The sequence below is a fragment of the Cricetulus griseus genome, chromosome 9 (assembly GCF_003668045.3).
Source record: "Cricetulus griseus strain 17A/GY chromosome 9, alternate assembly CriGri-PICRH-1.0, whole genome shotgun sequence".
In the NCBI taxonomy this organism is placed as follows: domain Eukaryota; kingdom Metazoa; phylum Chordata; class Mammalia; order Rodentia; family Cricetidae; genus Cricetulus; species Cricetulus griseus.
The window spans coordinates 101,763-172,812 of record NC_048602.1 but is presented as its reverse complement, the minus strand read 5'-3'; the positions used below and the strand labels follow the sequence as shown (position 1 = coordinate 172,812).

The window sequence follows — 71,050 nt, the reverse complement described above, 5'->3', positions numbered from 1 at the left end:
AAGGGCATGCACGACTTGCTTGGCTAAAGGAAACCTTTGTTCCCACTGCCTCATGCATGTAGAACGGAAGGCGTCATGAAGCCGTAGTGAGTACCAATAGAGGATAGCCGTCTTACTGATCCTGGCTATGGGTAACGGGAGCTCAGCGAGACTGTGGAACTGAAATGCAGGCTGGACCATCTAGCACAGTTTAGTTGGAGGCTCAGCGTGAGGCACGGAGTCTGGCTTCCCCAAGAGACTTGCTATTTATTTATTTGCATTCTGGGGACTGACTCACAGCCGTGTAAGTGATAGCTGAGTGTCTGTCACTGAGGTCTATCCTCAGTGGGACCACATGACTTTTAATGACAAAATCTTGGGGCTGAAGGGGGCTCAGCGATTAAGAGCACTTGCTGCTCTTGGAGATGACCAGGTTGGGTACCCAGTACCCACATCAGGTGACTCGCTACCACTTGTCACTCCAGTTCCAGGGACTTCAGCGCCCTCTTGTGGCCTCTAAGGGTAGCAGGCCGGCATGCACATGGTGTGTGTAAACTCACTCTCACACACACATATGCACTGAACAAATAGATACCTTAAAACAAACAAACAAACAAACAAAAAACAAAAAACCAAACGGTTACTGCAGGTAAAAGCGTGTAGAAGGTCTGTTGCAGCAAGCATTTTTATAAGCAATCCCTTGAGGACCTACCCCAGCAAGATCCTGATCCTTCAAGCCGGACACTGAGCAGAGAGGGCACCAGAGCTGAGGAGGGAGAAGGGCTAACAGAGCAGGAAGAGCCAGGCTGCTCTGATTTGGGCAAGCGTAAGTGTCCCGAGGGCTGAATCTCTTTTAAGACCGCAATCTCCTGGTGTTTTGAATGCTGCCAGACCTTCTGGGAGTTAGGGCGTTTTCCTAGGAAAACGTGACCTTTTAAGAAACAACAGAAATCCTTTCTAACAGTTGTTTTGCAAATATAACTTCAAGAGAGGCCCCTTCCGGGCTGCTTTCCGGTTCCACTCGCCACCCCCCACCCGGCCCCTTCCCGACCCTTTAATTACTTTGCTGCCTCTCTGTCACCGCTGCAAAGAAATTCTGCGGCTCTAAGAAAGTTCAACGCAGGTGGGGAATGGACTCTCCACCCGAGCCCAGCAGAAAGGAAGCTGGTGTCTGGCTCGCCTGTGCATCCTGGCGGGGTGATTATCTCAATAATAAAGGACAGGGAAAAAAATTATTTCGTGTAAACAAAACAAAAACCCGGCCGTGATTCATTAATGTTATTGAAACAGCATGCAAATGACAGGATGAAACTTAGCAGAAAGCAGCTTGGTGCAAACAACAGGCATTGTTTGGGAGCGCGGTCCTCATTCGTTTCAAATCCACAGACACGATTTCCTGGGTGTATAATTGTCCCCCCCCACCCCGCCCCCGACAGCGAGGCTGGGCCCTTTGTTTCCCTGGCTCGCTGCGTGGAGCGGGTGCCGCGCGGGTAGCCCCCGCCACACAGATGCCGCCCGGCTTTTGTTTTAGAGGCCGAGACACAGAGAGCGGGGCGCACGTGTGTCCCTGGGCACAGTCCCCCTCCTTCCCGCCCGCCCCATTGTCTATCGCCTGGCTGCAAGTCGCTTTGCTACCATTGTGCAAATGGTGAGTTTCTGCAGAACTGCAAGGAGCTGCTTAACACACATCGCTTGGCTTGCTGAGGCCGGTCTCCTTGGAGCTCCCGGTTCAGCAGCCTCCAAAGGTGTATGCCTCTGGTCCCTGGAGCATTGTCAACCTGCAGAGGAAATTTAGGCCTCAGAGAAATCAGTCAGTGGGGTTAGGCCTGGCACACAGCAAGGAGGTAGCCCCTCAAAGGAATCTCAGGGTGTTCCTGCAAACAGACCCAAGGATGCTTTGCCACCCTAAAGGTGCCCTATTCCAGACCTGAACACAGCAAGAGGGGTGGCAACATGGGAGGTGGCTCCCGGGCTTTGATGTAAGTGAGGGTTTCCAGTACAGGACTGGGTAAGGTGGCTGATGTGTTTCAGTCATGAAGCCGGAGGCTGTGGAGGGATGATGCAGAGTCGGGGGAAGGTGCCCCTGCCAGTCACATCAGGATGACCTTAACAGCTGTTGGTTCACTTATGCAAATTCCAAAAGGCCAAAGGACTTCAATGCTGGAGTGTGGTCTGCTGTTTTTCTACACCGTGTGTGTGTGTGTGTGTGTGTGTGTGTGTGTGTGTGTGTGTGTGTGTGTGTGTGCGCGCGCGCGCACGCGTGCGCGCGCGCGTGTGTACATGTCCTCAGCCTTTCTGTACCCAGGGCACCCTGTTTGCCCTCCGCTTGAGCTGGTGTGATGGGCAGAGCAGAGGCCCAGCTCTGCTTTGATTTTGTTCCTAGCAGTGTGACAATGGGTACCCATTTCTATTCTGAGCAGTCTAAAAAGTCACCTGCATGGACTGGAGAGATGGCTGAGCCGTTAAGAACACAGAAATCCAGGTGACCTGAGCCTCGCACCCACATAGGGTGGTTCATAATCACCATGACTTCAGTTCCCAGGGGTTTGGAGGCTTCTGCATTTGTCTGCACACACCTCCATGACATCCCACTAATGTTATTTGCAACTGGGGGGAGAAGAGGGTCCTGTGCTTCCCAGGACCTAGAGTCTGGCCCTCGGTCAGCATCTCTTGACTTAGCCTGCTGTGGGTTCCACCAGGGACAGTGTGTGAATGGCATCAGGTAAGCAACAGCTTCTCAGAGTTTAGTACTGATGGGGACAGATGATACCTGGGGACTTTTCATAGTCCTTCTTCTCTTGCGGGAAGGATGGACGACCTGAAAGTTGGGTGTGCACTCCGGGATTTGAGGGTCTTCCTTCCCAGGGATGATCTGAAGCCACTGCCATTTGGTGGTTGATTTGACCTGCCAGCTTGACTGGAGTAAGAAACACCTAGTGAGATGGGCACGGTGTGCTGGCCTGTGCACAGGATAAGTTAAGCCTCTACTTTCTCCATCACTAATGACAGAAGAGGCTCACATGTGGCAGCAAACAGCCCCTCAATGTTAACCCAATCCAACATTTTCCCCCTAGTTTTTAGACCAGGCTGGCCTTGAACTCACAGAGATCCACCTGCCTTCGCTTCCCGAGTGCTGGGATTAAAGGCGTGCACAGCCATCGCCCAACTAGACATTTATTTTTTTATTTAAACTATACTACAAAATGGAGCCTGGTGGCTTGCACTGATACTCTTAACCATGGGTTGACTGAGGCAGGAGGATCAGGAGCTCAAAGACAGTTTAGTCTATGTAGCCAGATGGTCTCACAAGACCAGGGATGGGGAGAGAGCAAGTGGTGGCCCACACCTTTAATGCCAGTATGATATGGGCAGAGGCAGGAGAATCTCTGTGAGTTTGAAGAAAGCCTGGTCTACATAGTGAGTTTCAGACCAGGATTTCACAGTGAGACTCTAGAGAAAGGGGGAGGGGAGAAGAAGGAGGAGGGGAGAAGAGAGAAGGAGGGACAGGCAGGAAAACCTGCTGATGAGGGGAGGGGTGGGTATTAGTAGGCAGACTCCCAGGAGATTCTGTGATATTTGTATTCTGAGACTCACCTAGTCACTGGACCAGTCCTGAGTGGCACTGGTGAAAGGCAAAGGCAAAGTGTTCCTGAGGGTGGGTTATCTTGCCCTGGCCCTCCACCTCGTCCTCTGCCCCGATTCAGCCTTGACCACGTGCTCTCCCACCACGATTGCTCAAGGGGCAAGTGACACAGTCTGAAACCATGATCCCAAGCAAACCCTCTTTTCCGCTGTTATCTCACACACTCTTATCACAGTGACGAGAAAGCACGCTGCCACATTCATCCAGGCAGGGAGACCTGCACCAAATCCCAGTTTGAATCACCAGCCCCAACTCTTCTCCAAACTGGGCCACCACCTGAAAAGGACATTGCCAAGCCAGAGAGGGAGACAGAGAGAGAGAGAGAGAGAGAGAGAGAGAGAGAGAGAGAGAGAGAGAGAGGGAGAGACAGAGACAGAGACAGAGACAGACAGAGACAGAGAGAGACAGAGACAGAGAGAGCGAGAGAAAGAGAGGAAAGAGAGAGGAGATATACCTAATTGATCTAGATGAACCAGAAATGTTATATTTTATAGTTCACCTGCATCGCCTTCATGCCTGGTACCTGAGTTGGTCAGAAAAGGGCATCAGATCCCTGGGAACAGGGTTACAGGTAATTGCAAGTTGCCGTGTGGGTGCAGGGCATTGGGTCCAGGTACTCTAGGAGAGCAATAAATGTTCTTGATTGTTAAGCCATCTCTCCAGCATCGACTAGATGAAAAGGATTTTTAAATTTTTTTCCTTTTTTTATTTGAAATAGAAACAAGATTGTTTTACATGTCAATCCCAGTTCCCACTCCCTCCCCTCGTCCCCTACCAACCCCCCAGCTAACACCCTACCTATCACATATCCTTTCTGCTCACCAGGGAGGGTGAGGCCTTCCATAGGGTGTCATCAGAGTCTATCATATCCTTTGGGATAGGGCCTAGGCCCACCCCTGTGTGTCTTGGCTCAGGGAGTATCCCTCTATGTGGAATGGGCTCCCAAAGTCCACACCTATGCTAGGGATAAGTACTGAACAACTACAGCAGGTCCCGTAGATTTCTGAGGTTTCCTCACTGAAACCCATGTTCCTGGGGTCCTGGATCAGTCCTATGCTGGTTTCCCAGCTATCAGTCTGGGTACCAAGAGCTCCCTGATGTTCAGGTCAGCTGTTTCTGTGGGTTTCACCAGCCTAGTCTGGACCCCTTTGCTCATCACTCGTCCTTCTCTGCAACTGGATTCCAGTTCAGCTCAGTGATTAGTTGTGGGTGTCGGCTTCTGCTTCCACCAGCTGCTGGATGAGGGCTAACGGGTGGCATATAAGTCAGTCATCAATCTCATTATCAGGGGAGGTCATTTAAGGTAGCCTCTCCTCTGTTGCTTAGATTGTTAGCTGGTGTCATCTTTGTAGATCTCCAGACATTTCCCTAGTGCCTGATTTCTCTGTAAACCTAAAATGTCTCCCTCTATTATGGTATCTCCATTCTTGTTATCTTCTATTCTTCCCCTGACTCAATCTTTCTGCTCCCTCATGTCCTCCTCACCCCTCCTCTTCTTCCCTTCTTGTTCTCCTCGTTTCCTCCCCCCATGAAAAGGATTTTAAAAGCGTACTGGCCAGGATGGCTAGCCAGTACCTCACAGTATGTATCTGAAGCAAAAGAAAATATTCTGCTACTGAAGGACCTCTCAAGCCAACGAGGGTTAAAAAATATGCACCCATTGCAGCATTAAAGTAAAGGGAAAAAATTTCTATCCTATGAGCAATTTGAAATGAAAACTCCAGAATTGTAAGACTGACTCTACCATAATTTTTCTGTAATAAAACATCTATTACAACAGATATAGCAATACAATAAAAGTCCTATTGTTCCAGAGACTGTATCATAACTGAAACAGGATAATTATAGAAATACTTGTGTGAGAATTGCATGTTCAACAGAACCATTGAAACGCATTGTTCTCAGACTGAAAATAAGTCTTCCAAGTGGGAAACTCTCCTGCACCCTTTGAGAGGAAGGCAAGGTAGTTCCCTGCAACCTTTTATAGCATTGTAATCTTCCAAAGTCCCCTCAGAACCATCTGTGACACATTCCCTGGGCCTCGTCCAGGTGTCAGCTCTGCCATATTTGGAAAGCTAAAATTTATTAGTGGGGTTTGAAGTAGGGTCTAATTCTTTTTCCATTCTAAAAAAAAAAAAAAAGATATTAGCTGGGTGTGATGTTTCGGGATTTTAATCCCAGCACTTGGGAGGAAGAAACAGAAGGATAAACACAAATTCAAGCCACCCCTGGTCTATGTAGTGAGTTCTAGGCCAGCAAAGGCTACTCAGTGAGACTCTGTCTCAACTCTCACTACATGAAACAAATTTATTAGCGTATATTTATTGTATGAAGGGCTAGGCTTCATTACATTTTTGTTCAAGTTTATCATATTCTTGAACCGTATTCACCGCATTATCCTCTCTGGTGCCCATGCTCTTCTGGTTCCTTGCCCCAAATAGTGTCCTTTCTGCTTTCATAAAGTATGGTTCTTATTTTAAGTTCAATTTCATTTTATGTGAATGGGTATTTTGCCTGAATGTATGTCTGTGAATCTGCCACCCACCAAGGCCAGAAGAGCGGTGTCAGATCCCCTGTACCTAGAGTTACAGTGAGCTGCCATGTGGGTGCTGGGAATCTAACCGAGGTCCTCTGGAAGAGCAGTTAGTGCTCTTAACTGCGGAGCCAGCTCCTCACGCCTGCATGTTCCATTTTTTGTCTGTTTGTTTGTTTTTCAAGACAGGATCTTTCTGTGTAGCTCAGGCTGGCTTCAAAGCTTTCTTTAAATAATTTATTTTTATTTGCATTGGTGCTTTGCATGCATGTGTGTCTGGATGAGGGTGTCAGATCTTGGAGTTACAGACAGTTGTGAGCTGCCATGTGGGTGCTGGGAACTGAACCCCGGTCCTCACGAGGAGCAGTCCATGTGCTCTTAACTGCAGAACCATCTCTCCAGCTTCCCTGTCCTCAAAGTCGTAAAAATCCTCTTGCCTCAGCCTCTCAAATGCCGAGACAATAGTGCATGCCACCACTGCCTGGCACTGTGTATTTCTTCACCAGGCAGACTTGGGGTGCAACAGAGCTCTGTCGAATTCATTTGTAAGACTCCTTTATAAGAATTTATAAGAATTCTAATCTCCCTTAGAATCCTCAGGGTGCCTTGTAGACCCCGGTCATTGCCAGCAGGCTGGTACAGCTGGTCTCCTGTTCTCAGCGGACACGGCATTTTTTGTCTACTTTTTCATTTATTTGTCACAATAAGCCCAGGTTGTTGAAAGCCCGGGTTCTTGTCTTCATTCCGTACCTGAGGACAGTAAAGGTGAGTCGGGAGCCAGCCTAGGGCTTTGTCTGGAAGCTGTGTCTGCACTTGTGTTTTCACTGAGCTTTGCTGTTCCTTTTTAAATGTGACTTTGGGGAAAGCAATAGCGATTAGAGAGGAATAAGGGGTGATAGAGCCTGCCAGCCATCTCCTGACTCTACTAAAGATCTTTAGCATCCCACCTTGGGTAAGTTGGCACTTGAAAGCCTGGGGACCTGGAGGAGATCCAGGTGGTGATGATGGCTTAGGGAGTCATGGCTGTGCTGGGGGCGCGGGGATAACAATAATCTTGGCAGTGATGACAATGCACAGAATGTCACAGACCTATGCTAAGCAGTGACAAAAGGGATGTGATGGGAAAGGGATGTCTATGGGAAAAAAGACAGAAGGGGTGTCTATGGAAATCTGAAGGATGAAGGATGAATTAACCTTTAGAAGAAGTGATGGAGCCCAAGGCGAGACTGCCATCAGTCTCTGGACCATCTTCCCTCCTGACAGTACTTTCAGAGTCAAGATCTCCCAAGACCAGAGTGTCAGTGGTCCTCATGCACACGTCAAGCTTGACTTGGCCTTGGCCTGAGGACTCTGTGTCCTGCCATGGAGTGGGCATGTGTCTGTCACGCATGGGCTCAGAAGTGACACAGCTGGCATCTGGTGAGTTCCTGCTGTTACGGGCTAGTCTTAGTTACTTTTCTGTCATGACCAAGGCAACTTATAAAAGAAAGGGTGTCGTTGGGCTTACAGCTCCAGGGAGTCAGCGTTTATGATTGCAGAGTGAAGGCTTGATGGCAGATGACTGGAGGAGCAGCTGAGAGTTCACATCTGATGGGGGAAGTGCTTCTGTGTATGTGTTTGTCTTATTGGATGATAAATAAAGTACCGTTTGGCCAATGAGGCAGCAAGTTAGGTGGGACTAGGAGTCAAGGAGGATTCTGGGAAATGTAGTAAAGAAGTGATCCAGGCAGGAAGTGACATAGCAAGGAGGCTCATATATAAGCAAGGGCAAGAAGGAAGTCATCCCTTCTCTCTTCCTCCTGGTCTCTGCTCCAGAGTCACCATGTGAGCCCAGGAAGACAGGACACTTCCACTGGTGACTGATAAGTCTTATAAAATATATAGATTTATGATAATTAAGACTGAGCTAGCAGATGAGAAATCCTAGTCATTGGCCAAGCAGCATTTGTACCTAATATAAGTCTCTCTGTGTTACTTGGGACCTTAATGTGGCGGCAGGTGAAACTTGGGCTGCGTGGTGGAAAGTGCCCACATGGCAGCCGGGCTGGGGAGGAGGGGCGTCGGCAGAAAGACTTATTCTTACACACATCTTTTTTTATTTTTATTAATTTATTTGTTTTGTGTATATGTATCTGAATACAGTTGCCAGTGGAGGCCAGAGACATCAGACTCTCTTGGAGCTGGAGTTACAGGAGCCACCAACATGGTTACTGGGAACTGAGCACAGGTCCGCTGGAAAAGAAGGAAGTTAAGCACGGAGCCATCCCTTCAGCTGCAGGGAGCTCCCATCTTGATCCACAAACAGGAAGCAGATGGCACACTGAGTATATTTTGAAGCCTCAAAGCCTGGCCCCTGGGACACACCTCCATCAACAAGTCACATCTCAAAACAGTTCCGCCGATGGGAACCAAGCTCTTAAACCTATGAGCCTATGGGGGTCATTCGCATTCAGTTACCTGAATGAACAACAGTTCCTGCAAAGATATGAAGTCCCAACTCTGTCACTGCATGTGGAACCTTATTTGAAAGTAGGGTCTTTATGGATGCCATCGTGTAAAAATGAGGTCAGGAAGGTGGGCTCTTAGCCACCATAATTTGTGTCCTTATAAGCACAAGGGAATGGGGGACTGAGGCAATGGCCCAGTGGCTAAGTGCTCTCTGTGCAAGCATGGGGGCCTGAGTGTGAGTTCCTAGTACCCATGTAAAGAGCCAGGTGTGGCTACCTATGACTGGGGCTCCAGCATTGGAGGTGTGGGTAGCGACTGGCAGATCCCAGGAACCGCCTAGTTGAAACCTCAAGACAATGACTGATTCAGTAAGAAACCTCAGCTCAAGGTTATAAGGGAGAATGTCTTGGATAGGGTTTCTGTCACCGTGAAGAGACATCGTGACCAGGGCAACTCTTGTAAAGGAAAACATTTAATTGGGTGACTTACATTTCAGAGGTTCAGTCCGTTATCATCTTGGTGGGACATGGCAGTATGCAGAGTTCTACATCTTGCCCAGGCAACCAGAAGTGGACTGTCTCACTGGGCGTGGCTTGAGCATACGTGAGGCCTCAAAGCCCGCCTCCACAGTGACGCACCTCTCCCAACAAGACCATACTACCTAATAGTGCCACTCCCTTTGGAGGCCATCTTCTTTCAATTACCCAAAAAGAGCAATAGAGGAAGAACGCCCCCCCCCATGTCTTGTTCTGGCATCTTCATGTACACACATAGGTGTACCAACCTACAGACTCACATGCATGCACCAGACACACATATTACAAACACACACACACACACACACACACACACACACACACACACACACACACGAGAATGCCATGCAGCAACAGAGAAGACTGGCACTGCAAGCCAATGGTTTTCGAAGACTGGTGACTTCACCAGAAGCTAAGAGACAGGGCTCTTTCCCCCAGGCTCAGGGGAAGTGTCTTAGTCCCTTCAAGCTTCTGTAACAAAATAGCAAGGATGAGGGGTTTATGAGCAAATGAACTGATTTCTTAGTTTGGAGACCAGGAAGTGCAAGATTGCAGAGGAAGGGGCAACAACTCCCTCCTGCTCTTATTTGAGGTCACTAATCGCCTCTCAAGACCCATTCTTAGAACCACTACCCTGCCAATAGCTCTCCATGTGTGAATTTGGGGTTGGGAGGGGAGATGGTTGAGACAGGGTCTCCATATTCAGCCTAGGCTGGTCTCAAACTGTTGTGGGTTCTGATTTTTGTTTGTTTTAGGTTGTTTGAGACAGGGTCTTGATATGTAGCCCTGGCCCATCTGAAACTTTCTGTGTAATTCATGCCGACCCCAAACTAAGAGACCTGCCTGTCTCTGCCTTTTGAGTGGTAGGATTAAAGGTGGGTCCCAAATGATGGGACCACGGATGTATGCCGCTTAGCCCTACTGTGGTGCCTCCTTCACGGACAGCCTCATCCGCTAGTGAGCTGTGTGTGACATTTCTAGTCTTCGGCGTTGATCATTTGGTGAATTCATCCATCATTTGTGTGAATGTCTTATACCCCGTCCACTCTTCTCCATTGAGCTTTTTTTTTTTTCTTGCTCCCAGCCTCTCTACTTGTTTCCTGGGCTTTCTAGTCTTAGGCAAAGGAGACAACGGTCCAGTTCTCTAACATGCCACCAGAGGGTGCTGGGGGGAAGGGGGGGCGGAGGGACGACGATACTGAAGCACCTCACTCAGTGTAAGCAGAGAAGCAGCAGCAAGCTGACCTAACGAGCTTGGCCTCAGTTAACTCTGGCTCTTGAAAGTAACCCAAACTCAGGCAATTCGAAGACGGTCAGAATTTTCCACGCCAGCCAGGAGAATCTTGGTATTCAAAGGCCTTCGAAGGTTTCTCACAAGAAGACACAAAAGGACACCATGTGACATTCCATGGGAGACAGTCTGCTATCTGAAGGCTTGCTGCATCCCCCAGCCCCCCATTCCCCAGACAGAGCTTTTGCCCGAAGCCACCTGGACCCAGACTGGAGTCCACATTTCCTAATGTTGCGGCATTAGCCAGCCCAGCCCCTCTCAATCTAGCTTGGCAAGGACAGCCGTGCCTGCTCAGCGAGACTTCGCTCAGGGTCACAGTTCACAGCATTTACTGGGAGAGCTTCCAGAAGTCTCTTTCGGATTTGGGATGGTTCAAGGCTGGCCCTGCGGTCCCTGGAGTCAGGAACAGGGGACTGCTCTACCTACGGGCCTCTCTTGTCTTGCTTTTGCTGCTCTTGGCTCTGGTCCCGAGCGGGGTCCTTTCTAGCTTTAGGAGGTCTGAGAGCTGGGCGAGCCCCTGCGCGTCCAGCGCAGGCCCCGGCGTTCATCCGTTGCAGCTCCTGACAGCTCAGCCCCCTGCAGCATCTTCCACGCCCAAGATCAGGGGTGGGGTGGAGTGGGAGCTGCGGGCCGAAGACCCAGCGCTAAGGGTGCCCGGAGAGGACCTTCCAGGAGCCACCCGGGGTCCTGGACGCGGGGTTGGGCATAGGGCTGGGTAGCCGGCCTGGAGGTGGCGCGCGGCGGGCGTGCTGGACACAGAATCCTCTCCCGACGCCCCCCCCCCCGCAGGTTCCAGGCCGCGGCCTCGGTGTCAGCCAACCAGATGCTGGGGCGGGGCGGGGCGGCGGGCGATCGGCTGAGCGCTCAGGCTCCTTTTCCCGGACCCGCGGGGACCCAGGACACTGCGACCCGGAAAAGGCCCGAAGAGCCGGAAGGAGGGAGGGCGGAGCCGGGGTGGCCGTGGCCCGGAGCCGGCAGAGCGCAGAGCGCAGAGCGCAGCGGGCGTCGGTGTCTCCGAGGTGCCAGACACCGGCGCGGTAAAGGTGCGCGCGGGGAAGCCGGCTGGGGACCCCACGGTGTGCGGCACACTGCTGGACCCGGTCATCTCCGTGGGAAGGGGCTGAGGCACCGACAGGCCAAAGCTGCCGCGCGGAGGTTGGAGTCCCGCCGGCTGCGCTCGCAGCCCGCATGGGCCCGGGTGTGCGGGAGTGCGCGTGCGCGGTGCGGTGGCTCGCACAGCCTACTGGCAGCGGACTGCAGGACCTGGGTACTAGCTTAGAGATAGATAGATGGATGGTCAGGAAGGGATGCCAGGGGCGCAGAAGGACAGATGAGATGGAGCTGTGATTGAGAAGAGTTCTGCTGTGATTAAGTAAATAAGGCGCCTTTAGGCAGGGGTGAGGCCCGGACAGAGAGGGCACAGGTTCACCAGTGCCGGGTGTCCGCACCTGGCCAGCCCAGTCTGCCCTCTATGTAGCGAACCTACCACTGACGCCTTCTGATCTTTCAAGAGAAATCAAGAAAATCTAAGGTTTAAGATTTTGGCTTTGCTGGTCTTGAACTGTCAGTCAGTCCTCCTACCGTAGCCTCCCCAGTGCTGGAGTTGCAGGGGTGTAGGACATACCTGTAGCCAGCCCCGAGCAGGTGTGGTTACGGTGTCCCCTACACAGGGGTGTGCTTGCGTGCTCTCGATATCTTATTTTTAAATACCAACAGTCAAGTAATTAAAAAAAAACAAACCAACTTTGTGTGGTGGAAGAATGGGATGATGAAGTTTATGAGACCAGATTGCAGCCTGGAGTATGTGAATTCCGGAAAGGGGAACAAGATAGTGACCTCTGGGCTAGGGTCTGTTCTCTACTCTCTTTCTGTTTCGTTTCTCCCCTAACACAAACTTTCTCCTTCCACACTGGACACTGGAATCCCAGCTTTGTCTAATATTGCTGTAACGACCATGGAGGCTCCTGTTAGCTCTGAAGCCCCCCTCCCTTGTCCCTGACAACTTGGTTGAACTCATGCAGACTGCTGTCCAAAGGCTTGACTTTTACCCCCTCTGTGTATGTCCCAAAGCCCTGCTGTCATCTTCCCACTAGCCCGAGTGACTAAAACATCAGAGCTCTCAGTTAACGTCTGCCTTCCCTGTGGCTGGCAGGTGGACTTCCAGTGGTCAGGACCTGTTTTGAAGACAGCATTATTGAAATAGTTGTTCTACCGTGGGAAGGCCCTGTCCCCTGTGTCCTCATCTCTCTTCCTGTCACTTACAGACACAGGTGGCCCTGGGCTGGGAGAAAAGGACTTGTTTCTTTCAGTCTCTTGGGCATGAAGAATGCAGGAAACGAAACTCATGGACTCAAGAGCTGGGCTGCAAACCTTTCTTTCTCAACAAAAGCCTGTTGTTGCTGTAACTTCTGAAATTACTCAAGAGATTGAAATCACCCTTGCCTTGCAGCCTCAGACTGCAGATGCCCAGCTGGGGCCTTTCTTGCCCAGTTCCCTGCTCCCTGGCGCCTGCCGAAGAGCCCAGCTTGTCCTCTTGCACTGACTTAGCTGGGCTAGGTGGAGACTGGGAATGACTTGTACATGTTGGTACCTTATCTGCTCCGTGGGTTTTCACTTAAAGGTCTTCGGAGCAGGTTTGGAGATAATCGAGGGTGAAATGGGTTGGGTCCGTTAGCCTGCTCCCCTTATCCACGGTTTTGTCTTCTGTAGTTTCCGCTAACCGCAGCCAAATATTAAGTGCAACTTTTCAGAAATAAACAGTCCATGGGTTTTAAATACGTAGTAAGTTTTAAATCACAGGTTTTCTAAGTGGTTAGAAATCTTCTTTTGTCTGAGCAGTGTGAGAACTCTCAGGCCACCCTGCTGCATTCTGCCTAGGATGTGAGTCTTCCCTTTGTCCGGTGTGTCCAGAGTATACCCTACCCACACTCGTCTCTCAGTAGCCCTCAGCTGTCATGTTGTGGGTGCCCGGTGCATGTGCTCAGGTAACCTCGTTGTACTTAATCAAGGCTCCAAGCTGGAGAGTTACAATGCAAAGGAACCAGGGCTTATAAGTTGGAAGGACAGAATGATCTAGCTTTCAGGCATCTGCTGGAGTCTCAGGATGTGTTCCTTACTCATGAGGGGGAAGTCATGGTTTGCATCTCTGTTCTACTTTTTTCACCTGCATGGTCTTGTTATACAAAAACCGTTTTGGGAGTGCAGATCGGTTATCCTGCAGAGACTTGATACGTGGAGTGGTGTCTGTGTGCTGGTGCTTCAGGACAGGAATGTCACAAGCCTTGCACTTCTGAGCATGGGTGCTGTCCTGGCGTCTCCTGAGACCTGGGCTGCACCTGACCTTTTCCAGTGTAACTGACAGATTAAAGAAAAAGCTGGATCTGCTCCAGATCTGAACTGGGAAGTAACTGGTTCCCTTACGGGATGGGAGTGGGGTGTTAGTCTTTTGAAAGGAAGACGTTTATCAAAAGTTTATCAGAATGGATAAGGAGGCCAGAGATGACGGTGCAAACCTTAGGAGGCCAAAAAGTCTCAAAGGTGGGGTGGGGGTGAGGAAAAGGAACATTTCAAGGGGCTGGAACCCAAAGTACTTCTTCCTCCTGTGAGTGTCCAGAAGTTCTGAAAAATAGCTTTTGTGACAATGTGGTGGCTCCATGGGTTCCTTAAAGGGCTCAGAACTCCCAGAGCCAGAGGACAATTTTTGTTTGTGTTTTTTCGAGACGGGTTTCTCTGTGTAGCTTTGTAGACCAGGCTGGCTTTGAACTCACAGAGATCCACCTGCTTCTGCCTCCTGAGTGCTGGGACTAAAGGTGAGTGCGACCACTGCCAGGCTTGCCAGAGGACAATTTTACATGGAAGATTCTGCATAATTCTTGGGCAGGCAGAAAAGTAACCAACTGACCAAAGCCCGGTATAACCCAAGGCTGTTGACAGCAGCCTAGGACTCCCTCAGCAGACAGGTACCCCAGCCTCACGGGAGCAGAACCTGTGGGAGTCTTCTAGAAGCATTAGCTCTGCAGCCTTTTCCCCCATCCTTATGAAGTGGCCTGTCCGTCCCTCTGTGGGGCACAATGCTCCTTACCTATGGCTATGCCCTGCCTATTACTTCCCAGCCAGCATGGCAATGTGTCCTGATCCTAGCAAGTTGCTTACGATCCTCCTCCTCCTCCTCCTCCTCCACCTCTTCCTCCTCCTTCTTCTTTGGTTTCTTTTAAGACAGGGTTTCCCTCCCTGTCCTAGAACTTGCTCTGTAGACCAGGCTGGACTCAAACTCACAAAGATCCTCCTGCCTCTGCCTCCTGAGTGCTGGGATTAAAGGTGTGTGCCACCACTGCCCAGTGACATGATCATTGCTCTTAAGGGCCCTCTGTCTATCGTTTCATGTATCTTGTAAAGCCCTGGAAGTCTCTTGTTTGGAGACAGGGTCTTGTTCTGTAATGTAGGCCGGTCTGGATCTCACTGCGTAGCCCAGGCTGGCCTCAGACTCGTCCTGATCTTCTACTTCCCAAGTGCTGAAACTGCAGCTATGAGCCACCGTGTCAATCACCAAGCCCCCAGAAATCTGATTTATTTTGTTCTGTGATGGCTTCATCTTACTAGTTTATATTGTTCCTTCTTTTCTTTATTATTAATTAACTAATAATTATTATTTTTATTTTAGTAGGAAGTTTAGCTATCTAATTCAGGCTGGCCATGGGTTCATAACCCCCCCCTGCTTTAGCTTCCCAAGTACCGAGAGGACAGCCTATGCTACCACACCTAGCTCTTATCCCTCGGCTCCTCTCAGTCACTCTGCATCCCTTCTCTGTACCCCTTATAAGGGTCCACCTTTTTTTTTTTTCCCCACTGGGGCTCAAACTCAGAGCATTTTCATGTCTACCAGAAAGAACATTTTCAGCCCCATTTTAACTTCATCTGACTCCTGGCTCTGGGTTACCCAGCAGGCAAATGCCAGTGTGGCCTCAGAGTCTTGTCCTTTTCCCTCTTCCTGGCTTGGCTTCGATGCCTTGTCACATGTGTGAGGCATATGGCTGGGACTTTCTTGTCCCTGCCAGGCTTTGTATGTTAAAGGTTGCTGGAGCCACTTGAAAGGCTATTGGTGTGAGAGAAGCCAGGCTTAGCTTGCTAGGGGACTGGTAAAGCCTGTGGCTGAGGCTGCTTCCTCGTTTGTCAGAAGTCTAAAGCCGATCAGAGGGCAGAAAAGAGACCTTTCATCCACTCTGCTGCTCCCATTGGCTTGTTAGCTGATGCCCAGCTCCTTGGAGACAGAGAACACACAGGGCTGGGTGCCCGTCCTGAATGCACACCACCAAGCAACTCCTTTCCAGGAAGGTGGGCACTCTTCCTGAGATGCCAGAAACGGATACATTTGGGTCAAAATACTCATAAGCTCATTAAAGCTCTCCCTTTCAGCCACAGGGTGTGCTGGTACTGTTGTCCCTGAGGCAAAAGCCTGAGGGGAAAGGATTATGGTCCTGAGTATGTAGCAAGATTTTATCTCAAAAAAAATAGTTAAACTAAATAGATTGATCTGGAGTATGTGGCAAGGGAGGCCTTATCTCAAAAATAAACAAAACCAAAACATAAAAACAGGGATGGAGTGAAGAGTCAGAGGTTAAGAGCACTGGCTGCCCTTTTAAAGGACCCAGGTTTGATTCCCAGCACCCACGTGGTATTTCACAGCTGTCCGTAACTCCAGTTCCAGGGGCCTCCAAGGGCACTGCACACGTGTGTACACAGACATACATGCATCAGAACACCTGTATACACATGTTTTAAAGCACACAATTGAGCGAGCACTAAACCACCCATCTCTTTGAATGGTCCTTTAAGGTCTGCCGAGATGCCCATCGCGGTGGATGACGTCATGAAGCTGCTGTGTTCCGTTTCCCAGAAGAGACAAATGAAGGCGGCCGTCAAGCACTCTGGGAGGGGTGCCTTGGTTGCAGGGACAGTGGCCTTCGTCGGTGGTTTGGTTGGTGGCCCACCAGGAATTGCTCTTGGTGAGTGTGTCTTCACAGCTACAGCCAGCCTTGGTTCAGACCTGTAATCCCTGCCCCTGGGGAGGCAGGAACATGGAGAGTTCAAGGATAGCCTGGACTACATAGTACATTTCAGGCTTCTGGCATGCTTGAGGGTTTTGGAACCACATGGAAGAACGACTTGGTAAGTGAGAATGGTACCTACCTCATATCCTGAGCGGGGAGTTTATAAGGCACAGTGGCTTCTGTATGCATGTAGTGTGTGTATGTATGTAATATGTCCTCACAGCTTCCATGGGATACTGGATTCTCTTGGCTTCGTGTTTGCATCTGTCAGACCTGGGAGGCCCCTTTCCTCCAGGAGCCCACTGGCTCTGCCCTTTCCTTACAGATGTGTCCTTGAGTCTAAAGGTCCTGGGGTGTCTGGGTCCTCCTGATATCCCCTCCATATGTCACTGTTAACCGTGTTAGCTGAGAAGGGAGCTACATTTGCAAAATTCCTTCCATGATCAGTTACTCACAGCCTGGCTGTGTCTCAGTTTGCTTTCTGTTGCTGTGAGAAAATGCCAGGACTAAAAACAACTTGGAGCGGCTTACAGTCCATTATGAAGAACAGTCAGGGCAGGAAGTCAAGGCAGGCATCTAGAGACGGGAACTGAAGCAAAAGCTGTAGAGCGCTGCTCACTCACTCTGCTGGCCTTCTCCTGAGATGGCCACCATGGACTGTTCAGTATAGTTTAGTTGACATCCCCACCACAGGCTGGGCACCTGCCATGCACAGCTGGGTGGTTTTTTACTGATTACTTTGTGTGCCGACAGCCTAGGGAGACAGCCCTTCCTCGACCCCAGTCTACTAGAAGCTATTGCTAGATGGTTTTCAGTCCCCACGTTGGGAAAGGCTGGGCACAGGGAAGCTCTTTAGCACTGAGGCTGGCTTCTGTTCTGTTTTCTGTTTCCCAGCTTGCCGACAAGTGTGTCCCATCAATACATGAATCGGTAGTCCCGACTTCAGCTTCTTCCCACAAAAGGAGAAGACACCCTCGAATTCCCACTCCTATCCAAGCACCCGGGGGGAAGCCCGGTTGGGGCTATTTTATCATGTAGCTGTGCACTGTCTGTTGTGAGAGCCCATATTTTACTCACGTTGAGTAACACGTAGGGACTCGCTGCCTCTGGCCCCTGGTCACAGGTGGGTGCTTCATTTTCTCTGAAAAACACAGGAACAGCCAGACTTGTGAGTGAACTGTTTTTTCTCCCCTGGAATGCCTCTTTCCTTCCGAGACTGGCTGTCCCTCTGTTGGGAGCCAGGGGAGCTGTGGGCTTCCTGCTTGGATTTAGAAAGGATGGGTGTGTTACTCTCTGTCTTCTAGGCCCAGCCTACCAATGGGTTCTCACTAAGCTGTGCTGTCTGTTTGCCTAATTAAATATTTGTAAAGTGATTTATATATTTATTTTTAATTTGTGTGTATGGATGTTCTTCTGCCTGTGCGTTATGGCCATGCTTTATATGCTGCAATACCCACAGCGGCCAGGAGGGGGCATCAGGTTCTTGGAAACTGGAGTTAGGGCTTGTTGTGAGCGGCCATGCTGTAAATCAAAACGTCAGCCCTCAGCAAGAGCAGCCAGTGCTCTGCTCTTAACCACTGAGCCAACTTGTCAGTCCCACCCACTTTTTGTGAGCCATGAACTCTCTGAGTACCTCGGGCTGGTCTGAAACTTTATATTCCAGATCAGACCTCAAACCGGAGATGTTGGACTTGGTGGCTGGCACACACTTTGTGATTCTCAGCTGGGATGCTGTGGCAGGAGGAGCAAGAGTTCTAGGCTACCCTGGGCTACACAATAAGACGTGGTCTCCAAAAAACAAAAACAAACAAACAAACAAAAAACAAAAGCAAGAGACAGTAACAGTGTATCTAGTTTTGGAAAGGGAAATAGTAAGTTATATTGGGTTTTGTTTTGTTTGTGAGGATGAAATAAAAGACAGTCTCCAAGTGAAACACCTGACTTGCCTCCTGGGTTTTTCCCATGTGAGTTCTCTGGGGATTTCCTAACCACTAGAGCATGTTTCCTATCAGCCACTGATTTTTATTTTCACCCAACACAAGGTTGAGTTATTTTGGAAGGGAGAATGCAATGGAGGAAACACCCCCACTAGACTGGTCTGTGGGCAAGCCTATGGTGCATTTTCTTGGTTGATGGTTGTTGTGGGAGAGCTTGCCTCATTGTGGACCATGCAATCCCTGGGCTGGTGGTTCTGGGTGCTTTAGGACAGCAGGCTGAGCAAGCCAGTAAGCAGTACCTCTCCATGCTTGCATCAGCTCCTGCCTCCAAGTTCCTGCCTTGAGTTAGTTCCTGCCCTGACTTCTGTCAGTGATCGAGTGTGACCTGAGAGTTGTAAGATGAAATAAAACTCTTTTCTCCCCAGGTTGTTTTTTGGTGTGGTTTTTATATCCCAGCCATACCATGGAAACAGCTCAACCTCCCCGCCTCTCCAGGCAATTGGTTTCTCGGAAGACCTTTTCCCTGTTAGCCTCCCTTTGTGGAGACAGATTGTTCGGGGAGTCTCAGCAGTGGGAGTGTTCAGCCATGAAGGGGATCTTAGTTAGCACAGGTCTGGGGTAAGGAGGGTGTGTGCATGGGGAGCATCAGGAGGGACATGCATTGGGTGTGAATTACCTGGGCCGAATGAACTAGAGACGACATAATCCTTTGTCCTGCTGGCTGCCTGGCAGAAGCTGAGCTTGCTGTGACCTGTTCATGAATGTGCCCACTTGTCATGACAGTGGCTACATTCTCAGCAAGAAACCAAAGCCATTGTTGGAGAATGAGGCTGACTAATTGATCCCTTCCTTGTTTTCCAGGGGGGACAGTTGGGGGCCTGTTAGGTGCCTGGATGACGAGTGGACAGTTTAAGCCGGTTCCTCAGATCTTAATGGAACTGCCCCCTGCTGAACAGCAGAAACTCGTTAACGAAGCCAAGGCCGTCATCGGGAACTTGGACTGGACAGACGCTGTACAGCTCACTGCTCTGGTCATGAGCAACCAGGCCATGCAGCAGAAGCTCTTGACCGTGCTAGCCACCTACATCACCAAGGAGCTGCAGGCAGAGATCCGCTATGATGACTAGGCCACTCTTCCTGGGGGATGCCTGGCAGGTACCTCTGGGAAACCTGCATATCGTCAGCATTGACTGTAAGCTGGAGTGCCAGTACACCCTGTTGGACCGTCCCCTCTGGAGAGGTGTGTGCTATGGAAAGGCACCAGCTGTTGGCATCCACAAACAGCTTGGGAGTCCTCCTGATCCTGTGGCTCTAACAGAAGTTCTTACATGGGCTGGCCAGCTGTGCCGGATGCCCCTCTTCCTGTGAAGAGGACCTCTAGGTACCTGTCACAGGATTAGACCCCCATAGGCTCTGGGGTCTTGGGGTTCAGAGCCAGCTCTCACCAGGATTGTGCTTCCCTGTCTAGTGTTCCCCGTCTTCCTCCAAGGACTTCCCAGTGGCCTCACAATGACAGTGGTCCCTACTTCGAGCGAAGCCACAGATGCCAGGCAGTTTCTGTACTCTGCCATTGTCTATGCCCCAGGCTCCCTTGAGTAACTTTGGATACGCTTCTAGAGTCTTTTGCCTTCTTATGGAAAACCATGACACTCAGTTATCTTTTATTTTTATTGTCAATTCTGGGCCCTTTTTATTCTCTATACTTTTGTAGTCACTGTGTTGCCTGGGCTGGCCTTGAACTCCTGGGCTCAAGTGATTTTGCTACGTAGCTGGGGCTGTAGGCTTGTGCCAACACACCCAGCTTTACCTCGTAGGTTCTTCTCCGTGCCCCTTTATCTAAGTTAGTCCTTTCACGTTCTCTATGCCAGTTCAGTTCCCTCTCTGCACTGGCTGCAATCTCCAGTTCAACTTGTGTGAAAAGACAAAATTGGCAATGAGTTGAGTTCAAAGACCCTAACTGAGCTAGGTGCTGGGATGCACACCCAGGCTCCAGATAAGTGAAAGGCCAAAGCAAGAGCATCCTTGAGTCCAGGAATTCAAGACCCCCACCTGGACAACATAGAGGAAGCCGGGAGATAGACGGCTGGGACATAACTTACTGCCTTCCTTTAATTTCAGTCCCAGAATCTAGAAGCAGTGAGTGTTGTGATGCAATTGTGCTCTAATGAGTGAGGAGGCTGGCAGAGGAGACCAAGGGGAAGGCAGAAACAACAACCCGAAGGTTAACCCAGGCTAGACACCTTGTCACTCAGGATGAAACTGGCTGTTTAAGCATTTGACTTGCTTCTCCTTCATTTCCCTAAATGACAATGGCTCAAACCCGACAAGCAGCTTGTTTGCTTGTTTAGTCCTTGGGGTGCAGTGGATGGAACCCAGCGCCCTGCACAAGCCAGGTAAATACCACCAGCGAGCCCTGCTCCCAGCTGGCTTTTGATAGATCCAAGGCAAGTGCTGTAAAGCTAAGCCTAGTCCCCGCCCTTGGGTGGCTCGATTTTGTTTTGGTCAATTGGTCCCAGGGCTGGAGCTCAACCAATGATGCCATATGCTGAATTAAACATTTGATACTTCTTTTTACCCCCTGTTGGAGATGTGCACTCAGGGAGGGCAGGAGCTGTGCGTCTTGGTCACCTCTCCTGTCTTCAGCTTGCTCCTGCTTGGCACCGTGGCTTTTATGTGGCGGACACTCAATAAATACATATTTTTAATGATATGTACTTTATGTCTTTCTGTTTTATTTTTTTTTTTTTTTGCATGTTTTGTCTGCATTTATGTAAGTACAGTGTGTATGTGTGTGATTCCCACAGATGCCAGAAGGGGGCACTGGACCTTCTGGAACTGGAGTTACTGACTAAGCTGTCATATGGGAGCTGGAAACTGAACCCAGGCCTTCTGCAAAAGCATTAATGGCTAAACCATCTCCCTACCTCTAAGTGTTGGTTTTCAAAACAGGGTTTCTCTATGTGGTTCTGCTTCGCTTGAAACTCATGAGCCTCCTGCCTCCACCCCCCTACCCCTGCCCCCAGCTCCAAGTGCTGGGATTATAGAGACATACCATTATGCCAGACTTCAGTAAATACTTTGGGGGGTCATTGTTTTGAAATTGCTTCCTATGGTATTCCTCTAGGAAGAGAACATGTGACAGAGGAAACCTAGAATCAAATTTCAAGCATCTTGAAGCCACAGAGCTACTAACCACAGAAGCCAAGCTTGGTCTGGTGACTCTGGAACTCAGAGCCCTCGCTCAAACACCATGTGGTTTCACGAACAAATTTTGTGACATGTTTTCCACATGAAATATTTTTAGTAATATGTATGCTGCCTCTGAAGTGACAGGATGGACCTTTTTTGGCGGGGGGGGGAGGGGGTGGAGGCAGGAGGCAGGTGTTGGGTTTTTGAGACAGGGTTTTTCTGTGTAGCCCTGGCTGTCCTGGAACTCACTTTGTAGGCCAGACTGGCCTTGAACTCAGATCTGCCTGCCTCTGCCTCCTGAGTGCAGGGATTACAGGTGTGAGCCACTGCGGGCTGGTGGCAGTATTTCTATCCCCAAGTCTTCCCTGATGTATCTTCTCTTTGCTTTCAAAACTACAACCCAAATGCCATTAAATTACTAATAAATTACTTTTCCCTGAAAAAGCCATTTTCTATATGTTTTGAATGGACCACTAATGAGAATTGACGCCTTAACATTTAAAAGGGAAGGTGGTTTGATTTGTGGCTTTACAGGATGGGTAAAAGCGGCCCAGCCAAGCTCTCTATGACTGTCTCAGGCCAGTTTCGCCTGGGGCTGCACGCCTGCTTAGCCTCCTCCAGCCCTCTATGCCCAAGTCCCATGCAGGTAGTGCTGGGACCCAGATTCCATCCGTGGCCGCAGCCCAGGATTTCTCAGTCAGAGACGACCGCTGGACTGAGGGTCCCCAATGAGTGCGCAGAACCATGGCAGGGCAGAGAGCTCCACGGTGTTAAAGATGCCTCCTGTGGACTTCACCCCATGAGGATGGAGAGGGTGGAGCCTTTGTAGCAGAGTACCTCAGCTGGCACTTGTCAGATTCCCTAGTCTTGGTGACACCTGGAGAACAGGGGCGGGGCAGGGCAGGGAGCAGGTGCTCTTTGGAGATTATGGCTCTTCTGGTTGAACTGACATTTTCTGTTCTTCCTGCTAAACAGTGAGTGACCCTCAAGGCCCCTTGAACTAGAAGTCTAAGGCCAGGGCCACACCCCCAGCTGCTACAGCTTCCCTGGGCTCTACAGTGGCCCTCTTTTTGTGGAGAGGTGAAGACACTGGTCGGCAGACCCATGGCAATGAAACCATGATGAAGATTCTTTGTTCGACTCTCAAGAGCCCCTATGGAAGGCCTCACCCTCCCAGGGGAGCAGAAAGGGTATGGGATAGGTAGGGTGTCAAGTGGGGGGGCGGGGCAAGGGAGGAGGGGAGGCAGAGGGAACTGGGATTGCCATGTAAAATAATCTTGTTTCTAATTTAAATTAAAAAATGGGAAAAAAGATTCTTTGTTCAGTGTTTCCAATTAGGGGATATTTTCCTTTTTTATTTTGTTTTGTTAATTTGAGTCAGGGCCTCACTTTATCGATATATAATCCAGGCTGTGGAACTCAGCAATCCTTCTGCCTCAGCCTCCAAGTGCTGAGAGTAGAGGCGTGGGCCCCATTTTGAACCGTATGTCAAATTCTGCAATTGCTTACATATGTATTTAGAAAAGTCAGGGTTGTAATAGAATGCCACTTGTTGGGCAGTTGGACCCACCCTTCTACACTCCTGAGTACCATGCTTGGGGGCCCTGGAGGGCCAAGCCTGGGGATTCCTGTCTGATGTGTGTCTGATGGAGCAGCCCGTAAATGATGGCACCTTGCAGCCAGTCCTGCTGTGACCCAGTGGCACCTGGCCCAGCACCCACCTTCTCTTTCTTTGAGGAGTCGAAAGCACTTTCCCAGGTTTCCCTGGTGATTGCTTCTCCATTACCGTTTTAAAGGTATTTGTAGCCCTGTATCTTTTTTGTTAAACTTTGGTATAAGTAGCTAATAGCCGCCTGGAACAGCACTTAAAAGGAGCCAGGGGACACAAACTGTAAAAGACAGCTGTCTGGACTGACTCAGAGGCAGCCACTGTTACCAGTCCACCTGTGCTCAGCTCTGCTGGGTTTCCCTCGATGTGGTTGGTTTGATTTAGTTTAGTTTGGGGTTATTTTTGAGACAGGGCCTCATTGTGCAGTTAGAGGCTGTCCTCAAACTCATGCTCCTCCTGCCTCAGCCACCTAAATTCTAAGATCACAGGCATGAGCCACCACACCCACCTTTAACTTTTTTTTTTTAAACAGCTCTTAGAAATCATTCATGTCCTTTTATTTGTCCACGAGTTTTTCGGAAAACTTAGAAAAATACAGAAAAGTATAATACTTCTGCCTCAGTGGCATGCACCACCAACTTCATATTCCTTTTTATCTTTTGTTTTTTTCATATTCCCTTTTTAAAATGTATATATTTATTTGCGGGTGAATGGGCGTTTTGCCTACGTGTGTGTCTGCATCTCAGGCATGTCTGATGTCCACATATCAGATTTTCAGGAATTGGAGTTACAGACAGTTGTGAACCACCACCGTACAGGCTGGGAATTGAACTGGGGTCCTTTGGAAGAGCAGCCAGTGCTCTTAACCACTGAGCCATCTCTCCAGCCCAGTTTCGCATTTTAAAAGGTAATTTCAAACTCCTCCGAAACACTGGCAGTGGTTACACAGCGTCCTTTATATCATAACATGAGGTGTGTTTTGGGCACGCTCTTATCATCAAAGCACCGCAATGAATATGCTGATGTTACTGTCTCCGTAATTCGGATTTCGATGGTGTGGATTATGACAGATTCCTCCAGAGTGAAATGGCTGCATTTGAAAGTACGCGTTGTTCAGTCAGAATCTTTCATTAATTCACCCTCCAAGGTTTGGCGTGCAGGTCTTGTTGCATCCTCCCCAGCAACCCATCTCTCTGTTTAATCTGGGTCCAGGCCTCCCTGGGGGAAGGGGCGCTCTGCAGGGCTGTGTAGCTGGAGGCAGCAGGTGGCAGGGTGGGGGTGACACCCACCTGCTCCCTCTGGGGAGGAGGCAAGGGGGAGCGAGCCGAGGCGGGCGGGGACCCGGTAATTATAAAAGGCGACCATCTGCTTGGAGGCTGGTTATGAACCTGCATTGGGCACCGACGTGACAGCGCCAGAGACTTTTTTCTTTCTTTTCTCCCACAGGCAGATGGTGTATTTTCAGCTAGACTTGACTTTGATGCTGTCAAGTCAGATACAGCCAGAGCCTGGAAGGAAGCGCACGGGAAGGGATGCAGGGCGGAGGCACTAAGGCAAAGGATGCAGGGCGGAGTCCTATGGCCAAGGATGCAGGAGCAAGGAGGCAGAGAGGCTAAAGCTGGCTGCGACAGCTCAGCGCCACCTAGCGGCGAGCCGCTCAGTTTTCCGCAGCTAGGTCGCAGCGCCCTCTCGTGGTCACCGTTCGAAACCCAGGGTGCTGCCTGCAGCGGGGTCTGGTTTATGAGTTGGGCTGCACAGGGCCTGAGGACTTCCTGAGGTTTTAATAAGCCTAGAGCAGAACACCGACTGGGTCTCCTGCAGCCTTTTGTGTAGACAAAACCGGATGTTGCTCCAGTCTAAGCAATCAACATTTGGCGACTAGGAAATGCCAGGATTCACCCCATCCTCGGTCTGTCTGGGGTCTCCGGTTTGTTGGGAGGAGATTAGTGGCTTCTTTAGCCAGAAGAGGCTCAGAAGGCTGGGCTCTGTCTTGGCTAGCTGAATCACAGCCTTGAGGTTAGCTCTGGCTACACCCAGCCGTAGCAGATGAAGTGAGGATAAGGTGTTTTTCTACTGTTGATGGGATAGCCATTCTTCGTCTTATTATTCGGATTTTAAAATGTTCTACTAATTTTTAAGACTCTATGTGTATGAGTTTTGCTATTGCGTATGTCGGTGTCTTGTACATCCTGGGACTGAAGTTATGAGTGGAAATGAGTTGGTAGGTGGGTGCTGGGAGTTGAACTAAGGTTCTCTGCAAAAACAAGTGCTTTTAACTGCTGAGCCATCTCTCCAGTCTCCCCAATTTTTACTTAAAAAAAAAAATAAAAGATTTAGTTTTGTTGGGTGTAGTGGCCTTGATTCCCAACACTCTGGAAGCAGAGACAGGCAAATCTCTGAGTTTGAGGCCAGTGTGCTCTACATAGCAAGTTCCAGGCCAGCCAGGGATATGAGACCCTGTAACAAATAATACAGAATAAATTAATAATAACTAATAAAGATTTATTTTAAATTTTGGTTATATATACTTATTCAAGTCTGTGTTCATGAACCAGCCCTCAGGAAAGCCACGTGAGAGGGCATCAGACCACCTGGAACTGGAGTTACAGATGGTTTGAGCTGTCATGGGGGTGCTGGGAATTGAATTTGGGTCCTCTGGAAGAGTAGCAAGTGCTCTTAACTTCAGCACCATTTCTCCAGCCCTGTGACTGATTGGTTGATTGAAATAGGGTCTCATATGTAACCCAGTTGGCTTAGAACTCACCATGTAATCCAAGCTGGCCTTGAATTTACAGAAGTCCCCCTGCCTCTGCCTCCTGTATGCTGGGATTAACAGTGTGGATCACCACACCCAGCATAAAGTAAGAATATTGAGCTTGTGAGATGGCTCAGGGGGTAAAAGTGCTTGCTGCTAAGCCTGGTGACCCCTGGAGCCCACATGGTAGAAGGAAAAGACCTAACTCCTGCAAATTGTCCTCTGACCTCTCCACACACTGTGGTGTATGAGGTCATGCATACACACACACACACACACACACACACACACACACACACACACACACACACACACACACTCACACACACACACACATTTATACACACCCTCACACACACACACTCACACACACATTCATACACACACACTCACATACACACACACACCACACACTCTCACTCACACACATTTATATATATACACACACACACACACAGCACACACTCTCACTCTCACACACACACACATTCATACACACACACTCACACACCACACACTCACACACACACACAGCACACACTCTCACTCACACACACAGACACACACACACACACACTCACACACACACACACATTCATACACACCCTCACACACACACACTCACACACACATTCATACACACACACTCACATACACACACACACAGCACACACTCTCACTCTCACACACACACACATTCATACACACACACTCACACACCACACACTCACACACACACACAGCACACACTCTCACTCACACACACAGACACACACACACACACACACTCACACACACACACACAGCACATACTCTCACTCACAGCACACACACACACACACACACTCACACACACACATTCATACATACACACTCACACACACACACACCACACACTCTCACTCACACACACATTCATACACTCACACACCACACACTCTCACTCTCTCTCACACACACACACATTCATACACACACACTCACACACAACACACTAATTAATTTAAAAAGAGCTGAGTCTGTTGGTGCGCATCTGTGATCCCAGCACTCAGGAGGCTGAAGTGGGCAGAGGATGATTATGATTATTCCAACCTGGACTACATAGCATCGAGGTTTATATCTCAAAAAACAAAACAAGGGCTGATGACATTGCAAAGCTGGTAAAGACACCTGATACCCTGAGTTTGATTCCCGGGACCAACATGATGGGAGGAGAAAATGGACTCCCACAGGTTATCATCTCACACACTCACACATACACATACACACAACACACACATACACAGACACACACACACAGATGCACACAGACACATACATACACAGACACACACAGACACACAGACACATACATACACAGACACACACACACACAGACATGCACATAAACAGACACACATACACTACACACATAGACACACACACACACTCTCTCACACACACACACACACACACACATACACAGACACACACACACAGATGCACACAGACACATACATACACAGATACACACAGACACACAGAAATGCACATACAAAGACACACACAGACACACAGAAATGCACATACACAGACACACACAGACACACAGAAATGCACATACACAGACACACACACACAGATGCACACAGACACATACATACACAGACACACACACACACAGACATGCACATAAACAGACACACATACACTACACACATAGACACACACACACACTCTCACACACACACACACACACACACATACACAGACACACACACACAGATGCACACAGACACATACATACACAGATACACACAGACACACAGAAATGCACATACAAAGACACATACAGACACACAGAAATGCACATACAAAGACACACACAGACACACAGAAATGCACATACACAGACACACACACACAGATGCACACAGACACGCACATAAACAGACACACATACACTACACACATAGACACACACACACTCACACACACAGACACACACACAGACACACGCGAGCATTATTTTAAAAACATAAAAAACAGGTACTCTGAGGAGATTTCAGACCTCAGCAGGAGAGACAGACAGCATGGTGTGGGGCTCTGAAGAGAACCAGAGTCCATGTGGCAGAGGAGGGAGATGTAGCTCTCAGAGGACAGGGATTTCGCATTAAGGGCCTATGACAAGGCAGAAGGTACAGAGGCGTGGAGGGCAGGGTGTGTTGTTTTGATAACATTTACTGCTCAGGTAAAGATCCTGGCCCCGGAGACTCTGTTAGCCAGGAACCAGCAAACTTTGTCTCAGCCTGTGAGATAGGGAAGCGGGGAGAGGCTGCTGCAGACACCGTGGCCTCAGCAGAGACTGGGGACTAGTATCACATTCTGGCACACCCTCTTCTCAGTTCTGGCTCTGGTCTGGACTTCTCTGTCTTCCTCTCTTGCTGCTTCCTGCTTCAGCAAGAAAAGTGACGGGATCAGAAGTGAACGCCCACTGCCTACCTCTGCACCGGTCACCTGACCTACTTCTCCAAGAACAGAGGTCCCCTGCCCTGAGACTTGGACCCAGTCCCTTCTCCCACCTGAGGACTCTCCCCCACCCAGCGCCTGTCACCATTTCTCCCTCTCTGCTGACTCTGTTCCTAGCATGCACGTGTGTATTGGCCATCCCATATTTAAAAAAAACAACAGCTTCAACAAAGGTATTAGCACAGTTCGGTGGAGGAGTAATAACCTGTTCTGCAAATATCACTGGGGCAATTTTCTAAGTATGCGCAAAGTAGTGAAGCTGAGCCCTATTCCTTGTGTCATGCAAAAATTAAGTCAAACAAACAAACCAAGAAGTAAAACTATAAAATCCTTAGATGAAAATATACAATAACTTGCTGGGCATTGGTGGTATATGACTTTAGAACTCTTGTTTTGTTTTTCAAGATAGTGTTTCTCTGTGTATAGCACTGGCTGTTCTGGAACTCACTCTGTAGATCAGGCTGGCTTTGAATTCACAGGATCTGCCTGCCTCTGCCTCCCAAGTGCTAGGATTAAAGGCGTGTGTCACTGGCAGGGACAGAGGCAGGGATAGGTAGAACTCTGTGAGTTCAGGCCAGCCTGATCTACAGAGAGAGTTCCAGGACAGCCAGGGCTACATAGAAGAAACCTATCTCAAAAAGAAAGAAAGAAAAATAAATACACTAACCTGGGCCTGTAGAAACAGCTAAGCAGTTATGCAGTTATGTAGTTATGAGTACTGGCTGCTCTTGCAGAAGACTATATATATAGTCTTCTATACATATATATATATATATATATATATATATATATATATAATTTTTTGTTTTACTTGTACTGGTGATGTGCCTGCATGTATATCTGTGTGAGGGTGTCAGATCTTGGAGTTACAGACAGCTGCTAGCTGCCATGTGGGTGCTGGGAATTGAACCCGGGTCTTCTGGAAGTGCTCTTAACCACAGAGCCATCTCTCCAGCCCCCCTACCCTGCTTTTGAGACAAGATCTCTCCATGTAGACCTGGTTGGGACTAAAGGTGTGTGCCACCACTGCTGGGTTAAGACTTGAGTTCTTGAGTTCAGTTCCCAGCAGCCACATGGAGGCTCACGGCCATCTGTAACTCCAGATTCAGAGGGTCTATAGTCATTTTATGGCCTCCAAGAGCACTGCATACATGCAGACAAAGCATTCATATGCATAAAAATTGAACGTAAGATACATTTTTATGACTGATTAGGCAATGGTTTCTTAGGCTATGACACCAAAGAAAAAATGGCAAATGAGAGTTCATCAAAATTGAGAAGTGTGGTGTTTCAGAGACCACCAATATAGTGAATAAACAAACCACTGGATGGGAGAAATTGTGAATCTTCTGATGAGGGACCAAAATCCAGAATGTATAAAGAACTCCCATATGCCAATAAAAAGACAATGTCATTTAAAATAAGCAGTAAGGGAGCTGGAGAGGTGTCTCAGTGGCTAAATTGACTGCTCTTCCAGAGGTCCCGGGTTGGTACCCAGCACCCACATGGCTGCTCACAACCATCTGGAACTCCAGTTCCAGGAGAGCCTTCCTGCACAGCAGAGCAAGGCACCAGATTTCATTACAGATGGTTGTGAGTCACCATGTGGTTGCTGGGATTTGAACTCGGGACCTCTAGAAGAGCTGAAGTGCTCTTAACCTCTGAACCACCTCTCCAGCCTCTTCTAGCCTCTGAGGCCACTGAATGTACATGGTGCACAAACAAACCTGCAGGTAAAACACTCATAATACGAAATAATAAAATAAAATGCGTGAGCTGGAGAGATGGCTCAGAGGTTAAGAGCACTGACTGCTCTTCCAGAGGTCCTGAGTTCAATTCCCAGCGACCACATGGTGGCTCACAACCATCCGTTATGAGATCTGATGCCTTCTTCTGGTGTGCAGATATACATGGAAGCATAGTGTTGAACACATAATAAATAAATAAAATCTTTTTAAAAATGCATTTATTTAAAGTAAATGGGCAGTGACCATGTGAGATTTGCCCTATTTGTTGTTTAGCCAGGGGGGTGCGCTAGAGAGATGGCTCAGCACTTAAGAATATTGGCTGTTTTCACAGAGGATTCTGGTGCCTCACAAACTCCAATTTCAGGAGATCTGACACCCTCCTCTGGCATCTGTAGGTGCTTCACTCATGTGCACACACCAACATACAGACACATACGCATACAGGTAATTACGAAAACAAAACTTAAAACCATGAGGAGATTCAATTCCTGCCTTACAAGAATGGGTAAAATAAAAATAGAAAGACGTGTTGATGAGATTGGGAACAAATTAGAACCTTCCTTTAGTGCTAGTGGGAATGTAAAATGGCTCAGACAGCTTGAAAAGCAGTTTGACAGCTCCTCCAAAACCTTAAACGCAGACTTGCCAAGTGACTCAATAATTCCACTTTTAGGTCTGTACCCAAGATCATTGAAAACACATGTCCACACAAATATTCATTAGCATCCTCACTCATGCAGCCAAAAAGCCCCCTACAAGTTCAGAAGATGGATAGAAACAAGTTTTTAAAGATTTACTACTCTTATTTTTAATTATGTGTGGGGGTGGGGGGTATGTGCACATGAGAGACCCCAAGGCTTGGGATCCCTTGGAACTGGACTTACAGGCAGTTGTGAGCTCCTGGGTATTGAACCTGGGGCCTTGGGAAGAACAGCAAGCACTCTCAACCACCGAGCCATCCCTCCAGCCCTAAAATATGATCTATAATACACAAAAGACTACTACCTAGTCCTAAGTAAGGACTAAATGTTGAGGCTGCATACAATATGGACGGACCTTGAAAGGGTTACACAGAGTGAGAGACACAGTCAGAAAATGTCTCTTGTTGTATGATTCCGACAGTAGGGATTCAGATTAGGCAAATCCACGAAGGCAGGGAGGTCAATGGCTGCCCAGACAAGGAGGGGTGGAAGGGCCTGCTCAGAGGCGTGTGTGCAGAAAAATCTCCTGGACTAGACAGTGGTGATGACGGCCTCACCTTAGGACTGCTGTAGGTTTCAAGGAAGAGGATGCTACGGTTTGGAACGCTTTGGTCCCCAGCTGGTGGGGTTGTTTGGGAGGTTCTGCAACCATTAGGAGGTGGGTAGGGCAGAGCTGGCCCTTCTTCCTCAGCCACCCAATGAGAACCACCCCTGCAGACCACCTCTGAAGCAGGAATCAGAGTAAACCCTACCTGGTTTTGTCACAGAGGGGAGGAAGGTGGATTTTAGGAGGTGTGATTTACATCTCAGTAAGACAGTTAAGGGGACTGAGAACTGGCTGAGAGGTTGACAGCATTGGCTCCCTTTCCTGAGGCCTGGGTTCTCGGCAGGCACATGGTGGCTCACAGCCATCTGTTCCGGGGATCAGACGCCCTCTCCTGACCTCCATGGGGACCAGGTAGGCATGTGGAGAACAGACATACATGCAGACAAAACACCCATAGACATAAAATAATAATTTTTTAAATTAAAAATTAGGGCTGTTGGCTGGGCGTTGGTGGTGCGTGCCTTTAATCCCAGCACTCGGGAGGCAGAGGCAGGCAGATCTCTGTGAGTTCGAGGCCAGCTGGGTCTCCAGAGCGAGTGCCAGGATAGGCTCCAAAGCTACAGAGAAACCCTGTCTCGAAAAACCAAAAAAAAAATAAAATAAATAAATAAAAGAATTAAGGCTGTAAAAGCACCACACGACCTTCCTGTGGCCCCTCTGCCCTCCAGCCACTCACTGCCAGTTTGTCTCCATCCTTCCCATTGTGATAGGGCCCCTCGGGGGCATTTCCAGCGCTCACTGTCCTGCACCTGTCTCTTCCAATCCACACCCCTTCCCAGCTGCCATCTTACCGAAGACCCCATCTCTGGCTTCTATGCTACCAAATCTGAGCTAGGTCTTGGTTTCACCTTCCTTGGCTGGTGGGCAGGGGTGGGGCAGCAGGATGCACAGTTGATGATATTATTATACTGAAAGACTTAAAAATTAGCAAAGAAATATAGCCCAGATAAGGAAACTCTCCAAACTGAATGTAGGGCAGCCTAACCCAGAAACTAAGGCCACTACTATGACTTAGGGCCTGTAATTTACCAGCTTAAAAGGCCATAAGATAACTGGGTACCAAGAATTCCCAGATGGCTACCCTCCCCGAGGGGCTAATAATGGAGGAAACAGATTGCCCCACTGGCCAATGTGTCAATAATTAACAATTAAGGGTCCCTATGAAACAAAGAGATAGCTACCATTTGCTCAAGCAAGATATCCTGAGGTCTGCAGGTTTTACAACTGGTGGGTCAGGAGGCCATCTGATTCCCAGCCCTCTCCTCAAGACAAAGGGCCTCCTGAGGAACCCATGACTCTGGTCACACCCCTCCCTAAGCTTGTGGTTTTTGCCTTTAAAAAAACGCCTGTGCCTGGGGGACGGGGCTGCTCTCTAGCCTGCATGCTGAGAGAGCCCGTTTGCACAAACGTCCACCTTTCATTAAAGCCTCTTGCTGTTTGCATCAAGTTTCTGCCTCCTCATGGTGAGTGGGGTGGCCGAATTCCTGGGAAAAGATTCTGGAGGCCTGAGCTTCTGGGGGTTTCACAGGACGAAGTTCGTGGAGCCCAGAGACTAACCCAAGGAGTCAACACTAATGCAAAAGCAAAAGGTTTTTTTTTGTTTCAAGCTGGCCAGCTAGGATCTCACTGCATGGCAGGCAAATGAGATGCCAACCAGCCAAAAAGAGAAGCTTTTAAAGGGGCAGACCATAAGGTTGAAGGCTACAAATTATAGAGTTTCCATGGTTACTTAAGGTCATACAAAGTACAGAGTTAGTAACTATACATTTTAAGGGAGATACATTTGACTGAGATAAGACAGGGCATGGGCTTACAGAGTCACAGGGTCTGTCAGTGATCCCCTGGGCTGGGGGATCTTTATGACCAGCAATTAACAAGGGAATGTTAACAGGAGTGATGGACAGTTACCTCTCCTTCTCTGAGAGCAGGGGATCAGGCGCCAGCCATGGCACTCCTGATTTAAGGAGTTAAATTTTCCTTTTCCATTAGACGTTCCCTTTCCAGGGCCTAAGTTTTTTTTAACTTTTATTTATTTTAATTTTTGGTCCCTCAGTTATCTATAATCAGTTCCAATTACCTGACTTCTGAACCCTTTTATTTATTTTATTTTATTTTATTTTATCTTTTGAAACAGGGTCTAATGGTCCTGGTGCCATGGAACTTACTATGTAGACCAGGCTGGCATAGAACTCACAGAGGTCCAATTGCCTCTGCATCCCTAGTGCTGAAATTAAAGTCATGTGTCACCACACCTGGCCCCACTAAAAGGATAAAGAAAAAAAAGAAAAGAAAAGCTAAGTGGGTACCTTTTGGGGGTCCTTGCCAAGGTGGGCCACTAAGCAAATACACCGTGAGAAACAGTTAGTGCAACAAGCTTACTGGGGGAGAGGGAAGGGAGAGAGTAAAAGAGAGAAGGCCCTCAGAGTGGGGACATGAGAGGCAGGCAGACAGACAGGACGGACGGACAGAGAGAACAGGGAAGAGATGCAAGAGAGGTAAGAGCGGTAACTGTGCCCGGTGGACACTTTTAAGGGCTGCGCCCATAGCATAGCAGACGGTGGGAAGATACCTGGTGACTGATAACAGCTGAGGCAGGCTACCGTCTCTGCTTCTTTCTCGTGTTTCAGAGCGTGTGTTCTCATGGCTATTTGAGTGTCCGTTCCTGCCGCTTCCCTGCCTTGACAGCCTCCGAGCACTCTGGAAACATGAGCCCAAATAAAGGCTTTCTTCTGGAAGTTGCCTTGCTTGTGGTACTTTGTCACAGCAACTGAAAAGTGACCCCAAACACAAGGGGCCTGGAGAGCAGGCTTTGGCAAACCTCCATGGAGGGGAGGGTGACTTATGAGGCAGACAGAGGAAAGGTAGGGAATTCCAGAAAATGACTGTGGCAAGCTAGCTCAGCCCCTCCTCCTTGCAATCACTAGGTAACTTTTACCTGGCTCCGTGTCCATCGGCACAGAGGCGAGGCCACGCTGAGTCACACGATATGGAAGTTCTCACCCTCCCTGATAAGCTGGAAGAGTAAGAACCCCTTTCATTCCTGGATTTGAGGGGCTCTTCCCCTCAACATCCCCATCTTGCTAGACTGACTCTCCCGCCACAGGTCCTCTTAGGCCCCATCAGGACGTCTCCCCATGTGAAGCTGCATCTCTCCCAATGCCTTCCTCCTTCAAGACCCAGTCGTGGTCCCTCTGGTGCAGGGATCCCTCCTATAGCACACGCTGAAGGCTAATCTGAAACCAACCACACCTGCAGTATCTCCTTCCCTGTCTTGTTGCTTTTCCATAGTTGTTGGCATCTGGAAACATGGTACTGTGCCTGCCCCTACCAGTTGCTGTGATAAACACCAGGACCAAAAGCAACTTGGGAAAGAAAGGGTTTATTGTGAAGGAACCGGCTTCCCTTTTGGCAGCCATAACGGTCGAACATGTGCTTCTATGACCTTGACCTAGTCACTAGAAAGTCAGATGCCTGTCTCGTGACAAGGAACCAATCAGAAGTTAGCTGGTGGCGCTATGCTTTATGACCCTGGGTGTGCTTTATGGACAAGCACATAGCAATGACACACAGAGCATAGCAACCACCATGGGAGGGCCTATGGGCCATAACAACCAGTTGCCAATTAACACAGGGCAAGCCCTCCAAGCCTGGAAGCACACCAATCGTGAGCCTGTGCGTAAGCCTGTGCGTACCCCTAGACACTCCCCTTACGCTGCCCTATAAGATCTTTTGGGAGCCCGTAGGAGCCGTCTTTTCTAGCCATCCGCCATGGCGGGTGGGTGAAAGACCCGAGCTAACATGGGGTTAGCTCGTTAAATTACAATAAAGCCTCGTGCAGTTTGCAGCAAGCTCTCGAATCCGCCTGGTGATTGGGGTGACCGCGAACGTGGCCTGTGACCCCCGAATACTTGAGTTTTCGGGGGTCTAACAATTGCAGCATAGAATTTGCAGTCCATCTCACAGGCGCTGAGGCAGGGGCCATGATGGGGGAGCTGCTTACTGGCTTCCTCCCCACGGCTCACTCAGACTGTTTTCTCATACAACCCAGAAACATCTGCCCAGTGATGGCAGATGAGGGCTGGGCCCGCTCATATCAATCCTTCATTAAGAAAACCCCCCACAGACCGATGGAGCCAATTCCTCAATCAAAGTTCCCTCTTTCCTGATGACTCAAGCTTGTGTCAAAGTTGACCGACACTAACAAGCACACTGCCCCTCCACCACAGGCAAGGATTTGTATCCTCGGGAAGAATACGGAGATAATCTCTTCAACTTGACAAGCTAGAAAGCACACCAGCAGGGCTGAGTCACATGCACAGGCATGCGCCTTACAAACATCATGGCCCCTCGTTGCAGGAAGTCTTCCCAACCCTGGAGAAGACTCGGGGGATATGAGCCAACTGTAGTGAAGACCAAAGCAGGTCACTTATGCCCTCGCCACAGGGCTCCCTGGGATGGAATGGAAAGAGAGAGACAGTCACAGAAGAGTGGTTACCTAAAGCCAGTGTGGTGCAGACATCTCTGTCTTTCTTTTCATGGAGGCCCGAGATGGGAACGTTAACTTGGGAGGCTGTGGAAAAAGATCAACTCTCTGAAAGCTGAATGAGCCTTGGGAAGAACCACAGCTGGCAATTTGTCCAGGCGCTGTGGTGTGTGTGAGTGTGTGTTTGAGTGTGTGTGTGTGTGTGAGAGTGTGTGTGTGTGTGAGTGTGTGTGTGAGAGTGTGTGTGTGTGTGAGAGTGTGTGTGAGAGTGTGTGTGTGTGTGTGTGAGTGTGTGTGTGTGTGTGAGAGTGTGTGTGTGTGTGTGTGTGAGTGTGTGTGTGTGTGAGAGTGTGTGTGTGTGAGAGTGTGTGTGTGTGTGTGTGTGTGTGTGTGTGTGTGTGTGTGTTCACTGAAGCTTGGGGGAGGCCTAAAGTCCTTCATCCTGCTGAGGGAGCATCCTAGGAAGCTCACAGTATCTCCTGCTCACCAGGGGCCTTTACACTGATCCCCAGAGTACACAGTTGTTTGTGGGTGAAATTCCTTGGATTCCTTCAGCCGCAGACTTCTAATGTGTTTCCTGTCTATGTCCCTTGCACCAGTGAGCTCCAGGAGAGACCTTCGCCTGTTTGGTTCACAGCTGTAGCACCCAGTTCTTGGAGACTCTCGTCGGATATTTGTTGATTGAACACACAAAAGCTGAAAAAGGCAGGAAGCGACCTGCTCCCTTTTCCTGTGGTGTCAGTGCCCCCTAAACATTCACTCTTTCTTTGGAGGCGGCCCCCTGACCCCGTGTGACCTTGGGTTCAGATGGATACCCATGGGGGAGTCAGTTACCTTCCAGTAAAGGAAGGCAGGCAGCACAAGGTCTGAGGCCAGAGTTCCAAATAAAACCAGAATGGTCACTGGGCAAAGGGTGCAATACTGTGGTGTGGTGTTTGAATGGTCAATGTCCCTCATAGGCTCAGGCACTTGAACATGTGCCCCTCCCTCCCTGCAGAAGACTTTGTTGCTGTTTGGAACCCAGAAGCAGCTGTTGAGCCAGGTTCCAGGAGCCCAGAGACTAACCCAAGGAGTCAACATTCTGATGCAAAAGCAAAAGGTTTCTTTTTATTTCAAGCTGGCCAGCTAGGATCTCACTGCATGGCAGGCAAATGAGATGCCAACCAGCCAAAAAGAAAAGCTTTTAAAGGGGCAGACCATAAGGTTGAAGGCCACAAATTACAGTGTTTCCATGGTTACTTAAGGTCATACAAAGTACAGACTTAGTCAGTAACTATACATTTTAAGGGAATGTTAACAGGAGTGATGGACAGTTACCTTCCCCTATCTGAGAGCAGGGAATCAGGAGCCAGATTTAAGAAGTTAAATTTTCCTTAAGTTTTTAAACTTTTATTAATTTAAATTTTTGGTTCCTCACAGCCACTTGGGTGTGTTCAGGACTTTGGTGATTTGCAAGCTTTGTGAAGTTTCCAGGTATTACAGGAGCTATGGTAAGCATGACAATCCAGAGGGAATGTCACCTTTGGGGGGCGGGCTCCTGAGCAGCGGATGACTGCTTCGGATGCCAGGTTCACTCCCTGCCAGCTTGGGAGCCACTTTGTGCAGGAAGGGCACTCTGGAAGGCTTGCTCATTGGAAGACATCTTCCAGAATCTCCTTGAAGCTCTAATGATTGAAATTTCTCCCTGTTTTTGCCCAGAAATGTCAGGCTCTGTTTGTGGTCGGCCCCTGCCACCCCGTACCTCCACCCCCACGCTGCCTTTCTGTTGTGAGCTTGGGACACTTGGCTCAAGTTGGCCTGGGAGGCTGACGTGGGGGACAGCAGGAGGAACGAGGGGCTTTGTAGGCAAATGACTGTCCTGGCCTCAGTTTACCTTGTCTTGATCCTAAGTGTCAGGTGTCGGTTGAGTGTCTGCTCCCTGGGCCTTGGTTTCCTAACCCTAAAGGTGAAGGGTGAGAGAAAGCCTGAGGGTCACTGGGGTTTTCATTCTTTTCTTGGGCAAGAGCTCCCTGGAGAGATTGTGTGTGTGTGTGTGTGTGTGTGTGTGTGTGTGGCGGGGGGCGGGGGGGCGCGGGGGGGTGGGGACGCGGGGGGCGCTCTGACAGAGGTCCTTCGTAGAATCTACCAGAGGGCATTGCTCAGTGGGAGAACTTTACTAGAGTTCAGCAGTGAAGGGTCTGGGGGTGTGACTCAGCAGTACAGCTTGGATTCAATACAACTTGGTGAAGGACCTTGCCTAGAATCTAACAGTGAGGAGCTGGGGGCATGGCTTAGCAGCGGACCACTTGCCCAGAGTCCACCAACGATGGGTAGGGTTCATGTGTCTGTCCGTGGTAGACTTGCCTAGAATCCACTGGTGAGGAGGCTGACAACGTAGCTAAGTGGTAGAAAACCTGTCTAATGCCCCAGTGAGGGCCCAGAGGTTAGTTCAGTGAGAGAATACTTGACTTGCATGCGTGAGGCTTTATGTTCAGTCCCACAACTGAAGATCTTGAACCCATCTAGACTTTTCTTCCATGATGAACCAAGGGAGTCAGAGGCTGTGCGGCAGTTTGCGACAGAGCAGTGAGTCCAGAGGGCAGAGCTGGAGGAGAGAGAAAGTGTATGGAGTGTGTGTGTACAGAGTTCTTCTCTTTAGAATATGGACTCCACCTACACAGCCTGGTCTATGTTCACCTCTGTGTTCTTGCTGGAAGGACTTCCACTCTGCCCAAAGGAAGCTCAGTGGGTGTTGCAACTTTCAGACCAGACCTCATTCCTGTGCAGATTTCCCTGAGTGCTGGTGTGTGACGGGGTCTTGGACCCCCAGGGCATCCACAGACAGGATATTTCTGGAAGAGTGAAAGGAGAGGCAGAAACAACGGCAGAGTTGGGAGACACAGGAGGGTCTGGCCAGATTGCCCAGTTCAGGGGTTGAGAGAGGTGGGCAAAGCCGATGGGGTGAGTTCACGATACAGAGCCTCTGAGAGTTGTCTTAGTTACTGTGCTATTGGTGTGAGAAGACATCATGACAAAGGCGACTTACAAGAGAAAAAAAGAGTATGTTGGCAGGCAGAGAGACAGACAGACAGACAGACAGAGACTGGTTCTTGTGGCATGGGCTTTTGAAACCTCAAAGCCCACCCCCAGTGACACACCTCCTCCAGCAAGACCACGCCTCCTCATCTTTCCCAAACAAGTTCCACTTTCTGGTGACTAAGCATTCAAATGTATGAGCATTGAGTGGCGGTGGTGGTTGCGGCTGTGGCGGTGGCACCTTTAATGCCAGCACGCCAGAGGCAGAGGCAGGTGGGTTTCTGAGTTTGAGGCCAGCCTAGTCTACAGAGCAAGTTCCAGGACAGCCAAGGCTACATAGAGAAACCCTGTCTCAAAAAAAAAAAAAAAAAAAAAAAAAAAAAAAAAAAAAAAAACAAATATATGAGCCTATGGGGACCATTTTCATTCAAACCGCCACATTTTCCCACAATGCCCCAGAAGGTAGGGGAGGTACTGATGCCCCCTTCAAAGGGATCATGTGCAATTGCTCAGCACTTCACAGGAACCAAAGGGATAGTTTGTAGGAAGGTGGGGAGGCCAGCGCAGGGGAACACAGACAGGCAAGCCCACCATTCAGGAAGGCTGTGGAGTGGAGACAGGGCCTGGCTAGAAGGCTAAACAGAGTGGCAGGCAGCCAGAAAGCAGCTCTGGGAAGCGAGGCAGGCTGGCAGGACTGGCCAGGCAGACTCCATTTCACGGCCCAGCCCCCTTCTTTTGCCCTCCAGCGAGCCTGCTTGGGCTGAGGCAGAGCATATTCAAGGAGGATGTGGGCTTTCACAGGTAGGGACCTCTGCAGACAGTGACAAGGGTTGAGGCTTAAGCTTGGGGGGAGAGGGGGTGACCAGAACCTGATGATCTACCGTGTGAAAAGCTCCAGAGATAGCCCTGCCCCTCCCCACAGCCTCTGTCTGGGTAGGTCACATCCTGCAGGCCAAGAGGAAGTGGCTGCCCTTGTTTTGTATCTGTCCTGAGACTTCAAACCCTGACTGGGAACTGGGTCAGCCTTTGAGTCACTCTTACAGGGTCCCAGTCCCAGTGGGTGATCGGAATCCTCCCAGCAGCCGTTTTGCAGAGAGGCCAGAGTGGCAGTCAGGTGTCCCACAGATAACAGAGCCTCAGCCTATCAGTGGAACAGATGTAATTGCTCCACAAACTTCTGTTTGGTATGGTGGGCACTTTTGCCCCAGCCTGTGAAGACAATTCCCAGTGGGTGTCAGCAAGAACCTGCCTTGTTTCTGGGATCCTGCGCATGAATTAGCTATCGCTACCTTGATGTCAAGCCCACCCTTGGTGTGTGGGCACCTTTCTGGTATGCTGCTACCATTTTCTTTGAATGAGACCCTGAGGTGGGAGAGTTGGCTCAAGTGTCAGATCTCCCACTGAGCTGAGGACGCCCTCCCACAGTGTAGAATGACTGGCCTAGCTCCCTGCTGACACTGTGGGTGAGTGGGGCCTTTTACCCACAACCTTACAGCAGGGTTTTTATTTTTAAAATTTATTTATTGTTTCTCTTTCTTTCTTTCTCTCTTTCTTTCTTTCTTTTTTTTCTTTTTTTTTCTTTTTTGGGTTTTCGAGACAGGGTTTCTCTGTAGCTTTGGAGTCTGTCTGCCTGCCTCTGCCTCCTGAGTGCTCCTTCCTCTCTGATGACTCTATCTTATGTCAAGGTGACACACAAAACCAGCCAATACATAGGGTTTCTCTGAGTAGCCTTGGCAAACTGTCTGGGAACTTGCTCTATAGATCAGGCTAGCCTTGAACTCAGAGATCCACCTGCCTCTGCTTCTCAGATACTGGGATTAAAGGTATGTGCCACTATGCCCGACCACTTTTTTTTTTTTCATTAAAAATTTTAAAAAAGAAAATTTAACAAAACAAATTAAGAACCAGTATCCTCGTCCTCACGGATACCAAGATAAAGCCTGCCAAGGCACCCAACTCTGAGTTGCCAACAAATTCCTCTTCTAGGAAGCACTCCTAAGGCTATCGTCTTTGAGCCTCAAGAAAGCTTTGTGTCCTGCACAGATAAACCTTAGTAAGTGAGCACCAGTACTGGCACTCATCAGCACAGGGACGACATCCCTGGGGTGCCAAGATCCCCCGCCTTCCTTCCCCGCTTAGCAGCCCACACTTGGATGTCATTAGTTATATATATTTTCTCCTTTGAGAAAATGTGGCACCTGGAAGTCGCATGACCAAATGCATAGGCTAGGATCCCAGTCCATGTCCCTTGCATGACCTCTCTTGGTATTTGAATCCTGGGTGAAGACTGGACCCAGCTGAACTGCAAGAGCAGTCTGTCCCTGATGGGTCACAGCGGCAACCTTACCTCCTGCCCCAACACTCCATCAGGCTGGACTCTGCACAACTGGCTCAGGCAAGGCCGCGGTGCAAGTTCCCATGCTGTCAACACAGGGCTCTGGCCTCAGAGAGCCCTTGTCTTTCTGCATTTCCCAGGCAGGCAAGCCGGACCCCCTCCCAAGGACCCAAAGCTGCCAGAGGATCACATGCTCCTGGCAGGGACAGTATTCACACAGCTGGGAGGACACATTCCAGGGAGACTCAGCTGGCAGGACAGTGGGTTCCTGAATCCTTGCCAGGCCTTGTGAACAGAGTCACAGGCAAGAGTGTGAAGCCTGGCCCTATCCCATCCGACATAGCTCTCAGATCCTGTACTGGATAAATAACACATCTGCAAGGAGCTCAAGAACTGAAGCCCACCCTGAGAACTGAATCCCTGGGTGGGGTGGAGGCCAGAGGCAAAGGTCAGTAGTGTGTAGCCCTGACTTAGCACCTTAGCTGGAAGTCCCAACTGAGAAGGGCGCACACCTGATGGCTGGGCAACAGCAGGGGGCTGTATCTGGCCCGAAGGCAGGCGCCACTCTGAGAACAGCTTAATAGCCTGGCTTCCTCATGCTTCCTCAGCAGGGGACTGGGGACAGCCTCCCACAGTCCCTTCCCTTCCCTGGCTCCATTCTAAGGCCACATGCTAGAATTTTGTTTTGGAGACAGGGTTTCTCTGCATTGCTTTGGAGCCTGTCCTAGCACTCGCTCTGTAGACCAGGCTGGCATTGAACTCACAGAGATCCGCCTGCCTCTGCCTCCCGAGTGCTGGGATTAAAGGTGTGCGCCACCAATGCCCAGCCATTCTAGACTTTTTTTATGTTACATTTACACAAATGTATCAAACACTTTGATCATGTTCACCCCATTTCTCTGCTCCCTGACGGAACCCCTTTCTCCTCCTAAACAGTACCCTTCTACTTACACTTTTTTTTTTCAATTAGACTGAGAGACAACGTGATCATTGGGTCTGGCTTGTTTGGCTTAACACCGCAATTTCTAGTTCCACCTATTTCTCTACACAAATTTCCTTCTCCTTGGTGTCTGCATGAATCTGCAGTGTACATTTTCTTTATCTGTTTGTGTGCTGATGGATGCCTGGGCTAGTTCCATATGGACTGTTGTGAATACTGCTGGGATAATCATGGCATCCAAGTGCACGCGGACTGCCTAGACTGAACAGATCAACCCCAGTTCTGGTGTTGGCTGAGAAGCCTGAATGATGACTTCAATGGCGACTGCACCATCACACCAGGGCACAGGTTTCCCCTTCCACACAGGCTCACTCACCATTTTCTTTTCTTATGCATCTGATTTCAAGGACTTTCCCTTCCGCAGTGGGGGGTACTGGGTGTCACTTGGTCTCACACAAGGGTCCCAAGTCATTTCCCGGGAGTTCCCTTACTAGAGTCAGGGGCAAAAGGGAAGCCATGGAAGCTTCCTGCAGAGGATGGACTTTTGATAGATTCCCTTGGGAATCCAGGCCAGCTTCTGGTCACACAGCAGCCATGACTGCCTACTTCCTCTTCAGGTTCCGGACGTCTGCCGAGCAGGCAAGACAAAGCCATCGGAGCAGAGAACAGACTGCTGCTGTAGAAGCCTCTTGGGGTCTACTGTCATTAGGCCTTGACCTCATCCTGTTTCTCCAGGACACAGGGGTCCCTCCCTCTTCAGGGCCTTGACACTAGTCATTGCCAGTGTCTGGATCGCTCACTCTTCACCGAGAGGTGCCTCTATGTACCTAGTCTAGACCAACCTCTAGTCTTCCCTCTTACCTGAGAGCCAAGTCCATCTTACTCACAGCGGTGTCCCTAGCACCTGGTAGGGGGAACACAGCAAGTCTCAGTCACTTTGTATAAATGAACACCTTGGGCCCTTGTGGTCTCCAGCGTCTTGGGCCTTAGGGAAGTAACACTCTTGCTAGGTCTGTCGGGGAGGAAGCTGGTCCGAGCCCTGGCCTGAGGGATGAGCCAGCTCCTGTTTCCACTTCCCACAGCCGGCACCTGGCCCTCCACAGCCTGCCCTAACCCCCCAGGCTCCTGTCACCATGCTCATTTTGTCAGGTGGCTAAGGACAGCTGCTATGCCCAGGCTCGGCCTCAGGCAGTTCCTCTGTCCACAGGAACCGTTGCCTTTTATACCCTAAAGGTTTTCAGGAAAGGAAAGTTCCAAGGGAGTGAGGTTTGTGAGTCACCAGCCAAGGGTGGAATGGATGGGGCCGCCTGGCCTGGACTTCTGAGGACACTGGCAGCCTCAGGAAGCTGCTCCTCACCTGGGAACCTGCCCGACCCTGTGCCCAAACAGGAGAAGCAGCCTGAACCAGTCTGTGTGGCTGACAGAGGCCACAAAGTTACGGGGCTACAAACAAATACATTCCCCAGTCCTCCCCAGCCTGTCTCCACCAGTGCAGGAAGGGTCACAGGCCACTCCTGGGTGCTCTGTATTCTACTCCTCCAAGCACTCTCGGACGGACGACCACATGTCTGTCAACTGCAGACTTTGGGATCTGGACCCGACCTACAGAATCACAACACGGACAGGGAAGACAACACTGTATTGGGGGAATGGAGATCCCCGAGAACAGGGCTTTACTATATTAGAGTTGGGGGCGGGGGCTTTCTTAGCAGCAAATTCCCATGTAGCAGACGGTGCCCCCATTCTACCTGATGACTCCATTCAAGGACAGCCTGGGCAAAGACTGACTCATAAACACCTGCAGAGAGCATGGCTTCTCAAGGCAGGGCTTTTATGTAGCTAGGGCCGGCTTCACTCTGGGTCCTGCCTCTTTGACTCCTGGGATTACAGGCATGAACCACCACACACCACTTTAAAGAAGGCTTCTGAAGAGCCCTGAAGTTCTCTATTCCACAGGCCAGGCTAGCGGCTTGTGCCTGACTCGCAGGCACCATCTGCAGGGGCTGAGCAGGAGACTACACAGGAGGGTCTTTCACTACAGAAGGGTCAGGCTGTGTGAGACAAACACCTTGTTTCCTTTAGCACCTACTTAGATAGCCCACATCCAGAAGCCAGGTGTAGTGGTACCTGCCTGTAATCCCAGCACCAGGGAGGCTGAGGCCAGAGGATGCCAGGTTTGTAGCAGTCCTATGTAGCAAGTCCCGGTCTTAAAAGAAAAGCAAGGCACAAAGGAAGGCAGTCACAGCAACAGAAAGGGGCTTTGTTCTTGTGGAACAGTGTGGCACGAATGTCTCACTGGGTGGGAGGCATTTCCAGGAATGCCCAGTTTGGCAGTGTCAGTGACAGTTGTCCCCAGCCATGCTACATACCCTTGGTTGAGCAGTGTCTAAAGTTAGGGTACTTAACAACCAAAAGAGCTGCTTTTTGCCTTTATTTTATTTTTATTTTATTTTATTTTATTGGTAAGTCAGTCTGGATAGGGTTTCTGTCCTTGAAACCCAGAGTCCTATGGGAAAACACTACTTCTACTCACCACAGATAGAGATGGGGACAGGACAAACAGGCACCAGGCACTTGGGGGGTGTGTGTGTGTGACAGGGCTTGTCCTGCACTGGGGGCATTCAGGCTGCAGCTCACCTGGGCCTGAAGGGCACACACAGTGCATCTGGGATCCAGCCTGGCAGCACCCAGTGGCTAGGTGGTGATATCTGCATGGTGGTGGGTGTGCAGGCCTCCTGCTCTGGCATGCCCTATGCCTGTCAAGCTTCAGAGTGGAGTGGAACCAACCCCACTCCAGTCTGGTCTTCCCTTTGCCCTCTTTAACCCTGGTCTTTAGTGCTTGGGACACCTGGGCCTGGTCTAATCCCGAGGGCTGCAGCTGTAGCCTGGTCACCAAGGACTTCATGTTCTGTACCTTGTGAAATGGAAAGGCAATTATCTGTCCCGAAGTAGAAGAGGGCGTAGGGGGCTGCTGTCTAGCAGAAAGGCACTAGTAACGGCTCTGGAACAGCCACCTGTCACATGCCCACTGCCCTGGGCAGGGGTCCCAGCAAAATCAGACAGTTCAGGGCTTGGTGCAGGCACCCTGAAGGCGGAGGTCAACTGTGGAAGGCTGACCAGGAGACACCAGAAGTGTAGAATTCCACCTGGCTGGGCCAGTCGCCATCTCCGCTGCCTTCTCTGTCGTCGTCAGAGTCGTCATCATCGCCACTGGATGCACCGTAGACAGTGCCGCCACCTAGGTGGGCTGGCTGCCCTGGAGAGCCCCTGCACCCCTCCATGGCCTCCTCCCTCCGCTTCTGGGCGGACAGCTCCCGGTAGCAAAGGCTGCAGACTCGAAGGGGCTTGGGGGAGAGGCGTGGCAGCAGGAAACGCTCCCTGGAACACTCAGCACAGACCACAAAGCCGCATTTGCGGCAGTGGTGACGCCGGGTGAGTGCCGAGAAGCGTGTCTGTGTGCAACGCATGCAGATGTCCGTGGCCTTGTCAGGGATCCAGGGTGCGGCGTGCTCAGTGGTGGGCTGGCAGCCCGTGGCCAGCAGCTGCCTCCGCACACACTCTTCGATGTGGCTGATCCACTCCTGGCGCTCCGTGGTGGAGGCTGCTGACACCACAAAGGACTTCTTGGCTGTCTTGATCATCCAGCGGTTCTTGGCCTCCAGGGTCTCTGGCAGTGGCTCCAACGTTACTTCTTCCAGGGGAATAATATGTTGGCGGCGGTATTTGCGCTTGCTAAGCACAATGCTGCCATACACTAGGATGTCGTTGAAGAGGAAGAAGACGCGCGGCTTGGCCTTCTTGCGGCACTCCTTGGTCAGCACCCCCTCGCCCAGCAGCACCCGGCCTGGTAGGGCCAGTGGCTGCCCCGACGCCCCAAAACAGCTCTCCACCGCTGCGATCCGCTGGCTGTTGATCTCTGTGTTTACCAAGTGGTCCACCATCTTCTCACTAGCTAGGCTGTAGGAGGCAGACAGGGAGGCTATCAGCTTGCTGCCCCCCACACCAGCTCATTCACCCACCAAAGCAGACAAGCCTCACAAGCCTGCCCAGCCTCCCAGGCACAGAAACTGAGCGCTCCAGAGGCCAACCTGACACAAGGAGTGGGAGAAATTATTGGGAGCTGGGGTGGGTGAAGGGGACTCTTCAGCAGGACGTGTGGAAGGCAGATAGTGGAAAGGAGGGAAGACAGCCATGAGCAGTTAACTTGCAAGAAGTAAGAGCCTTGGAAGTAGAGCACACCTCTGTGAGTACCAGGCCAGCCTGGTCTACAAAGCAAATTTCAGGACAGCCAGAGCTGATACACAAAGAAATCCTGTCTCGAAAACAAAACAAACCAACAAACAAGAAGATCTGGCTTTAAGGTATTTTCTTAGTGATTGATGTGTGAGGGTCCAGCCCATTGTGGGTGGTGCCATCTCTGAGCTGATGGTCCTGGGTTCTATGAGAAAGCAGGCTGAGCAAGCCAGTAAGCAGCACCCCTCTATGGTTTCTGTATTATCTCCTGCTTCCAGGTTCCTGCCCTGAGTTCTTCTCCTGACTTCCTCGGTGATGAACAGCAAAGTGGAAGTGTGAGCCAAATTAATCCTTTCCTCACCAACTTGTGTTTTGGTTGCGGTGTTTTATCACAGCGACAGAAACCCTAACTAAGATAACACCCATGCATATTATAATTAAAAGTAAAATAAAGCTTTTAAAAAAAACAAGGTGGACAGCAATTGAGGAAGACACCAGACATCAATCTTTGGCCTTCACACACACACACACACACACACACACACACACACACACACACGGGCTGCTAACACCACCTGTTATAGTAACTACTTTTAGTTTGCTGAGCTTGGCAGAAAACTTTGCAACCCCAAGCCATTCTGCCACTTGATCACTGGTTCTTGGCTGAGGCACAATCTGACAAAGCCAAACTGTGTCCCTTAATGTGCCAGTATGGTCACCGGGCATTGCGCTGGAGGTCAATGTGGATAACATCTCATTGTGTAGAAGCCAGAATGGCCCAGGGTAGTAGACCCAAAGGTGCAGTGGCTTCTGGGTAGCAGAGATAACTGAACCACTTAGGAACAGAACAAATAATAATAATAATAATAATAATAATAATAATAATAATAATAAAAACTGATTTGGGGCTGAAGCAACGGCCTAGTAGTTAAGAACACTTACTGCTCTTTCTGAGGATAGAATTTGAACCCCGGTATCCACATTGAGTGCCTAGCTCACAACTGCCCGTAACTCCAGTTCCAGGGGATCTGACACATTCTTCTGGCCTCCAAGGCACTCAGACACATGAGGCATTCAGTCACACAGACACATGAATAAAACTAAAAAAAAAAAAAAATCTTAAAAACAAAACAGGCTCTCCTCACTTGGTGGATTGAGGTGAGCCACCCTAGGATGGCACATTCAACTGAATGTCACTTACTGTAGAAACCATCTAACATCCCACACTGTTCAGGAAACCCATCTACAGGCAAAAACAGGAGAGTTCATACCCATTGGAAGGCTCCTATCAAAGAAAATACAGTAAATGCCAGTGTGGGAAAAGTATAAGAGCTGTGCCCTGCTGCTGTCAATGTAAAATGCTACAGCTATGGGCTGGAGAGATGGCTCAGTGGTTCCCGATTCTCTAACACCTACATCAGGTGGCCCACAGCCTCCTGTAACTCCAGTTCCAAGGGATCCGCATGTACGTGGTACACATACATAGATACACTCATAAAATAAACAGACACATCTTGAAAAAAAATGACATAGTTACTATGGAAAACAACCTGAAGGCTCCCCAAAAAATTAAAAAGAGAGTTACCATACACCCACCTTTACCACTCTGGATCTATCTCTAAAGGGGCTGGGAGGAATATTGATATTCTTATGTGTGTTTACTAAAGTCAAGAGGCAGAAGCAACCCAAACGCCCATCACTGGGAAACACATGATAGCCAAGGAGGAAATGTGACCTAAAACCAAGAGCTAAAAATCCAGACCCAATCTGCCCCACTGCCAGCCTTCATAAATGTTACCTTAGTGTGAAATACAATCACATCCAAGCTAACACAATCAAAAATAGATTTACTCTCTGGCCCCTTGTAGAAAAGGTTTGTTGACCCTTGAAACGGGCAGAATGCACAAGGCATCTTACTCATGGAAACTGACAACCCCATCTGTTCTGATGGAACCCATTATATCCTGTTGCCCACTGCGGTACAGTCCCTAGGAGAGGTCTGGGACCTGGAACTCAGGAGGAGGGAGTGAGCACAGGGCTAAGGGGTCAGGTACAGGGGCGGGCCCACAGGCCAGGGTGAGCATTCCCAAGTTACTACAAGGGCAATGAGTCACTGAGACTTTCTGGAATCCTCCTCCGGGGAAACAGAATAAGGAAAACGAACCCTCAGGGGCCACCTTCTCGGCACAATGTTAAGCACATAGCCGGGTTGACCTAACACAGTCCCCACAAATGCTCACCTGGAGAAAGCACCATGTCCCTTCACAGCCACCACCCCAGAACCTCGGCTAGCGGCCAAGTTTCCAAAGAAACTCTGAGGCAAGGAAGAGAAACTTTGACCTAGGTGCATACCTGTAATCTGGCGCCTGGGGAGAGGAGGCAAGAGGAGAGCGAGCTCTACGTCTGTTTGGGCTATACAGCGAGTTCTTATCTCAAAAAAAAAAAAAAAAAAAAAAAAAAAAAAAAAAAAAAAAAAAGCCTACAAAACCTGGTTGGACAGGATGGCTCAGAGGGTAAGGGTGTTTGTGGCCAAGACTGACCGAATTCCACGCCGGGGACTCACATGATTAAAAGGGGAGAATGACTCCCGAGAGGCGTGGCCTCTTCCGTATCAAACAAAACAGACCCCCCACTCCCTCCTCCCGCACACCCGGAGGGCACTGCCTTCACTCACCGCAGGCCAGCAGGGTGGCCCGTCCCACCCCGCCGGCCGCGGTGCCAAACCCCTCCTTCCTGTGCGGCCCAGGGCCGGGACAAGCGGCCTAGCCACGCTCGGCGGCTGAGGGCTGACGTGGGCGGCTGCACAGCAAGCAGGGACTTGGACTCGCACAGACTGCAGGGACCAGGCTCGCACAACCAGGCTCGCACAGACTGCAGGGGCCAGGCTCGCACAACCAGGCTCGCACAGGCTGCAGGGACCCTGACCCCAGCACCGGTCGCTCCCCCTCCGCGGCCTCTAACCCTGCGGAATCTGACACCGGCCGTGCTCACATTCCCAGGCCTGCGCCCTCTGGGGTGAGTCCGGCTTTCAGGGGGACTCGGGACGGCCGCCCCCCACTCCCCCGAGGCCTGGGGACCGGGCTTCTGCACTTGAGGGGTCCTCAGTGACTTCCCAGGCGAAGACTCTTCGGGATCCGGCATCAGCAGCCAAGGGGAGCGTCCCTCCCACCCCCACGGCCCCCGCAACGCGGTGGGACCAGACGCGGGAGGACCCCGCCCGGGCTCACAGCTCACGCACATTCGGGGACTCAGCGGCCCCGGAGTCCCCGCTGTTAGCCGCCTCCGGAGGAGCAAGTCAGCCGGTAGCGAGCAGCCTCAGACGTCGAGCCCCGCGGCCACCTCGGCCGCAGCAGCGGGCGGGCGGGCGGGAGGGGAGGGTCCCGATGCCAGGTCCTGCGAGCCCCGCCCCGCGAGCCCCGCCCCCGCCTCCAGCGCCCAGGCCATGCCCCCCAGGGGGACGCTCGACCAATAGGAGCCCCGGCACAAGGCGGGGGCGGAGCCGGAGCCGAGTGGCCCTGAGTTCCTGAGAAGTCTGCGCGGGTGGAGTTCAACTGCTGGACCGGGAACGGGTCCTGTCCGGGGCTGCGGGGTCGATCCCTGGTGGAAGCCCCGTCCTCCGGCTACCCCGGTGGGAGCCCCCCCGTCCACGGTCTTCCCCGGTGGGAGCCCCGTCCCCCGGCTCCCCCGGTGAGAGCCCCGTCCCCCGGATACCCCGGTGAGAGTCCCGTCCCCCGTCTTCCCTGGTGAGAGGCCCCCCCCGTACCCCGGCTTCCCCGGCGAGAGCCTAGTCGTCCCCCCCCCCCCGCCTCGGCTTCCCGGCGGGGAGCCCCGTCCCCCCCGCCCCCGGCTCCCCGGTGAGAGCCCTGTCCCCCGTCTTCCTTGGCGGATCCCCCGGCTCCCCCGGCGAGAGCCCCGTCCCCCGGATACCCCGGTGAGAGCCCCGCCCCGGCTCCCCCGGTGAGAGCCCCGTCCCCCAGATACCCCGTGAGAGCCACGTTCCCCGGATACCCCGGCGGGAGCCCCGAACCCCGGATACCCCGGTGAGAGCCCCGTCCCCCGGATACCCCGGTGAGAGCCCCGTCCCCCGGATCCCCCGGCGGGAGCCCCGTCCCCCGGATACCCCGGCGAGAGCCCCGTTCCCCGGCTCCCCCGGTGAGAGCCCCGTCCCCCGGATACCCCGGCGAAAGCCACGCTCTCCGGCTTCCCCGGCGAGAGCCCCGTCCCCCGGATCCCCCGGCGAAAGCCACGCTCTCCGGCTTCCCCGGCGAGAGCCCCGTCCCCCGGATCCCCCGGCGAGAGCCCCGTTCCCCGGGCTCCCCCGGCCACCAAGGTGAAGACAGCCGGCGCGGGTTCGGGGGCGGGACGGTGGGGCCGGGGGCCCTCGGGTGCCCCTGCTATCAATCACGATGACACGCCTTTTACTGATGATCGACCGAACTTTACAAACGTTTCCCTGGGGAAAATGTCAAAAACCCGGGAGGAGATCGCTGGGTTTAGCGGCCCCACGTTCCCCTCTCACAGCCCACCCTAGCTGCGGTGCACACTCAGAACTCAGGTCCCAGCCGGCCTTCCTCTGTCACCTGCGCCCACGCACATACTCTCCCACCGTCTTCTTCCGGTTCCTCAAAACCCCTGGGCTGGTTCCACTCCCCCCTCCTTCGCCGTTTCAATGTCAGCTCCTCAGAGAGGTCTTCTTGGCCCCAAAGCACCAGTTCTCTACCTCGCCCATTTCGTTGGTTGGTTGGTTGTTGTAAAGACAAGAGTTTTACCTAACTGGGTCTCCAGCCTTCGGCCCCTTAGTCTCTACCAAATCCCTGCCGTCATTCACCACCCCACCCGCAGCCTGTCAGCATTTATTAAGTAGCCACACTTGAAGAACATTTCCTGCGGAGCAGTGGTGGCTCACACCTTTAATCCCAGCAGGCGGAGGCGGAGGCAGGTGGATCTCTGTGAGTTCCAGACCATCCTGGTCTACAGGAGCTAGTTCCAGCCTTTTTGGCCTGAAATTTGTTTAAACATTTACAAAATGCGCCGCTGTGAACATTTCAGATTGGCAGAATTCACATAAAATTTGAGACTTTTAAAAAGTTCCCTCTATGCCCTCACCCAACCAGTACTGGGATTTGAACTCAAGGCCTCACATCCTAGATAAGTGCAGCGTCAATGAGCTGTATCGCCAGCTCTGATTTTTAGCCTAAGACTTGGGGGCCTGGTGGCACCTGCCTGTGATCTCAGGAAGCTGAGGCAGGGGGATTTGGGGATACGGGTCTACTTCTCCACAGCTCACCGTCCCGGTCACATGGGGGGCTCATGCTCTTCCATTCACCACCGACCACCACTCTATGGCTTTACTCCAGGCCTCCCCTACCCATGGATATATCCCAGTTGGATTTCTGACTGGTGATGTACCCAAACTCTCCACCGTGTGGAAAAAAGACAGTGTCTGAAGTCCCACAGGCTAGGTTCTAACTGTTACTAGAGTTTTAGGACCAAAGCCTGGCTCTGAGTTCCCACCAGTCCCCATTCATCAGTGAGAAACATGAGTGCAAGGAAGAGGGGGTATTGGGGAGAACGGGTTGTTAAATCTCAAATCCCAGGCCTGGAGAGATGGCTCAGAGGTTAAGAGCAGACTGGCTGCTCTTCCAGAGGTCCTGAGTTCAATTCCCAGTAACCACATGGGGGCTCACAACCATCTATAGTGAGATCTGGCACCCTCTTCTGGGGTGCAGACTGAATACTGTACACATAATAAATAAATTAATTAAAAAAATCCAAAAGCCTCAAATAAATGAATCTTAAAAAAAAAAAAAAAACTCAAATTCCAGATGAGGGGTTACCCCGGGGTGCCTATTTACCATTTCAAAGCAGACGCTGGCTGCCAGGTTCTCCAGCATTTCTTAGGTTCTGTTACAGAGTCATCCTGGCTTGCATACCCCACCTATAACTCTCCAGCCCAAGGACTGGGGCTGGGCTTCCTACTGTCTCTAGGCAACTGCTCTTTGTTCTGCTTTCCTGGCATTTTGGCTTCTGACTCTCCGATCTCCCTTGGCCCCTCTTCCCACACGGCTCATTTCAGCCTGCCGGCCGTTTCCCATTTCACTCTGGACTTTTCCAGACGCCTCTGCCTATGCCTCTCCTCATATTTACAATATCTACATCCCTGCAATAAACTCCTCCTCCACCACAGCGAGCAGAGTCATGTCCTCATTTCATTTTTTTTTTTTCATTCACAGATAAAAGGGTTCTGTGACGTCCCAAGTCTATCTTTGGAGCACTGATACAACTTTAGGTTTAAATAGCTGAAGAATTTGGGCGCGGGGTTGGGGGGTGGTGTGAGGACATCAGAGACCACTGTCTGAAGGTGGCTGTCGTGGGGGTTGATCGGATGGGAGGCTTTGCTATTCTCAGAACCCACGAGTTTGGGCCAGTGACTACAGAACTTCCGGTACGTTTGGGGGCTTTGGAACAGGATATTGTAAAAGTTGAAAGTAAGATGCTTCCTTTGTGAATGGCATGAAAGCGGTTAGATCACTCTTGTTTTTAGATAGGCATGCCTTTCGCGGGTGATGAGCCTACATGTGGGGTTAGCAGGCAGACACGCGGGGCTCTCTGCTCCCTTTCATCTCCCCTGTGGGCACAAGTGACGAGTCTGCTTTTCAACAGAGGCAGTGGTTCCAGTCCCACCGAGAAACTCAGGTAGGGTACTGAAAATGCCATTCCAAGTACACGCACCGCTTATGAGGAGAGGTCTTTAGTCTGCAAGGTCGTGTTTCATGGCTGCCTCAATCCCCTGGTCTCCCCTCTCCCCTCCTTCGAAAGGGTGGACTTTTCAGGGAGACACGGAGGTGGCTAGGATGAGGGTGGGTCCCTGGAAGGCAGAGCAGTCTTGTTTATGATGGCATCTTGGCATCCCACACAGCGGCACACTCTGGCACAGAGTGGCTGCCTAAAGAAGGGGAGTCTAAAAGACCAGAGTAAGGAATTACCTGTGATTCTGGAGCCAGGAAACGCCTCCAGCTTTGTTCCACCGGTGATTCAGGGCCCACTAAGAACTCAGTCTCAACTGTCTCCTTCTAGCCCCAGGATCTCATCCAGCAGAGTGGAAGGGTGGGGAATCCCCTGAAGCAGCATAAAGGAACCATCCAGCTACCCACCCCTTCCCATCGAGGCCTGACTGTGGGTGGGGAGACTGAATGAAGGCTCCCACCCTCCTCCAAGGAAGAGGACAAACTTGTGACTCAGGGGAGGGCAGAAGTTGAGTCAGCCAAGCCATAAGCTGTGGAAAAAATGAAGTTTCCTGGAGGCCTTTTCTGCCTCTTTGGCTAAAAATCCTTTCTGGGAAAAGCTGGTTTCCAGACTGCAGGAACCAGGGAGTGAGCAAAGTCTCAGGCTCAGCAGGCCCAAGCTAGTTTCTTTTCTTCTTTTTTCAAAACCCGTGTGAAAAAAATGCCTGGAATTTTCATTGCCTTGTTTATTGAGTTCTGTCTACACACTAAGCATAGTGTACCTAACTCTTCATTATCTTGTCTCTTCTCACTCCGAGGCTGCAATTTCCTGTGACTGGCTCAAGAAGCAGAGGGCTGGGTAAAGGACCTGGCCTGGGTTCCATCCCAGAAAAACAAACAAACAAAAAAAACCAAAAACAAAAAAACCCCACTAACATACTAACATACTTAAGGGTAGAAACAACAGATAATCTTAATCCTTGAAGACCTGGAGAAGGGTCTTGGCCGTGTAATGCTTTTCTGCAAAGCCCTGGGTTCCATCTCAGAACCACACAAAAGACATTTAATATCTGGTAAATCTGAGTCAGGGGTTTGCAGACTTTCTGCAAAAAGGGTTCAAACAGTAAGTATTTGGGGCTTAGCAAAGGGGTGTCTGGGACCACCCCTGCAGAGTGAAAGCAGCCTCGGGAAACATGGAAACAAGCGGTGATATGCACACTGATATTGAATTTCCTATAACTTTCTTAAAATGTTATAAAACATTCTTCCTTCTTTTGTATTTGCATTCTAACCCCTTAAAAATGTACGTGCTGGGGACTGGAGAAGTGGCTTAGAGGTTAAGAGCATTTGCTGCTTTCACAGAGGATCCTGGTTTGGATGGCTCACAGCAGCCTGTAACTTCAGTTAAACACTTTTACACATGAAATTATACATAAATCTTTAAGGTGGGTGTTGTAGTGCATGACTTTAATATCAGCACTCAGAAGGCAGAGGCAGGCAGATCTTTGTGAGTTCGAGGCCAGCTACAGAGTGAGTTCCAGGGCAGAGTTACACAGAGAAACCTTGACTTAAAAAACAAAACAAAACATAACAAACAAAAATGGGCAAACCACTCTCAGTTTGTGGCTTATACAGAAACAGGCCTTCTCTGCTTGTATTTTTACAACTCTGGGTCAGTATAAAAAGTTCAAAACATATGTTGGGAAAACAAATTTTTTAAAGTGAGTATTGTGGCTCATATGTATGATCTCAACACTTGGAAGACCGAGGCAGGAGGTTAGTAAATTCTAGATCAGCCTAGGATACATTGTAAAACTGTCTGAAACAAACAAACAAACCAAGGACTAGGGGCTTATGACACATATGTACCAAGCCTGACTCTCCACCTCCACCACCTTTGTTTGGAGACAGGATCTCATTAGGTAGCTCTGGCTGGCCTTGACCTCATAGAGATCCACCTGCCTCTGGGATGCTGGGATTAAAGATATACACCACCCTGCCCAGCTATTTTTGTTGTAGTTGTTGTTTGTTTTGTTTTGTTTTGTTTTGAGACAAGGTCTCACTACCATAGTCCTGTGCTGGAGTTCACTCTGTAGACCAGTCTGGCCTCCAACTCACAGATATCCCCCTGCCTCAGCCTCCAGAGGGCAGACACAGTTGTGTGTCATGCCAACTCCTTTGCCTTCTTAACAATAATGTGTTTTGAAGCTGACTATTAAAGGATGTGGAACATTTTGGAAAGGCCTCAGCTGCAGTGTTTGAGAAGATGGACTTGAGGTTGTGAGAGATGACCCAGAGGTTAAGTCAGCACTGCCCACTGCCCTCACTGAGGACCAGTGTTTGGTTCCAGGCATTCACTTCCAGGTTACAGTTGCTGTTACTCCAGATCCAGGACATCTAATACCCTCTTGTGGCTTCCATAGGCACACACAAACTCACACGATACCACATATATATATAATATATATATATATATATATATATATATATATATACACACACACACACACACACACACACACACACACACAAACTAAAGAAATAAAATAAAGAAAATGAGTTTCAAGAGACGATCTCAAGAAAAGTGTTGCAAACTGTAGGAAGCCGGTTCCTGCATTATAATGTTGCCTGAAGACACCAAGGTGTGAATTACTTCACAGGCGCTGGGTAATCTCCATTCCTTTGATCTCTGCCTATCCCATGGCTCATTTTTGCCTGAGGAGCTGAAGCCATTCTTAGGGTAACACGTCCCAGGCGGCTGGTCAGCCTTTTATAAGGGATGGTTTTCTTAGTTCAGTGTCTCTGCTAAGTCTCTGCTCAGTCTCTGCTCAGTCTCTGCTCAGTCTCTATTCAGTCTAATGCATTAAAGCTTGTCTGCAGAAGGATCCGAGTGTCCTGCGTGTATTTCTTGCTGGCGAGGAATACAGAGCGGGCGCGGGACATATGGTGCCGAAACCCGGGAAGCTTAACATCTCCGGCACCGCGGAGACCCCTTGGCTACAAGGCGGATTCAGAACTGCAGGATGGTAAATTCGGAGAGGTATGTTTTTTCTGGACTTTGGCTTAGGAATGTTGCTATTGTGGGAGGTTAATATAGAGGCTTCTATGCTTTTACTAGGAGCTATTTTGACTTTTAGCAATCTTAAAGAAGTCCAGAATTACATATCAGAAACCGAATGTAATGAGAGAAATTCGGAGAGGTATGATTTTTCTAGACTTTGGCTTGGGAATGTTGCTATTTTGGGAGGTTAATATAGAGGCTTCTATGCTTTTACTAGGAGCTATTTTGACTTTTCTCACTGTTGTAGCAATCTTAAAGAAGTCCAGAATTACATATCAGAAACCAAATGTAGTGAGAGATGGGGCGCGCCTAACAATAAAATATAAGAAAAAAGGACCTCCCGGAATGTCTAGTGACATGGGAGTGTATGTAAGAAGAGAAACTACAACGTATAAGAAAAAAGGACCTCCCGGGGTGTCTAGTGACAAGGGAGTGTATATAAGAAGAGAAACTACAACAAAAAGCTCAAGAGATAAAATTTTAAAAGAAACAGCTCAGCTAGATGAGGGAGAGACAGAGAAGGAGGGAGAAAGAATGGGGAATGGCTGGTCACACCCCGATAAATTTAGGAGAGATAAGGAACCTAGCCTCTGCCCTACAACGAAACTGGAAGCCTTGGAGCTGAGCAGCTCAGACTCTGAGATTTCAGACTCTAACAAGGAAGCAGAGCTAGAGGAGGAGCTGCCAAAAGTAAAAACAAATATGAGGCCATCGCCTGTTAATTCAGCGGGTGTGCTTCCATCAGCACCCCCACTATTTGGAACCGACTCCTTCTTACCATCAGAGGAGCGGAGAAAATTACAGATGGCTTTCCCAGTCTTTGATAGGGGAAAAGGCCAGGCCTGCTATTCAACACTTCTTAAAGGCCTGGAATGCCTGGGGCTTTAAAGCCTCATTTACATTAACGCTGGGGGCCATACCGAGGCCAAGCGTCTCACCTCAAAAACTAAAAGACCAAAAGGAAATGATAAAATGAAAAGATATCTTAACTGATTTTTGGAAAGGCCCGGATCCTATTCTCATAAGATCCAGGGGAGCGATATTGTGTTTTCTCACAGGATGAAGAGAATCCCGTATGGATCCCAGAAAGATTCAACCTGAAGAGCCTCTCCAGACCTTCAAAAGTCGGAACTCCACCCTCTACCCCCGGGAGTTGAGAGCCGCTATTGTTATCCAGATTAACTCCTGCCCTTGGCGGAGAAGGGGTGGAGATGATTGTTTGATGCAGCCGTTTACAGATTGCTGTTATTTTTGGCTGGTCTATGAGAAAAGGGGTGGGTATAATTGTTTGATGCAGCCGCCTGCGAATTGCTGTTACTTCTTTGGCTGGCATGTAAGCTCCAGGGCTCAAACCAAGAGATCACCCAAGCGCTTATATTTTGGCTACTAGCAATAGGCCGCCGGCCAGACAGCTCTTGCACACCCGGAGCCTAGGCTCACTGCACAGGGTAGAGTGTCTGGTTTTGTACAGCCCCAAAGAGGGATGCTGAGCATAGGCATCGCACAGAGTTGCCTATTATACAGGCTTCTCTGGGAGGTACGTTGACCTGCATAAGGGTTACCTGCCCTGAGAATTTCCCTTTCCCAGAAAAACGGCAGAAGACAGGTCAAGAGCGCTTCGGGTCAAGCTAACAGCCTGATGGCGACTCTCGTACACAGTCTTAATGTTTGATTTTGGGAAGGTCAACCTCTACCTCTATCCCTCAACATATGGGTGACCTATTTGCTTGTAATAATATAAAGCCTTTTCATTAATTAATAAAAAAAGGGGGATATGTAGGAAGCCGGTTCCTGCATTATAATGTTGCCTGAAGACACCAAGGTGTGAATTACTTCACAGGCGCTGGGTAATCTCCATTCCTTGGATCTCTGCCTATCCCATGGCTCATTTTTGCCTGAGGAGCTGAAGCCATTCTTAGGGTAACACGTCCCAGGCGGCTGGTCAGCCTTTTATAAGGGATGGTTTTCTTAGTTCAGTGTCTCTGCTAAGTCTCTGCTCAGTCTCTGCTCAGTCTCTATTCAGTCTAATGCATTAAAGCTTGTCTGCAGAAGGATCCGAGTGTCCTGCGTGTATTTCTTGCTGGCGAGGAATACAGAGCGGGCGCGGGACAGCAAACCCCAGGCTACACTGACAGGCCATGTCTACACCCACCCAACTGTGAAACTTCACGGAGTCCCACCCCTTGCTTTTGAGAGGCAACAGTATTTGTCACTTCTTTGTGTATTCTCCCTGTGTGTGTCTGGCCACTGTGTCCATCCTTCCAGCCTGTCCCACATCAAATATTTCTCTTTGAGGCTTCAGTGAGGCCAAAGGAAGAGACAGAGAAACGAAAACAAAGAATGCCTTTCAAAATTGCTTGTGATGAATAGAGGCCACATATAAATATAACGTTCATAGTGTCAGACACACCTAATTTCTCAGAATAAAACCATGAGGTCTTTGATAGCTTGCATCACAGAGTTCCACCTGGGTCATTCATTCAGTCATGAGACAGCCCTTTGTATACCTGCCTGGTCTTACAGGAAGATGAATGAGGCATGCCTCTGGCCTTGGGGAATATGGTGGTTTGAATAAAAATGACCCCCACAGTCTCATATTTCAATGCTTATTCTGCATTTGGTGGAAAGGTTTGGGAAGGATTAGAATGTGTAGAGGTGTGTGACTGAAGATAGGCTCTGAGGCTCAAGAAGCCCACTCCATTTCCTGTTAGCGCCCCACCCCCCTTTATGGTTGTTGTTTCAATAGGAAAGCTCTCAGCTATGTCCAGTGCCTCGCCTGCCTGCCTGCTCCCATGTTCCCTGTCATGATGGCCCTGAACTCCAATGCTCTGGAATTATAAGCCCCCAAGATAAAAGCTTTCTTTTATAAGTTGCCTTGGCCATGGGTGCCTTTTTACAGCAATAGAAAAGTAACTAAGACAGGGGGTTGACAGGCAGAAGAGATAACTCTGATATGACGTGGTGGTAGGGGAGCAGGTACCCTATTATGTCTGCTGTGGAGTAATTTTGTTCAATATGAATTTGTGTTGCTCTCATTGTTAATAAAAAGCTGATTGGCCGATTAGCTAAGCAGGATTTTTGGGGCAGATAGAATTCTGGGAAAAAGAAGGGCCGAGTAAGAGGAGACACCATGAGATGCAGAGTGAGAAGCATGGGAATTAATACATGAGAGCCCGGGGACAGCACATAGATGAATAGAAATGGGTTAATCTAAATTAGAAGAGCTAGCCAAAAAAAAAAAAAAAAAAGAGCCTAAGCTATTGGCCTGGCATTTATAAAATTAATTTTAGGTCTCCGTGTGGTTATAAAATTAATTTTAGGTCTCCAAATTAATTTATAAAATTAATTTGGGAGCGGCTGCTGGGACACAGAAAAACTCTTCCTGCACATGTTGCTCTATCTTGGGGAACTATGTTAGTTACTTTTACAGTTACTGAGACAAGATATGTAACATAAGCAATTTAAAGGAGGACACATTTATTTTAGTGCATGGTTTTAGGGCATCCTAGTCCCTCACAGCGGAAAAGCCTGGCAGCAGGAGGAGCTGTCATCCTGTGGCGGTGGGAAGCTCACAGCTGTGGTTTGTTCATATCATAGCCACCTAGAAAGCAGATAGCAAGACAGAAAGAAGTCAGGGATAATGTTCCCAACAGTTGCTCCCATTGTCGCACTTCCTCCGAGTAGGTTCTAACTCCCAAAGTTGCTCTAGTCTGACTAAACTGCACACCACTAATATACATTAGCCTATAATGGGCATTTGGGATCCAAGTCATAAGAACAACCATCTTAGCACTCGAGAGTCAGCCCTGGGTATTTAAGTGTTAAAAGAGCTCACCTGCTGTGTTTAAGGCAAGAAGAGAAACTTTAGAGGCCACATACAAGCAAGCATGAGAGAGAAAAGGTTTAGCATACAGTATAGAATATCAACAGTTCTCAATCTTTGAGTCATGCATGACCCCTTTGTGGGGTGAAAGGATCTTATTACTTATCTCATCAAAAGCCACAATTCATAACAATAGCAAAATTACAGTTTGGAAGTAGCAACAAAAATATTTTTTTTTTCTCTGTGTAGCTTTGGAGCCTGTCCTGGAACTTGCTCTGTAGAGCAGGCTGGCCTTGAACTTGCAGAGATCCACCTGTCTCTACCTCCCGAGTGCTGGGATTAAAGGCATGCACCACCAATGCCTGGCTGGCAACAAAAATAATCTTATAGTTGGGGATCACCACAACATAGGGAACTAACTCTATTAAAGGGTCTGTGGTAGTTTGAATGTAATTGCCCCCATAAGCTCATAGGGAGTGTCACTATTTAGGAGGTGTGGCCTTGTTAGGTGGGTGTGGCTTTGTTGGAGGAAGTGTGTCACTGTGGCTTTGAGGGGCTATGATCAAGGTACAGAGCAGTGACTGAGACCACTGCCTGTTGCCTGCAAAGTGTAGGACTCTCAGCTACTTCTACAGTGCATGTCTGCCTGCACTAGGCCATGTCCCACCATGATGACAAAGGACTGAACCTCTGAACTGTAAGTGAGCCACCCCAATTAAATGTTTTCCTTTATAAGAGTTGCCATGGTCATTGTGTCTCTTCACAGCAATAGAAACCCAAACTAAGACAGGGTTGCAGCGTTAGGAAGTCTGAGAATCACTGGTATAGAAAAAAGGGTGCTGAAGGGAGAATAGAGCGTTGGAGCGATGGCTCCGTGGTTAAAAGCACTTGCTGTTTTCCCAGAAGACCAGAGTTCAGTTCCCAGCACATATACCACCAGGCAGCTTACAACTACTTGTAACTCCAGCTCCAGGAGTTTCTGTACTCTGGGGTGCGCGCGCGCGCGCGCGCGCACACACACACACACACTTTTTTTTTAAGTGGCTGTAGTAGCCTATAAAACCAGCCAGACACTAGGGATAAATGATATTCCATTTTCTATTACTTGCTCAGCTTCCCAGAGCACCTAGCACATTGCCCATTTGGTGGAGGGAGCATCAGTTGTTAGAAGCAGACTTTGTGAAGGACAACATGACAGCGTGGATCACGAGAAAAACCAAGCAGGGCCTCCTGCTAGCTGGTCCACTTCTAGGAATTCATCTTCGATATTCTTATGCCTGTGTAAAAGGTTAGAAGCACCTGTTAATTCAGGGCAACATTGCTTACACTAGTGTCAGGGGCCCAAAAATGTCGATTATGATATTTTGGGATGCAAACCTCAGCTGGGTTCCAGGAGCCTGAACCTCCCATTATCTTTCAGATGTCAGCTGATCACTTCCGGATGGCCTGGCCTTAGTGGGGAATGGTTCCTGGTTTGCATAACAATGGACCTAGGCCCGGGGTGGATACACACTCATCATGGGGTCTGGTGAAAGGTGCCTGGAAACTAGTAAGCACCTAGCAAGCCATGCCTTGTAGGATATCAGGGGGCTTGTATAGTGCGTTCTGAGACTACCTCAAGGATTAAAAGAAATATTTGATATCAGCTTTATACTTGATAATAGATGTCTTCTGCTATCACCCTCACTGTTGGAAAGCTATTAAGAGGATGCTTGAATAAACCGTGGACTCCAGTATGGACTGAGAGCCCCCCTGAGATGACAAGATGTCTCTGTCTCGTCCTTAACGCCGTTGGGTAGCTAGGAGTTTCCTGATCCACAGCCCCGCTCCCCGGGCTGTTCGGCCGGTTCCATTACCTGCATCCACTGGAAGAAGGGATGGGAAGATGACAATTTAAGAAGAACACATTCAAAAACAGAAAAAACTAATATGACGCCACCAGACTCTAGGGACTCTACACCAGCAAGACCTGAACATCCAACACAGATGAAACAGAAGAGAACGACCTTAAAAACAACTTCATGAAGATGATAGAGACCCTTAAAGAGAAAATGAGGAAATCCTTTAAAGAAATGGAAGAAAAAACAAACAAAAAAATCAAGAAATGGAGGAAAAGGCAAACCAAAAATTGCAAGAAACAATTCAAACAGTGTAAGGTTTGAAAGCTGAAATAGAGACAATAAAAACAAACAAACAAACAAACAAACAAACAAAAAACCCACACAGTCTGAGGGAATGCTGGAATTACAAAAGCTGGGTAAATGATCAGGAACTACAGATGCAAGCATAACCAACAGAATACAAGAGATGGAAGAGAGAATCTCAGGCATTGATGATACAGTAGGAGAAATAGATTCATCCACCAAAGAAAATCTTAAGTTCAACAAATCCCTAACACAAAATATCCAGGAAATATGGGACACCGTGAAAAGGCTGAACCTAAAAATAATAAGTATAGAAGAAGGTGAAGAAACCCAACTCGAAGGTGCAGAAAACATATTCAACAAAATCATAGAAGAACCTTTCCCACCCTAAAGAAAGACGTGCCAATGAAAGTACAAGAAGCTTACAGAACACCAAATAGAGTGGACCACAAAAAAAGTCCCTTTGCCGATAATAATCAAAACACCAAACATACAGAGTAAAGAAAGAATATTAAGAGCAGCAAAGGAAAAAGGCCAAGTAACATATAAAGGTAGACCTATCAGAATTACACCTGACTTCTCCATGGAAACTCTGAAAGCCAGAAAGTCCTGGATCGATATTCTACAAACATTAAGAGACCATGAATGCCAACCCAGACTATTATACCCAGCAAAGCTTTCAATTACTATAGATAGAGAAAACAAGATATTCTATCACAAACCAGATTTAGACAATACATATCCACTAATCTAGCCCTACAGAAAGTACTGGAAGGAAAACTCCAACCTAAGGAATATAACTACACTCACAAAAACATAGGCAGTAGATAATCCCACTTTACCAACAGCCAAAAGAAAAAAAAAGGGGGGGGGGGAATCCACACACAATACCACCACCACCACCAAATCTAAAACAAACAAGAATTAACACTCAATGGCCCTTAATTTCCCTCAATATTAATGGTCTTAACTCACCTATAAAAAGACACAGGCTAACAGAATGAACACAAAGACGGAATCCATCCTTCTGCTGCGTACAAGAAACACACCTCAACTTCAAAGACAGACATTACCTCAGAGTAAAGGGTTGGAAAAGATTTTCCAATCAAATGGACCTAAGAAACAAGCTTGTGTAGCTATCCTAATGTCTAACAAATTAGACTTCAAACTAAAATCAGTCAAAAGAGATGAAGAAGGTCATTTCCTAATCATCACAGGAAAAGTCCATCAAGATGAAGTCTCAATTCTGAACATCTATGTGTAAGACCCCCAGAAGCTCAGGCCTCCAGGATCTTAGCCTAGGACCTCGGCTACCCCAATCACCATGCGGAGTCAAAAGCTTTATGCAAACAGCATGAGGCTTTATTGTTGTTTAACGAGCTAACAATGTTAGTTTGGGCCTTTCATCCACCCGCCATGGTGGATGGCTAGAAAAGACAGCTCTAACCATCTGCATAGAGATCTTATAGGGCAGTGTAAGGGGAGTGTCTAGGGATACGCACAGGCTCAGGATTGGTGTGTCTCCAGGCTTGGAGGTTTTGCCCTGTGTTGATTGGTCAACTGGTTGTTATGGCCCATAGGCCCTCCCAGGGTGGTTGCTATGCTCTGTGTGTCATTGCTGTGCGCTTGTCCGTAAAGCACACCCAGAGCCATAAAGCATAGCACCACCAGCTAACTTCTGATTGGTTCCTTGCCATGAGGCAGGCGTCTGACCTCTTAGTGACTAAGACAAGGTCAGGCAAGTATGTGTTCAGCTGTTATGGCTGCTGAAATGGGGAGCTGGTCCCTTCATATGCACCAAATACAAAGGCACCTATGCTTGTAAAAGAAACTTTACTAAAACTCAAATCACACATAAAACCTCACACACTTATAGTGGGAGACTTCAACATCCCCTCTCACCATTAGACAGGAACACCAGACAGAAACTTAACAAAGAAACAAAAGAACAAGTTATGACCCCTTTAGGTTTAACAGACATTTATAGAACATTCCATCCAAATAGAAAAGAATATACCTCTGTCTCAGCGCCACATGGAACCTTCTCTAAAATCAACCACATACTTGGCAACATAGAACACCTTAACAAATACAAAAAAGTGGAATAACTCCCTGTATCTTATCAGGCCACTATGCTTTAAAGTTAGGAATCAACAACAACACAAATTGCAGAAACCCTACAAATTCATGGAAATTGAATAATGTGCAATTGCACCATTCCTAGGTCAAGGAAGAAATAAAAAAAGAAATTAAAGAATTCCTAGAATTCAATGAAAATGAGGACACAACATACCCAAACTTATGGGATACTTTGAAAGCAGAGCTAAGAGGAAAGTTCATAGCGCTAAGTGCCCACAAGAAGAAACTGGAGAAGAGTTACACTAGAGAATTAATGGTGCAACTGAAAACTTTAGAACACAAAGAAGCAAACTTACCCTGGAGGAGTAGATGCCAGGAAATGATCAAATTAAGGGCTGAAATCAACAAAGTAGAAACAAAGAAAACAGTACAAAGACTCAATGAAACAAAGAGATGGCTCTCTTGGAGAAAATCAACAAGACAGAAAAAACATTTATCCAAACTAACCAAAACGCAGAGAGAGAGAACAGGCAAATTAAAAAAGATCAGAGATGAAAAGGGGGAAATAACAATGACGCTGAGTGAATTCTGAGACAGAAAGTGCCTGTGAGTGAATCCTGAGGCAGAATGTGCCTATGAGTGAATTTAGAGACACAAAGTGCCTGTGAGTGAATCCCGAGGCAGTATGTACTGTAAGTTAATTCTGAGACAGAACGTGTCTGTGAGTGTATTCTGAGGAGGAATGGGCCTGTCTGAGGATTCTTAGGTTGAGTAAGTTTGTGAGTGAATTCTGAGGCACACTGGGACTGTGAGTGAATTTTGAGACACATTGTGCCTGTGAGTGAATTCTGCTTCAGATGTTTTTGTGAGTGAACTGTGAGGCAGAGTGTGCCTGTGAGTTAATTCTGAGGCAAAATGTGCCAGTGAGTGAATTCAGAGGTAGAACGTGCCCGTGAGTGAATTTTGAGAAACAAAGTGCCTGCAGGTGAATTCAGATGCACAATGTGACTGTGAGTGATTTCTGAGGCAGATTGAGCCTGTGAGTGAATTCTGAGTCATCAGAATGTGCCTGTGAGTGAATTCTTCTTCTTCTTCTTCTTCTTCTTCTTCTTCTTCTTCTTCTTCTTCTTCTTCTTCTTCTTCTTCTTCTTCTTCTTCTTCTTCTTCTGGAGACAGGGTTTCTCTGCATTGTTTTGGAGCCTGTCCTGGAACTTGCTTGCTCGGTAGACCAGCCTGGCCTGGAACTCACAGAGATCCGCCTGTCTCTGCCTCTCCAGTGCTGCGATTAAAGATGTGAGCCACCAACGCCCAGCCTGTGAGTGAATTTTGAGAAACAACATGCGTGTGAGGGAAGTCTGAGACACAGTGTCTCTGTGAGTGAATTCTGAGGCAGAATGTTCCTGAGAGTGAATTCTGACGTGCAATGTGTCCCTGTGTGAATTCTGAAGAACCATGTGCCTATGAGTGATTTTGATTTCTTAGACACATTGGGCCTGTGAGTGAATTCTGAGGCTGAATCAGCCTGTGAGTGAATTGTGAGGAAGAAGATACTTTTCAGTGAATCATGAGGCAGAATGTGACTGTGAGTGAACTCTGAGGCAAAATATGCCTGTCAGTGAATTCTGAGGTACACTTGGCCTGTGAGTGAATTCTGAGGCAGAATGTGCCTGTGAGTGAATTCTTAGGCACATTGTGCCTGTGAGTTAATTCTAAGACAAAAATATGCCTGTGCATGAATTCTGAGACACACTGGGCCTGTGAGTGAATTCTCATGAACCATGTGCATGTGAATGAGTTCTGAGGCAGAATGTTCCTGTGAGTGAACTCTTAGACACACTGGTCTGTGAGGGCATTCTGAAGCCAAATGTGCCCGTTAGTGAATTCTGAGCAAGAATATGACTCTGAGTGAATTCTGAGGCAGAAAGTGCCTGTGAGAGAATTCTGTCAGCCATGTGCCTATGTGTGAATTCTGAGAGAAAACGTGCCTGTGACTGAATTCTGAGGCAGAATATGCCTGTGAGTGTATTATGAAGTAGAATGCATCTATGAGGGAATTCTGAGACACAGTGTCTCTGTGAGTGAATTCTGAGCACAAAATGATTGTGTGTGAAATCTGAGTCACATTGTGACTGTGGGTGAATTTTGAGGCATATTGTGAGTGAATTCTGAGGTAGAATGCACCTGTGACTGTATCCTGACACAATTTGTGCCTGTGAGTGAATTCACTCACAGGTGCATTCCACCTTAGAATTCCCTCACAGTCACACTGTGACTCAAATTTTACTCACAAGCACCTTGTGCTTCAGAATTCACTCACAGTCACACTGTGCCTCAGAATTCACTCACAGGTACAGACTTCCTCAGAATTCATTCACAGGCAGAATATGCCTCAGAATTCACTTACAGCCAAGATGTCTGCCAGAATTCAGTCACAATTCACTCACAGTCACACTGTGCCTCAGAATTCACTCACAGGTGAATTCTAACTCAGAATTCACTGATAAACATATTCAGCATCAAAATTCAAACACAGGCACGTTCTTCCTCAGAATCCACTAAAAGACACAATGTGACTTATAATTCTCTCACAGTCACAATGTGACTCAGATTTAACTCACAAGCATTTTGTGACTCAATATACAATCATAGGCACACTGTGTCTCCGAATACACTCAAGGGGACATCTGCCTTATAATTCATTCTCAGGCACATTCTTCCTCAGAATTAACTGACAGGCACATTCTTCCTCAGAATTCACTCATAGGCACAGTGTGCCTCAGAATTCACTAAGGCAGAGTATGCCTTAGAATTCACTCACAGCTACAATGTCTGTCAGAATTCAGTCAGCTCATTCTGCCTCAGAATTCACACTCATGCACACTGTGCCTCAGAATTCATTCACAAGCACTTTGTGTCTCAGAATTCACTCACAGGCACATTGTAGTTCAGAATTCACTCACAGTAACACTGTCACTTAGAATTCACTAACAACCTCTTAGTGCCTCAGAATTCACTCACAGTCATATTGTGAGGCAGATTTTACTCACAAACTCTTTGTACTTCAGAATTCACTCACAGGCACACTGGGCATAATATATACTCAAAAGCACTTTGTCCCTCGGAATTCACTCACAGTTGCATTCTGTAGGGAGCCGTCCCTGCATTCTCCATTACAAGATAGCGCCTGCATCCGGCAGGCACCGAATGTAAACAAGTTAGTGTGTAGGCGCTGGGTAACTTTCCATCCCTTGGTCTCTGCCTCTTTTGTGGCGTCATATGGTCCGATGAGCTACAGCCAATCATGGGGTGACACGTCCGAGGCGGCGGTTGCCAGCCTATATAAGGGATGGGTTCTTGGGAGTTCGGGGTCTCCGCTCTGTAAGCTTATGCTCTCTCTCTCTCAAGACGCATTAAAGCTTTACTGCAGAAGGATCTGAGTGTCCTGTGTCGTTCTTGCTGGCGAGACGATCGTGCGGGACATCTGGTGCTGAAACCCGGGAACTTGTTAACATCGCTGGCACCTCGGAGACCCCTTGGAGGACGGGGGCGGATTCAGAACTGCAGGGTGGTAAGTTTGGAGAGGTATGTTTAATCCTGATACCTTTTTTTTTTTTACTTTGTCCTTAATTTGTCACCACCATGGTATGGGTCAGTAAAAGCCTTAACTCTAGTCTTCCTTCTTCTTTTGTTCACATTGGTCTTATGTTGTGCCCACCGTGGCTGGTGTTTCAGTTCGCGACCAAGCTTACCCCAGGTAGCCGCCAGCATAATGGGCTCTTCAAAACAGAGAGACCTAATTAAAAACTGTCTAGAGATTGAGGCTTGCCGTCCCATGGTAGCAGAGAGTCAAAAAACGCTTAAAGAGGTACAGGATAATATATCAGAAACCGAACAAGATGAGAGATTAGGAGCTCAAAAAAGAAAGGACATGTCTAAGAAAAAAGACCCTCCCCAGGATACAAAAAGGGGGGAGAGACGATAGGGGATGAGCGGAGGAAACTACAGATGGCTTTCCCAGTCTTTGACAGGGGAAAAGGCCGCGCATGTTATTCAACACTGCTTGGAGGCCTGGGGTGCCTGGGGAAAGCCTCATATCCTAAAGTTGCTCAAGTAATTTATGTATGCTTGTTTTAAAATGTTCTGTTTCCTGGTAGCCAGCCACATGCAACCTGGTCACATGACTAACTGGTCGCCATTTTGCTAAAGTTAAAAAAAAAAAAAAAAAGGATACTTAAACCGCCATCAAGAAAGGCCAAAGGAAATGGTAAAATGGAAAGATATCTTAACTGGTCTTTGGAGAAGCCCGGATCCTATTCTCATAAGATCTAGGGGAGCTATATGTGTTTTTCCACAGGACGAAGAGAATCCCCTGTGGATCCCGGAAAGACTCAACCGAAGAGCCCCTTCGGACCCTCAAAAGTCAAAACTCCACCTTCTCCCCGGGAGTTGAGATTCGCTATTATCCAGATTAACTCCACGCACCTTGACCTCTCCTTGACGGAGGGATTGTCATCATGGATCGCTTCAGCTGTCTCCTATTTTAAGGAATGGGTGGGGATGGGATTGTTTGGTGCAGCCGTTTGCTGCGGATTGGTGTTGCTTCTCTGGCTGGTCTGTAGGCTCAGGGCTCAAACTAAGAGAGACAAGGTGGTTATCGCCCAAGTGCTTGTAGCTTTGGAACAAGGGGCTTCCACTGATATTTGGCTATCTATGCTTAAGCAATAGGCCGCCGGCCAGACAGCTCTTGCACACCGGGAGCCTAGGCTCATTGCACAGGGTAGAGTGTCTGGTTTGAGCAGCCCATGAGGGATGTCGAGCAAGGCATTGCACAGAGAGTTGCCCAGTATGCAGGCTTCTCTGGGAGGCATGTTGTCCTGCATAAGGGTTGCCTGCCCTAGTCTCCCTTTCCCAGAAAAACGGCAGAGGACAGGTAGAGAGCGCTTTGGGTCAAGCTAACAGCCTGATGGCGACTCTTGTACACAGTCTTAATGTTTGATTGGGAAGGTACAACCTCTGCCTCTATCCCTCAACATTTGGGTGACCTATTTACTTGTAAAAATATGAAGCCTTATCATTAATTAATAAAAAGGGGGAGATGTAGGGAGCCGTCCCTGCATTCTCCATTACAAGATGGCGCCTGCATCCGGCAGGCACCGAATGTAAACAAGTTAGTGCGCAGGCGCTGGGTAACTTTCCATCCCTTGGTCTCTGCCTCTTTTGTGGCGTCATATGGTCCGATGAGCTACAGCCAATCATGGGGTGACACGTCCGAGGCGGCGGTTGCCAGCCTATATAAGGGATGGGTTCTTGGGAGTTCTGGGTCTCCGCTCTGTAAGCTTATGCTCTCTCTCTCTCAAGACGCATTAAAGCTTTACTGCAGAAGGATCCGAGTGTCCTGTGTCGTTCTTGCTGGCGAGACGATCGCACGGGACAGCATTCTACCTCAGCATTCACTCCCAGGCACATTCTGCCTCACAATTCACTCACAGGCTATTTCTGCCACAGAATTCACTGTGAGGCATACTTTGCTTCAGAATTCACTCACAGGTGCATTCTACCTCAGAATTTACTCACAGGTGTATTCTACCTCAGAATTCACTGACAAGTGCATTGTACCTCAGCAATCACGCACATTACACTGTACTCAGAATTCACTCACAAGCATTTTGTGTCTCAGAATTCACTCACAGGCACATTCTTTCTTAGAATTCACTCCCTGGCACAATGTGCCTCAGAATTCACTCTAAGGCAGGATGTGCCTCAGAATTCAATCACGTGTGTTCACAGGCACATTGTGCCACATAATTCTCTCACAGGCACACTTTACCTCAGTATTCATTCACAGGTGCATTCTACCTCAGAATTCATTCACAGGCACAAAGTGCCTAAGAATTCACTCCCTGTCACACTATGACACAGATTTCACTCACAAGTGCATTGTACCTCAGCACTCACTGGAAGGCACATTGTGCCTCAGAATTAACTGACAGGCACATTCTTCCTCAGAATTCACTCATAGGCACAATGTGCCTCTTGGCACAATTTGACTCATGATTTAGTCACAATCATTTTGTGCCGCAGAATTCACTCACAGGTACATTCTTCCTGAGAATACACTCCCAGGCACAATGTGCCTCACATTTCACACTAAGGCTTAATGTGCCTCAGAATTCACTCACAGGAACACTGTGACTCAGAATGCACTCACAGGCATATTCTTCCTCAGAATTCACTCATAGTCACAATGTACCTCAAAATTAATTCTAACGCACTATGTGGGTCAGAAATCACTCACAGTCACACTGTGCCTCAGAATGCACTCACTGGCACAATGTGACTCAGAATTAACTCAAAAGCATTTTGTGCCTCAGAATTCACTCACAGGCTCACTCTGACTAATAATTCACTCACAGGTACATTGTACCTCAGACGTCACTCACAAGTGCTTTCTACCTCAGGATTCACTCACAAGCACACTGTGACTCAGAATAAACTCAAAGGAATATTCTTCCTCAGAATTCACTCACAGTCACACTGTCACGCAGATTTTACCCAAAGCAGTTTGAGTCACACAGTTTCCTCACAAGCACACTGTGCCTCAGAATTCACTCAAAGGCCCTTTCTGCCTCAGCGTTCACTCACAGGTAGAGACTATCTCAGAATTCACTCTCAGGGACAGTG

General features: G+C 49.0%; 2 protein-coding genes across 7 annotated transcripts; one reads left to right on the top strand and one right to left on the bottom strand.

The window, feature by feature from the left end:
- Window positions 1-11,288: 11,288 nt before the first annotated feature.
- Window positions 11,289-21,103, top strand: CUNH19orf12 (chromosome unknown C19orf12 homolog). Its single transcript, XM_027430308.2, has 3 exons — window positions 11,289-11,473; window positions 16,263-16,432; window positions 19,276-21,103. The coding sequence occupies exons 2-3, from the start codon at window positions 16,273-16,275 to the stop codon at window positions 19,539-19,541; spliced, it is 426 nt and encodes a 141-aa protein (XP_027286109.1). The 5' UTR covers window positions 11,289-11,473; window positions 16,263-16,272; the 3' UTR covers window positions 19,542-21,103.
- Window positions 21,104-40,846: 19,743 nt separating this feature from the next.
- LOC103160584 (pleckstrin homology domain-containing family F member 1) lies at window positions 40,847-53,742 on the bottom strand. Of its 6 annotated transcripts, XM_035449450.1 has the most exons (3): window positions 53,524-53,742; window positions 53,270-53,405; window positions 40,847-46,261 (listed from the first exon to the last, which is right to left on the bottom strand). In XM_035449450.1, the coding sequence occupies exon 3, from the start codon at window positions 46,243-46,245 to the stop codon at window positions 45,403-45,405; it is 843 nt and encodes a 280-aa protein (XP_035305341.1). In that variant the 5' UTR covers window positions 46,246-46,261; window positions 53,270-53,405; window positions 53,524-53,742; the 3' UTR covers window positions 40,847-45,402. The 6 variants fall into 6 exon arrangements, with proteins under 6 accessions (XP_035305341.1, XP_035305343.1, XP_027286115.1 ...); XM_035449452.1 differs by lacking the exons at window positions 53,270-53,405; window positions 53,524-53,742 and adding an exon at window positions 49,765-49,876; XM_027430314.2 differs by lacking the exons at window positions 53,270-53,405; window positions 53,524-53,742 and adding an exon at window positions 48,890-49,008.
- Window positions 53,743-71,050: the final 17,308 nt, after the last annotated feature.

Bases quoted from the DNA above. Each gene is read 5' to 3' on its own strand.
- CUNH19orf12 (XM_027430308.2), top strand. From the start codon at position 16,273: ATGCCCATCGCGGTGGATGACGTCATGAAGCTGCTGTGTTCCGTTTCC. The intron at 16,433-19,275 runs GTGAGTGTGTCT...CTTGTTTTCCAG, and splicing joins CCCACCAGGAATTGCTCTTG to GGGGGACAGTTGGGGGCCTG.
- LOC103160584 (XM_035449450.1), bottom strand. From the start codon at position 46,245: ATGGTGGACCACTTGGTAAACACAGAGATCAACAGCCAGCGGATCGCA.